The sequence below is a fragment of the Podarcis melisellensis genome (assembly GCF_964234715.1).
Source record: "Podarcis melisellensis genome assembly, chromosome: 5".
Lineage (NCBI taxonomy): Eukaryota > Metazoa > Chordata > Lepidosauria > Squamata > Lacertidae > Podarcis > Podarcis melisellensis.
In genome coordinates, this window is record NC_138537.1 from 79,179,241 (window position 1) to 79,231,815 (window position 52,575).

At 45.4% G+C, this 52,575-nt stretch overlaps 2 protein-coding genes and 3 long non-coding RNA genes across 5 annotated transcripts in view; 4 read left to right on the forward strand and 1 right to left on the reverse strand.

Annotated features, from left to right (window-relative positions):
* LOC309370444 (DPY30 domain-containing protein 1-like) overlaps window positions 1-3,474 on the forward strand; it is a 4,818-nt gene extending 1,344 nt beyond the window's left edge. Inside the window, exons 3-6 of the mRNA XM_081912214.1 lie at window positions 99-221; window positions 1,074-1,169; window positions 1,866-1,982; window positions 3,254-3,474. Coding sequence (XP_081768340.1) covers window positions 99-221; window positions 1,074-1,169; window positions 1,866-1,982; window positions 3,254-3,307 — 390 coding nt within the window. The 3' untranslated portion in view covers window positions 3,308-3,474. The remainder of the gene's footprint in view (window positions 1-98; window positions 222-1,073; window positions 1,170-1,865; window positions 1,983-3,253) is intronic.
* A 4,761-nt stretch (window positions 3,475-8,235) lies between these two features.
* LOC309370186 lies at window positions 8,236-10,476 on the forward strand. Its single transcript, XR_014168470.1, has 2 exons — window positions 8,236-9,051; window positions 10,316-10,476. It is a non-coding gene; the product is annotated as an uncharacterized lncRNA (long non-coding RNA).
* Window positions 10,477-14,307: 3,831 nt separating this feature from the next.
* MAT1A (methionine adenosyltransferase 1A) lies at window positions 14,308-38,721 on the forward strand. The gene is made up of 10 exons (XM_081913760.1): window positions 14,308-14,681; window positions 24,361-24,438; window positions 25,681-25,803; window positions 30,326-30,438; window positions 30,806-30,949; window positions 31,424-31,642; window positions 32,587-32,769; window positions 34,373-34,506; window positions 36,877-37,975; window positions 38,030-38,721. The coding sequence occupies exons 1-9, from the start codon at window positions 14,582-14,584 to the stop codon at window positions 36,977-36,979; spliced, it is 1,197 nt and encodes a 398-aa protein (XP_081769886.1). The 5' UTR covers window positions 14,308-14,581; the 3' UTR covers window positions 36,980-37,975; window positions 38,030-38,721.
* Window positions 32,776-34,366, forward strand: LOC309371228. The gene is made up of 3 exons (XR_014168942.1): window positions 32,776-33,254; window positions 33,501-33,962; window positions 34,013-34,366. It is a non-coding gene; the product is annotated as an uncharacterized lncRNA (long non-coding RNA).
* Window positions 38,722-42,670: 3,949 nt separating the features above from the next.
* LOC309370098 lies at window positions 42,671-52,316 on the reverse strand. Its single transcript, XR_014168423.1, has 2 exons — window positions 52,071-52,316; window positions 42,671-43,347 (listed from the first exon to the last, which is right to left on the reverse strand). It is a non-coding gene; the product is annotated as an uncharacterized lncRNA (long non-coding RNA).
* Between the last annotated feature and the right edge of the window lie 259 nt (window positions 52,317-52,575).

A 52,575-nucleotide genomic window follows, 5' to 3' on the forward strand; every position in this document is an offset into this window, starting at 1 on the left:
CGTCTGAACTTTTTGCTACTCAGAGATGTGAAGCTCCGTATCTCCTTTTCTGTTTTCTCTTATGCTGCCTTTTTTAAAAAAAACCCAATCATTTCCAGAGGAAACTGGAAAGGGAAGATCTGGAGCGAGAGCGTGAGGAGGCCAAAAGAGAACTGGAAATGATCGAAAGAATGAAGGAAGAAGAACTTTTGTTTCAGCAGAAGCTTGAAGAAGAGAGGCAGGTAGGGCAGAGCAACCAAATAGAGAAACAGTCAAAAAGCCCAGGCTGTGTGTGAGTGCTTCCAGAAGGGGGCATTATTATAAAGACCTGATTCCCCCCCCCCCCTTTGTGGCTAGCATTCCTGAGGACCAGGGGGTAACCGGAGCCTTCCATTTTATGAACAGAAGAGCATTGTGCCTGCAACAAGGGATTCTTTTGAATGTTCTGAGGTCATACATTGATAATTTTTGAGAGTTCATATCTCAGAGATGAATTAAAAGACACCGGCAGGGTTTGTAATGTTTGGGCAGAAATGTACTTTTGCGCTAGCTAATGCAATTTCATTTAATACATCTGTACAAGTCTGCTGAGAAGTAAATCTGGCTGAGTTCGGTAGGCTTTACTTTGAGGTACCTGTGTATAGGATTGCAGCCTTTGTGTGCACCACGTGTGGATGGGCGGATATTTTTCCTTCGGCTGATCTCTAATCCGAACCCACAATTCATAAATCAAAGCCAACTGGTCCTTTTTAAATGATATAAACTATTTATTCATACATAGGTTGGGGGGGGACCCTTGATTAAACATGGAATGAAGGCATAAGATTTTAAATTTTCCTGTGACCTTAAAGCAAGGAAGTGCAAAATTATATGATTTCTACTTTTACTGAGCAATCTAAACTGAACACCAGAGAAGTTGGCTCAGTTTGCACACAATGCTAAGTCGGCTGGTGGGTCTCATTTTTTTAAATGCCACCCCCCCTCCCACCTGCCGTGCAAAAACTCCCTGCAAATCAAGAAGAAAGAGAAAGACTAGCACATCAAGGGAGAAATTCCTTTTCACCAACTTGCACTTTTGCATGATATGGCTGCAGGCACAAATGGAACGAGAACGGGAAGAACAAGAGAGATTAGAGAGAGAAAGAGAAGAAGAGCTTCTATTGGAGCAGAAACTACAAGCAGAGTTGGAGGTAGGATAAAATGTCACTGATGATCATTTCTATTTTACATGCCAACACTCATCAAATAGCCATCTCCCAAATTATGTTCCAGCAGCTTTGAATGGCTTGTTTCTCCTGTGATCTGGGTCCCCCCCCCAAAGTGTTCTTGCCTCCTGCATTTGAGGTTTGGTGAGCATCTAGGTTAGGAGAGCCAAGCAAACCATGGTCAAGGATTAGTTTGCACATAAAGCCAAGCCATAGTTGTTTTCCCATCCTTTAAAACAGGACATGTACAATAACAATAAGGGCCAATAACTGCTGGGCAGTGGAGCAGGGGGAAGTTACATATCACCAATTTATTTAAATTATTCCTGAAGAAGACATTTTTATGCTTTCGTTGAAAAACAAGCAACCATTTAATCAGTCAGAATTGGCCTCTGCTGACTATGGTGGCTCATTGTCTTAGTCACATTGCTCAGAGAATAGAGGGAGAAATTCAGTGGGTCTCAAGTGCTGCTGTGTGTCTCAAACAGGTCCCATTTGTTTCAATGGAATTTTTGTGCACAGGAGATGCAGCCCATTCAGCTCAATGGTCTGAGAAAGGAGCTGGGGAATGGCTTGCGCCTTGATTTCCGTGTGCTTACATATTTACAGCTTTGTTCAGCTGAATACGTCGTAAAATCGCTTGGATTCACCATGGTATTGAAAATGGAATTTGCATTGTAGGCAAAGGCAGCTGCTGAGAAAGAGACACCGTCGAAAACCTTAGCTGAGCTGACCGACAAATATGGGGCTCCTCATCTGAGCAGAGTTGACGAGATAGATGAAATTGAACAATCTGACGTAAGTACAACCAGATTCCTCTAAGAAGGCCACTAGCAGGACACGAAGGCAGGAGCCCTTTCCTGTTGCTCCTCTCCAGCGACTGGTTTTCATTGACATTTTGCCTCTGAATGTAGAGATCCCATGGCGTTGTTGGTTTCATATGACCAACAGTCTTATTATCCTCCGTGAATTTTCCTAATCCCCTTTTACAGCTACTTAAGTAGTGACCACCATCTCCATATCCTCTGGAAGTTAGTTCTCATTTCCAGTGCGTGATTCCATTGAGAGCGTGAGCTACTGGTGTGACACTCATGCCAGGGTTTCTGGAATACTAGAGTGTGGGCAGAAAGCAAGGAGAGCGGTGCTGCTCACCTCTGCTCCTCTTCTGGGGCAGTCATTTTCAAGCGTTTTGTCTCCGGAGGACCGATACTTGCACATGGTCTGGGTGAGTGGTGGGAGGAGATAACCTCAGTCCCATCCCTCCTGAAGTGGCAAAATGCAAGGATCCAGTAATGAGAGAATACTCTCTGGTGCCCTGGTTATTATAGGGCCAAACTAGATATGATGGCAGAAAATCTGCCACAAACACAACAAAAAAGCAAGGGGTTTTTTTTGCTAATAAAGGGAGTGGTTGAATAAAATATATAGAGAGATCTCCCCCTATCTGATGCTTACCTACCTGAAATATGCTCAGAGTCCTGCAGTGATTTCATGCTCTTTATCACAGCTTGTAAAACAGTGATTGAATTGCCCCCCAAACCTCAGGCTTTTATATGCATTATTTACGCAATGAGTCCCATCTGATTGGCTGATTCTGCTTCCTTCCTGGAGCCTGATTGGTCTTTTCCTGCAGGCCAATCAGTTGCTGCATTCTCCGATCCTACCAACCTAATAGGCTGATTAACTTCCTCCTAGAGCCTAATTGGTCTTCTCCTGCAAGCCAATCAGTTGTTGCATTCTAGGATCCTACCTGCCTATTGTTCTAGGATCCAAACTTACTACATAACATTCCCTGCAATGATCTCTCTAGGCAAATTTTTCCCACTTGAACTCATTTCTGATATTAAAATAATGGAATTGCAGAATCGTGGAATTGGGAGGGACCCCGGGTGTCATCTGATAAATTCTAAGAAACACCCCCTGAAATGTTTGGGTTGAGTTTTTGTTCACTGAGTAGTCTGACAGCCATTTAAACATTTTTTTTTTTGCTTTTTCACAGATCATCTTAAGAGTTCCAATAAACGATAACTTCCTCTCTTTCTCCTCCTCTCTATTTTCTTGACTTCTAGCATGCACTGACTACAGTAGCTGAGACAGAGGAAGGAGAAGAGTCTCCTGTTTGAGAGATATCTTTCCCACCTGCAGTTGTTTATTCCAGAAACTTCAAGGGCTGCTACAGAGATGTGGATGGTTGGTATCTGTTTTAGGGCTACTGATACAATGAATTAATGCAGCTAAAGAGCAAACTCCCACCACCAAAATATAAAATAAAAGCAAGTTGTATAAGGTAGTTCCTATTTATTTACTGGATGAGGCAGTGCCTTCATGTACAATATAACCCAATCACTAGTTGGGAATAAACAGAACTAAGAGCCCAACAGCAAGACCTGGTTGAAGTTAGGATGGTCCTCTCTGTTGTATTGGCAGTGAGCTTGTGTCCAAGGTTGCCATGTCATAGACTTCAAATCACTGCCTCTCTGGGGAAGACCAGAGAGAGCAGAAGCAGAGCGGATTCTAATGGGTCAGGAGTCATGACTGGCACTGACAGAATCTACATCAGGCATCCCCAAACTCGGCCCTCCAAATGTTTTCGGACTACATTTCCCATCATCCCTGACCACTGGTCCTGTTAGCTAGGGATGATGGGAGTTGTAGTCCCAAAACATCTGGAGGGCCGGGTTTGGGGATGCCTGAATTCCACATGGTCACTCATGGGTGGAACAAGACAGGTTTGTGGGTGGAATCAATAACAACAAACGTTTACTAGAGACACTCTGAAATTCATCTCTTAACACAGGCATCAGCATAAAGCCATGTTTTTATCATATCTTGTGCCATTTGGACCCAAACATTTCAGGTGTGCACCTGGGGAATTTGCATTCCCTAATGGGACTCCTGTTGGCTTCCTTTGCTGTGAAATTCTGAAATAAAACAAGACACATGTACACAGAAGACACCAAAAACAGAAGAGTTGCCCCTTTTATATTAGTAACAAAGTAAGTGGAGTATGGTTTTTATTTTTATTTTAGGATTATATGATTATATTGGGATGAAGTGGTGTTGCTGTTTGAAAAATATGTCCAGATATGTGGCTTTCTCCCTCTCCCTCCCCCTCAAATGGTTCTTGCAGGTTTATTTAGCTAAACCTGAGACCCCTTACGCAGACACTGAAAAGAATGCGTTGATAGTAATACGCTCCCTCACAGCTGTTGCCATCCTACTAGTAAGGATGAAAACAGATATGAGGCCCAAAATAAGGTCAAACTGAATTAAGCAGTGTAACTAGATGGGCTCCTTTCAAAGCTGGAATTCTCTGTGTGTGTATCCACATACTAAATGGAAGTTACACATAAACTTGTTCTTTATTAAGAGCCTGCATTGCAGAAGCTTATAACAACCTTAGCCAACACAGTTGTGACTTTCTTTCCCATGTGTTGAACACTTAGGATTTTATTTGCACCGCAGTTAAATAATAGGCCACTTTTCCTACCTTGGGCAAGTGGCTGCCATCAACGCAGAGTGGGGTAGTGAGGCTAGCCCTGTGCCCAACTCACATCCATATATTGGATACTACATGTAATGCCAGGCATGGGAAATTTACCAGGTTTCATGTTATGGGCAAGTGCATATTGGGCTTTATAAACCTACATTTAAGTTAGACTTTCTGTCCGACCCATGGAGGTGAGGTAAACCTAGGGAGTGAGGGAGGCAGGCATGCCCCAAAGCAAAACAGGCAGACAGGATTCGGCTGCCCCTTAGTGCCACGATTATACCCACTCTGCAGACATTTGCAAAGAGCTACAGTACAGCTGCAATGAAGCAAATGGCCTGAGAATATCCAAATGCAGTTGGCTAACCAAATATTGCATCAACACAGATTATGTTTATTTGTATGTCATATTTCCATTATATTGTGCCCCAAATAGCTCACATATTCATAATCACCATATCAGTAAGTGCAACAAAAATCTATTCATAAAACATTGTGCGGAGCAATACAAGCTAACCTAATTAAAGCTGTAGTTGTAGAACAAGTACTTCCTGGTTTATCTGTGCAAGGAAATGATGAAACAAACACAGTTTTCAGGAACGGTGCCATTTTGAATTAAATTGCCTAGTATGTCAATATAGAGAAATCTGGATAACGTAGACGGAAAAAAGATCTCGTTGCTACATCAACACAATGGCTCCAATTGTGTATCTTTCATAATGTTTGATCAAGAGTCCGGAATTACCAACTTTTGACTTCAAAAAATTTGGGCCTGGGGCAGAACAGGCAAAGCCAGGACAGAACCTGATGGGCCAGAGCCAATGCACGGCTGAGTCTGGCAAGTCGGGGTGGAGGCAGGATGGGTTCTGGTGCATTGTACAATCATAGAATTATAGCGTTGGAAGAGACCACAAGCACCGACTCATCCAACCCCCTACAATGCAGGAATATTGTTACCCAGTGTGGGGATCGAACCCATGACCCTGCAATGAAGAGTCTCATGCTCTACTGACCGAGCGGAACCCAGCATAATTAGGTAAGCCATGGACCAGAGTTAGGCACGCTTGTTGCAGAATCCCAGTTTACTCATTTTCCAGACTTTTCCTGTTCCAGTTAGCTGGCCCAGAACCCATAATGGCTGGCCCAGAAAAGTGTGGGCTTGCTGGCAACCCTACATACACATACCCAGGGACTAATGATTTGCTGAGGCTCCAAGGTTTGTTTCCACCACATCTTTCCCTATGGACCTTGCCTTTTGAAACGCTTCACAGAAGCTGTGGGCAACATCCTGTACAAATGCAGTGACCCGTCGCTTCTTGTAATGCGTGATGCAAATTTCCATGTGAGCAATAGTAGATTACAAGGTGTCACTTAACAACTATTTTGGAGTACTAGTTCAAGGAAGCCTGTTACCTGCTGTCAGAAAAAATGAAGAAATGCACCAGTATTATTGCGCTTCCTGAGATTTGCCCAAGGCCGTATGATGTATCGGTGACGTGAATACGGCAGGGACTTGAATGTGGGTTTCCTGTGCTGGGCAACCAGCACTTGACAACTGGCTCATAATGATCTAAGCGCCATTGTGAGTTCCTCACACAACTTCAGGGAACAGACGGGTTCATACACTGTGTCTGTAGGGTGTCCATGCACCAATGTATAGAAATAACGCTAGAGGCTTGTATGTGCTTGCCCACTGCTGGTATGACTTTTACTGCAAGCCACACTGGTCGTATGATCCATCCACCTTGTTTTGACGATGGACAAATAGCTAGGGTGGATATGTGCATCTCACAGGCATTTAAGCTCATAAACTTCAATTCACATTCAATATTTTGTAGTAGGTACGAATCCCCGCGATGGGGTGAGCTCCCATTGCTTGGTCCCTGCTCCTGCCCACCTAGCAGTTCAAAAGCACATCAAAGTGCAAGTAGATAAATAGGTACCGCTCCAGTGGGAAGGTACACTCTGTTTCCGTGCGCTGCTCTGGTTCGCCAGAAGCAGCTTAGTCATGCTGGCCACATGACCCAGAAGCTCCCTCGGCCAATAAAGCGAGATGAGCGCCGCAACCCCAGAGTTGGCCACGACAACCTAATGGTCAGGGGTCCCTTTACCTTTTAAATTCATTGACTCCCATGCCTCACTAACCATATATAGGTATATATTAGACACTGGATTTGTGCATGACCTGCGAAGCTGTTTGTACACTCCCATGATAATCTTATCCGATTGTGGGAAAAGATTTTGCTTTCTTCTCAGATAAAATGCACTTCTTCAGTCCTTCACTAGGCAATGTGTTTGTGGTTAAATGCAAGAGGCTTGATTGATAATAGGATCTGCAGGGGAAGAAACCGCAGGATGAAAGTGAGAGGAGTCAAGTAGCAAACCCAGACCCAGATCACAGAAATAAATCACATTCTGTGACACCAAACAACTCCAGTTCCCTGCAGCTGTGTCTCAGATGAGTTTCTGGGTGTGTGGCAAGAAACCGGCCAATCGTTCCTTTGTGTTTTCACCCCACCTCCCAAACAGGCTCTTGAACACTGGCTATTGGCTGCATTGCAGCACACCTCTTGGTTCATTATTATCTCAAACAATGTTGTTTTTGCTATTTGTACATGGATCAGAAGGAGAGACAGAGGCAAAAAGGGGGTGGGAAGTGGACGGATTTATTTATTTAGCCGATAACTGTAAACTTGTGAAGAAACCAGCACTGGTGACCGGTTATGAGCATAGCGTGCTTTGCAGAGCGTTCATTTGTAACAGCAAACATGGAAGTTAAATGGAAGGAATTCAATTAAATTTAACAGCACTTGGAAGTGAGTACTGATGCAGTTGGTGAAACTTGCTTTGTTAACTCTCCTTATTTTGGAATATTGGACACCTCCCCTTCCCAGGCCAAATATTTAATAGGGCCCACAACTCATCATGGTGGGAAAGGGATACCCAAGAGAAGGAAGAAGGCTTCTTCTTCCTGCACCCCCATATCTCCCACATTTCTTGCAAAGGGGCAAAGCAATAGGATGTATCCTAACTTTTGCTCTTCCTCCCTCTCCCCTGTCTTTTAAGAGATACAGGTGGTATGGTTTGGGGAAGGAACATCTTCTGCCATCTGTGTAGAAGTAGAGGTTGGCACAGCCGGAGCTTTATTAGATCTCCAGCCCCAACAAAGTCAATCACAGGGGCTTGCATGAGGTTTAGTGGGTGAAAGCCCTGGTAGGATACACTCTTCCCCTGAGCCCAGCTCAGCCACAGCCCCCTATGATCACTTTGGGAATGAGTGTGAGCTGGACCTCCACTTTGCTGACTCCACAGTTTGCGGCTTCACTCATCCACACACAGATGGGTTGCACTGACAGATACAAATACAACATTTGCCCAAATGAGATAGACTTTTAAAAAATAAAGCTCTCCCTGGAGATGCTGATGTCATGGACTGGTTGGACACAGAGGAATTATGGGAGGAACCAGCTGGGGAGCCACCAAGGGAAGAATGCTCAGAGCCTGGGGAGTGCTGGTGGGACGATCAGAGAGAGAAGAGAGAAAAGACTTGGAGCAGGAGGTGTCAGAAGCTGAAGATGTAACAGGGCTTAGTGAGTGGGGAGAGTTGTGACAGAGGAAAGTCCAGAATCAGAGGCAGAAGCTGAAGCAGGTGGGAGAGAGGCCATGAGGCAGAGATGAGTCAGGTTGGTGAAGATCATGGGTGTCTCTTTCTCTTGCTGCGACAAGCTCCAACCCTCCCTGGTCTCCCAGAACCAGAAGAGGCACAAAAACAGTGAAGGAGATATTGACGATGCAGAGATGCAGTCTCTGGTTGCTTGGGGAAAGCCCTGATGAGAAGGGGACTTAGATGCCTGTGAGGGACTATCAGTCTCAGCAACTGATTTTCATGGAGTAAGACCACCGGGAATGAGCTGCTCTGCTCATTAGGCCAGACACTCAGTCAAGTCTGTGGAGATGGTGTTTTTGCTAATAAAGCGTTAACTCCAACTTTGAACAGTATGATTGCTAGCCAGCATGCTCTGTGACAGCGGAGAATTGAACCAAGGACCTTCTGTATTCAAAGCAGAGAACCAGAACCCACCAATGAGCTATGGTGGTTCCCAATACAGCAGGGCAAAGTAATACCATTATGTCACTTCTTCAAAGTCTTCCATTTTACCTCTTTCACTGCTGCTGATCTTCATGCCCTGAACTTTTTCTTTTTAAGTTGCACCATACAAATGGACAAAAGATGCTCATTTTGTTCTCTGTTTACGGTCCCTCACTTTTCAGTATCTGCCCATATCCTCAGCACTTTCACGCAGTTCAGTGAGCAGCAGAACTGGCACACCCATTCCGCCTATGTTGATTTACGTTATGTGTCACCTGGTTTTCAAGGTAACTGAACGAGGATCAAAATAAAAGATACAGTGAGGGAGAGGCACTCAGGATATGGCTTTCCAAAAGGCTTGCATGAAAGCATGTTGTGGGGAAACCAATGCAACCTTATCTATAGAAGAAATACAATAATTCAAATCAGCTTTATAATAAAACATCAGTATCAAAATGTCAGAGCAGTGAATCAACAATCCCATTATCAGCAAGAACAAGGGGAAATACTCTCTGGCCCATGTGCACACTTAAAAGTATTTCAGAGGAAGGCAAGGCTGTTCAGGTGTTAGTAGGAACAGAGTGAAATACCCGGCAGACTGGATGGTAAGCAGCAAATTACCAAATTCCCTCACAGACAACCTGGGGTGGGTGGGTGTGCTGTATATCTGTGGCAGGTGGGACCAGGAGCAAAAGTGAGTGGAGCAACATTACTGAGCACATAGGTTTCCACACACAACCACACCTTGAACACATTTCTGTATCCTCCATCCATCCAGGTAGGCAACAGCCAGGCAAACACACCAGAGGAGAACACAGATCAGGGCTTTTGAGGGTTGTGGCCTGAGGAGAGGGAATGCGGACTGGGACGGGCATACACGACAACGTCTCTTCAGTGAAAACAGGGACCCCCTATTCAATAATAATAATGCCCCACCCATCTGACTGGGTTGCCCCAGCCGCTTCTAACATATATTAAAACATAATTAAACATAAAAAACCTCCCTATACAGGGCTGCCTTCAGATGTCTTCTAAAGGCTTAAGGGTTACATAACTCCATACACTCCAACATTGCTCTGATGAAAATAGGGACATTCTAAGGAAAAGCTGGAAATTCTGGGATCAAGTCAGAAACCAGGATGGCTTCTGTACATCTGGGACTGTCCTTGGAAAATAGGGACACTTGGAGGGTCTGGAAGGTGTGTGTCCTTTGGCTCTGGTTTTGCTTTAATGTTTGCACAGTCACTGTTGAGTTCAATGCCCCTACATTCAATTCCAAGGACTCCCTGTCAGCAAACGACATGGTCAATAATAGAAATATTATCAATATAAAAGCAACAGCAAACATCTGCCAGATGTAGGGTCCTTCCTTGTTTTTACTTCATTTGCACACCAGCCTCTTTAAAGTTCATCTTGTCCAGAACAAGTTGCACAGGTCATTTGAGCAAAGTAAATGTCTAAAGTCCCTCAACTCCCGTAAACTGTTTTGATCTGTTTGACAAACGGCTTTCTCCTTCTTCTAATGTTCTCAATTTCTGGCTTTGTTACCAGTTGGTGGAATTGCTTCAAAATAAAGTTGGAACAAGTTGGCTCCTTTGAAGTAGCTACAAAATAAATCTATTTGGGTGGTGGGCAGAAGGTTGTAGTCATACTCTGTTAGGAAAAATTGCATACAAAGATGTGTACTGTATATCAGGAGAAAGTCACACTAAGATGCTTCTCAGGTGTGTTACTGCAATTCTGCTGCTGTTAATGGCCCATATGGATATGCAGCTCTGTATGATAGCATCATAAGCTGCTCTCTTATACATCCAAAAGAGCATAGTTGGATACATGGTATCTCTGGAGGTCCTTCATGGGCTTGGGGTTCCTCCAGCGCTTAACAAGCATTCATCCTGATTTGCTTGCAAAAAGCTGACACAGGAGGTTAGACTTTGTTATTTTATTGCACATTTGTTCCAATATGTTGATGGGGAGGTTGATTGCAGCGTATTTGCTGCAACAGAGCACTTTAATGCAAATCTAAATTTCGCGTAGGTACCTGAATCCCTCCCGCAGAATTCTGACAATCTGGAGCTGGCCTTAGATAAGTGTCCATAGTCTGAACAGCATCCTCCATGCTATCTTACTTGGTAATGTTTCAATGGAAGTTGCAGGGTCAGCTTTTTGCATGGTCATTCAATGGACACCTGGTGCTTTTGTAATACAGGTCTGTTTACAAGTTGAGCACAGAGGAATAGGCTAGCAACCAGGCACATTGCTAATCATTAAACAGGATGAGCATGCATTAACCAAACCTTCCTGGGGTAGCTGCTTTTTGCCAGCTGTGAAGTCTTCAAGCTCTTTCAGGACAACCAAGCTGCCCTTAACCTAACCAGACCCAAGCAGATGGAATATGTGAAATAAATGGCAGCCACTAGCCATCAATACTCATTAAGCTAAGGTTACCAGACGTCTCTGTTTCCCGGGGACAGTCCCCAGATTTACAAATCAGCCCCTGACAAAATCCATTCATTCCGGCTGAAGTTGAAAAGTGTCCCCAGATTCATTGAAAAAAATCTGGTAACCTTACATTAAGCAAGCATGGTCTAGCCATCTATGTTAATTACCCATCTTCAGAGGGCTCTCATTTGATAGCCACCATTTCCAACAAGCGGCATTTAGAGGGACCCATCCAAGCTACAGGTGGATCAACAGCAAAACAGAGTACCCCGTACACATCTCCACCCAACCAACCAGCATGTGGTCACTGCAGATTCTGGAAAGGTGGAGTGTAGATCCAGAAATGCTGGATTATTCAAACAGGTTTTCAGGGTACAATCAGAATACAAGGCGTTCAAGTATAGATTTATAGATGACAGAATACTGAAAATCTGGATTTTTTTGAATCTATGTAGATGGGCCCTTAGTTAGGCCCACCGATCTTGTTATCCCCCAATGATTCCCTGACAGGTTTGGTCTGACTGCATTCCAGAGCAGTCCAAGGCTTGACCCGCAAAGATTTCTTAGAGTTGGTCTAGGCCCTTGTTAGAAGAATGGTAACATTTCCCAGATACTTATCACACACACACACACAAATTACTAGTGTCAGTTCACATGTACCCACTTTCGGGAGGGGGGGAACACTGCAGAAGGCACAGAAACTGTGAGATCTGCTTTAATGATCAAAGACAGAGGGAAAACCTGGAGAACCTGAAAAAGTAGAATGGCAATTAGGCACACATTTAATTAATTCTGGCTGCATTCATGTGTGTTCCTTTCAGTGCAGGCCTAAGGGCTGAGTCGCATTTACTGGCAGTAGCAGAAGAGCGTTTTTTACTCTGTAGTTTCTCTCAACGCTGCTCCACTCATTCAGATGTGAAGGAAGAACCTGGGGGGGAGAAGGGTAGCAGGTGCTTCCAGACGGTTGCTAATTTTGAGTGGAATTCAATCACAGACTAGCAAATGTACATCACACAATTATAGTTGATCAGGACCTGCGTAACAAACCTGCTTCTGCCAAAGACTAGGCTTTTAGTGATAAGGAAAGTAATGGGAAAATGAACTCAAAAGCTTGCTTTGATGCAGCTTCACCTAACCTCCCCACAGACATGTGAGAAGGAATACTCAATACGCAGGTCGTGTGAAATTGCCCAGGACCATAAGCATTTCAGCCACACAGCTGGTTTATCAACTACACCCTCATCTCAGAAATAGTTTTTGGCCACTTCAGTCACCTCCGGATTAGAGTTCAGAAATATACCCTGTATAGAGCTGGCTTGGGGGAACGTTCAGAAGTTGTATTTGGTGCAGAACAGTGGCCTTCCTAAACTGAAAAACAAAACAAATTTCTTAACTCACATACAGTTGGGGGACATTTTCCTACCCCAGGGCAAATTCCATCATATATCTCCAGGAACTAAAAGGTCGCAAAACATATTCACGTGTGAGATATATGATGAAGGGCACTTAAACCTGTTCTCCTGTAATTTTTTTTTTTAATGTGGCCCATTTTTTACCCCAACATTTTCTCCTAGCTAGGGCTGCAAATTGTGCCACGCCATAACATTTGTTAGCTTTCAAGGTGCTGCAACACTCTTGTTATCCTTGTTGCAACATGGTTACACAACTGAAATTCAGAGAACAAGCATAGCAGATGACTTTTCTATAGTGGAAAGTATTTTCTCTTTAATTCAAAAGCACAAAGCCACCCAATGAATGGCGAAAGGTTCGTGACAGACAAGGAAGTACTTATTCACAAGCGCATAGTTAAACTATGGAATTTGTTGATGGCCACCAATGTGATAAAGGAGGATATTAGACAAATTCATGGAGGATAAAGCTATCAGTGGCAGCTATGTCACATCCACTATCAGAAGCAATATGCTTCTGCATAGCAGCCAACTTCTGGGGACTGAAATTCCTCCCCCCCCCCCGAAATATTTTAGGGGGTTGCCTCTCCCCACCAAGTCGAAGGGTACTGCCATTCAAATGGTGCACGTTTGCCATATCTTGTGATCAATTTTGTGGAGAGGGGCTTACCTGCCCCCCCCAACATTTTATTCAAGTTGGCCTCCTTGTGCCTCTGGATCAGTGGCGTAGCGTGGGTTGTCAGCACCCGGGGCAAGGCAAGTAATTTGTGCCCCTTAACCCGTGGATTTGCGCCCCCTAACCCTAACCCCCAGATGTTGTGCCCGGTGCGGCTGGCCCCCCCCCCTGCATCCCCCACGCTACGCCACTGCTCTGGATACTAGATGCTGGAGAAAATGAGATGACTCAGAAATTGCTGTTTTGCTCATATCCAGCTCCTAAGTTATCTGGCTGAACACAGTGAGAACAGGACCGTCCTTGTGAACCAGCTCCAGAGCAATGTTTCGGTTCTTTTTCATCCACACATATTACAAGACCTGATGCCAGCATTGCAGTCCAATGCCAGCTGCAGCCTGGGTTTGGGGCCTAACACCACACCATAGTGACACTATAGTCCGAAGTTGCCCAAAATTTCAGGGTGTCTTGAAAAAACACACAAAAACCCTCTTTCTCCTCCCTTCCACTGGGGTAAAAATGCCCCCTGAGACGGAAGATTATAGTTTCAGGAGATAGAAGGGGAATCGTCGAAGAGGGAGAAAGGAAAGTTACATAACTGGGCACAACCGCTTCGAATATTGCATCATCTCAGACCAATCCATCTCCCATCGCTTCCTGCAAAGAGCCAAGCCATTTTCCCCGATCGTTGCCATTTCTGTTACGCAACCGCGAAGCGCGCAAACTTCGGGAAACTTTCCTCCGCATTCCTCCCCACGAAAGAAAATTGGGGGGGGGGGAGAGAGAGAGAGAGAGAGAGAGAGAGAGAGAGAGAGAGAAAGAGCAGCCCTTTTAGGAGCTGCTGAGATCCGCAGGGGGGCGCAGACAAAGGCATTCTCCTGATCCGTGCAAGAGATCTTCCCTGCGCGCGCACACTTTTTTTCCTTTTTGGAGCGTGCTTTCCCCCTCTCCCCTGCGAGGAAATGGGCTCTCCCGATCTCCTCACATGATCGCCGAGGCACTTTCGCTTTTCCATATATTGGAGGCGGGCGGAGTGACAGCTTTAGCCAGGGGGAGACCCGCCGTTTCCGTCGCGTGTGCGTCTCCGGCGCGCCCTCGGGGAGCCTGCGCTTTACGCACGGGGAGGTGTAATCCGAAGCCGCCGGTTTAAATAAAGCGCAGCCTTGCTGCCTTTTTCCAAGGGAGAGGTTGCCAACGTCAGATCTCTTGCGCTGCTCTTTTCCGAGGAGATTTCTTCTTCTTCCCTACGCAGAGGAAAGCGTTAACAGGAAGGAGGGAGAAAAGAGAGCAAAAATGATGAATGGGACGCTGGATAGCCTGTGCGACCACACACTGAATGAAGACGAAGGGACGTTCATGTTTACATCGGAATCGGTAGGGGAAGGACACCCAGGTAAGGACTTGGCGCCAGGGATTGCAGCTCGTTTTGAAAGGTTGCCTGTAGTATTTTATTTTTTTTAGCGCGCGGGGGCGGGGAGGCATACCGCGTGCGTGTGTCTATAAAGCACATTTAACGTATCTCTCCCTCACCCCCCAAAATCTGGGAACTGTAGTTCACGCCGAGCTACAGTTCTTAGCACCCGCAACAAACTACTATTCCCAGCGTTCTGTGGGGCGGAGGAAGTGCTTTAAACGTGCTTTAAATTGATGGTATGCACGCAGCCGAAGTTTTGGGCTTCTTTTCACCTGCTGTTGACTCATGTGAGAGGTAAAAGCAGCCTCTCCGGGGATGCCATTGCAGACCCTGATTCATTCCCCAGGGGGCATAGCTTCGAAAACCACTGCTAGCCACTGCAGTTCTTTCTGTATTGCGATTTGACCGCGCACCTTTCAGAACAATCGCATCAGGAATGTCCATGCCACAGCTTTGATAGCGCCAGATCTGGCACTGATGGACACGATCCAGCCAAAGTTGCATGCTTCTAAAGGCTCGCTAGTGTTAATGGCACGCAGTGTATTCTGTGCAGTTTTCTAGGATGCAAATCCTGGCGAGTTCTGCCAAGCCTACTTCCAAGTAAAGGGACATAGGACTGCAGCCAGTTTGAAATAAATGGGATTTAAAATACTGAACGTCTGCGTCTGTTGCAGTGAGATGCCCAGAGAACAAGAGCTGGGTGTGCACACACTTAAAAAAAATTGTTAAGATAGTGTATTTTATTAGGTCTGTTCCTCTTGGTTCGTGTGTACATATTTTGGAGTTATGCAGAAGAGCTCGTAAGCCAAATTATTCACCCTCCCAGTTAAAACTTCTGTGTAACTATTAAAAATAAATAGATCTGTATGTTCCTACACCGACAGAACTTGGTCCCTTTAGCTGGGGGCTGCATTAATCTGATATTTCATTGGACCTTGTGGAATTCTCCCACATGCTTGCTATATCATTAAACTGTAAATCATTCCCCATAGCAGCTGGGCATGATGGTAGGACATATTATCCGGCCTCCTCCTCTCTATACACAAAGCGACCGGTTCCTCACACCTCTTTCTTAATTATTGTAAAAGCAAGGCAAATTGAAACTTTTTTTAAAAGAAAAGGGAATAGACATTATCTATGCCAACATTCCAGCTCAAGTTTGTTTTATTTGGCAAGTCTGAGACTTGCGACGTGCTTGCAGCAAATACAAACAGATAAATGATCTTTTGGACAAGGCCGGTGTATGTGTGTGCATGCATGCGCGCGCATTAGAGCTGTTTGAGGTACTCAGATGTGTATTTGGCACTGTATATCTTTCAGCATGATTCAGGTCTTTCCTTCTGATTATGTAACAGTCAGCGGAATTAAAACAAAACAGAAGAACTCGTTTAGTTATTAGCATCAGTTGGATGGGGGAGAGGTCGCAGCAGAGTTTGCTCCCCCTCTCGATGCATTAATTTGATATCTTGTGCCAACTTCTTATCTGGCACGTAACAACCTCTGGCGACTGCGGGAGAATTCTGCCACTCCACAACACCGAGGAGACATTTTTTGTCCAGTTAATGGGGCTGCCAGCACCTTAGGCTTCCATCAGTTTTTTTCTTAAGTGGCAGTGATGCCAAGACGCTGGCTGATCCTGTTTCTTACATTATATTTATAGACACTAAGAATGACATTTGAACTTTTACGTTAAGGGAGGGGAACCTGTAGCCCTTCAGTTCCCCATCATCCCTAACTGCTGGCCATACTGACTAGAAAACTTGACAAAGGTTTCTGTGGTATCAGTGGTCTCAGATTTGTGAAGGTCCATTCACACATGTAAGTCAATAAGTGATGGCTATGAAATGTATGAACCAACCAACCTTGAGTCTTCTATTTGTAAGGCCAGGTTTTTGTTCCCTTTTGCCAGAGTGCACTGGTCTGTTTTGAGATCCAGTTCCCTCTCTAGAATCCGCAAGCTGTCTTTCTCTGCTTAATGGTACGTCCAACCCTTGAACTCTCAAATTAAAGCATGTTTAGATAGGGAAGTTAAACATATGCCCAGTTCTCTCCCACTGAAATAAACAGGATTATTTAAAGTTTACTGTTTAGGATGAGTTGTTTTTTAAAAAAGAAGAAGCTTTGTCTAGATTCTTGGAGGCTTCCAAGATTGTCGGTGGATCTTCTGATAACTGGAGTTCAATGGGATTATTTGGCCGCCTGGTCACACCCCCCTTTCAGATCCTGAGTGATGTGTGCATGAAAGACTGTAATGCTCTAGGGAGAACATTGATGCTCCAGAAAGCCAAAGAAGGTATAATTTGGCTGCAAGAGTAGGTTTAAGACAGGGTTTCCCAAACCTGGGTCTCCAACTGTTGCTGGACTACAACTCCCATCATCCCTAGCTAGCAGGACCAATGGTTGGGGATGATGGGAATTATAGTCCAACAACAGCTGGGTAACACTGGTTTGGGATATGCAATAGCTACAAGTTTATTTTATATTTGTATGCTGCTTTTCCCAACAACAAAGCTGAGCTCTGTGTGACTCACAACAATAACACATCATAAAAAGAAGCAAACCACAGTTCCATCAATATAATCAAATAAAATAACACGGGATAGTTTGTTATGTGTCTGGTGTCCCCCACATACACAAATTCCCCTGTACAGTCTATGTGTCTGGATAGCCACAGTTTTGCAAGGTCCATGACTACCCTCCTTTAACCTGTCACACATGTCTCCTGTATCTGGGCCAGCTAGTACACCTCAGAGGGCAGGATTTGGCTCTGGGGCCTCCTGTCACTGATCCGTGGTGTGTGTGAGTCAAGTAGAGTTGTGCAAAATCTACAGTGTTTTCCTTAACGAGAAATGAGCAGACAGCAGTCAACAGAAGGAATGTGCAATTGTATACTTTTCCTCTAGTGGTTATCAGCCTTCCTTAAGGGAGGGGAGGGTTGATAGTGAGCGACCAGGTGAATGATGCAAACCAAAGACTTGCATCCCACTGGATAGTCCAGTTTCTCCTGGGTAAGACTGAAAAAATGTCTACCACTTGCTTCTCCCAGATATATGAACTGACCCATTCTGCAAGCAAACCAGATCAAAGTTCCTAGAAGTGAAGACATGCCTTTGTTGGGGGTGGGGAGGAATACATTTAGGTTGTCTGTGCAATTGGGGAACAATATTATATAGTGAAAAAGCGAAACTGGATGAAACAAACTGCAACCCAGCAAAGCGTGAGCCACAATTAAGACTGCAGTTCTTAAATGCATGTCTGGGATTAAGTCCAACTGAACTCAGGGACTTCTGAGAAGACATGCTTAGGAATGTGCTGTTAAATCCTCTTGATTAATTACTTGCTAAATTGTGGCCTAGTCTTTCCATATCACTTTCCTCAGGTAAGTAAGTATGTTTTACCCACACTTGGGACCAGGGTACAGCTTCGTTACGCAAAATTTCACAGCTGTCAGATGAGGTAAATAATCACCCAGGTTTGGGGTTTTAGTTATTGCAACAGATTTCTGAGAAGTGCAGTGTCAGCCTTGGAAGGCCCTTTTGTAGCAGTGTATCGCATGTGTCCCAGTGACGCAACATCAGAGAAAAGCACACAGCAAGTTTGGACAAACATGGCAGCTAGGACAAATGACTAGTCAGTGTCATCTCACTTGGCTCTAACAATATCAGGTTGTCACATAAAAAGAAATTTAAAAAAATCGGGTGCTGTTAATGTTTCAATGTAAACACACCGCCCCTCCTTCCAGAGTTTAACGTCTGTTTGAATTTCATCCAAAATATTCCAAGTTTCCTTTCCTAATCTAGAACAAAAACACGATGCCATGCATTTCAGTCCATTTAACCGAAACTGTAGAATAGTTGCCATGACAAATGTTATGAACTGATCATCGTGAAATACAGTGGCAGAATGAGAAAACGGTTGCCGCAAACACACACTTAGAATAAGAATGGCTTTGCTGACCTCCCCTACGGTAGGAAAGGGAGAGAGATGCCAGGTGGGTTTCTATAGGGATGGACTTCCATTCTCTGGGGCCACCACCGAGAAGGTGGCTTCCCTTGTCCTGAAGGAGTTGAGTAAGGAGAAGAACAAAGAACAAGACCCTTCCTCATGATTTAAGGATGGAACAGTTCAACACAGTGATGTTGTCTACTGTCGGGGATCTCAGAATTGCTTTTAAGGGGGGAGGGTCAAGGGGGTCCAGTATTAAAGATGGATCTTTTGAAAAGGCACAGTTCTTAAGTATTACAAAATAGCAGAGAAACTAAACGTTCTCTCAACCTCAACTCGGTCTCCCCCTCTCCATGCTATTGATCACCGTCTCTCTCCACACCTAAACTCTTTTCCCAAGATACAGCTAGTATGGCACTGCAGGGTCCTGAAATTGCACCCCTCCCTGTCTATTATCAATTAGCCTTGGTGATATCAGCTGGGTTTTTTGTCTTTTGTTTGGTTTCTTTTGGCCATCCCTGGAGATGGGGTGGCTTGCCCTCCCAGCCAATCAGAGGTTGGCCTCTAACCCCTCCTCCTCTTCCCCCACCCCACTTGGCAGCCATTCCAGAATCCCTGCCTACCGTACAAACACTGGTTAATCATTAATCCTGTGAGGAAGTGGTACATGGCTTTGGGAAGTTCATTATCGCCATGGACCCGTTTAGAAGCTGAAAGGCCGAGCATTCATGTCCATCCAAATAAAGCCTGATGCAATCATCACTCAGATCGCTTCTAGATTAAGTGGGCCAATGTGATGGAAGCTCACTTAGACGTAAGGTTGCCAACTGGCCAGGAAGAGCAACTGCAAAACCAGCTTGGTTTGTTCCTGTGCCTTTAGCGGAGCTTAGGCATAACCCACACATGGACTTCTTCATGGCATGGAGCTGAACATGATCACCTCTTTAGCTGATGCAGATCTCATTGCTGTTAAAGGCAAAGTTGACAGGGCCAGTTTGTAAGCTGACTACCCTAGTTGAACTCGGGCTGAGGAAAGCAGAGTTCAGAGCCAAATTGGGCTTTTTAAAATTAACATTAAAAGCAGCTGCTAGCGAATTGAAGGAGGATGTGGATATAGTCTAGCATCTTGTAGGGGGAGTGATTTTTAACCAGGAAAGGAATTTACTCCTCTCCCCATATCCCCTATCCTAGTCAGCCGTCCATTGCTGAATTCAAGAAGTTTTAAAAGGGAAGTAAAAGGGCTGAAGGTCTAATCACAGTTCTCCCGGATCCCAAGTGCTTTGGTCTTTAGCCAAAAGCACACTGGGTGCCCTCTGCTACGTGCGTCACTTTCTCCCTAATCTACTTGTAGGGATTTTAGGTTAAAATAGGGTTGTCCCCCACTATTTGGGGTGAGGACAGTCAGGATACTGGCATGAAAAGGGGGAAGGAGAAGTATTTCAGATTTACCGCTGCGGGAAACATCTAAGGGTTCAAGCTGTAAGCAGCGCTTGCTTTGAACACTTCACATTGATATTACTCTTATTTTTAATTCTTATTAACTGTCCCTCAACAAAAGTTATCAGGGAACGGGACAACTGATAATAAAAACTTCGGCAATAAAACTACAAAATAACCACAATCATAATATGCACGGTGTATAATCCCAAAACAATACACAGTGTTTGTTTACCCTCATGCGCTGAATGGAACGGATGTTTTTTCCATAGGTGATGAAAAATGATGTCAACAAGCATCAATAAGCATATATTCAACAGGAGGGAGCCATGATTGATAAAGCCCCACCTCAAGTCGCCATGGCACATACTTTGGTTAAGGAAATGCACTGCCAGTTGGGCCTTTTCCTTAGATATTGGAGCATGGCCGGCACATACCAGGAGGGGAACTTCACCATGCATACCTGAACAGCAAAAAGTAATAGCTGGACCGGCCAGAAGGCTCACATGCATTACAAAAGCGTTCTTGCCACACTGATGTTAACCAGACATGGGCACAAAATGTCTGAAAGGCTATGTAAAGTGCAGTCCTAAACCACGTCTGCTCAGAAACAACTCCTGTTTAATTCACTGGGGCTTCCTCCCAGATAGGCAGGGTTAAGATCACAGCCTTTGTCTTTCTGTACAGAACTGATCCGAGAAACACACCCAAAGAGTTTTAGCTACACCACCAAGGACTTTGATGCCACTGATGGGGCAGAGACTCCTTGTACCTACCCCTCTGCCAGCTTGCCTGCCAGCCTGCTTCAGGGACGCGGACTTATAAAAAATATTGGGGGGGCCCGGGAAAGCTCATGAATAATAAATAAGCTCATGAATATGCAAATAAAGTGGCGCCGCCTCCTCGTGAGCGAATAGGGGAGAGCGTGCTGCGCCTATTAATCAGCTCCAAAGGAAATTGGGTGGAGCTTTTGCTCGGGAGGGAGGGCAGGAGGCATGCAGCCCGCCCCTCCCTGTGCATTTTGGGCTGGGGGAGGGGCGGCGATGGCGCTCTGCTGGAGGGGCGCCGGAGATTATGGGGGGGGCGGAGCCCCCCCAAACGAATTTTTGAGGGGGCTCGGGCCCCCTCAAGCCCCATGGAGTCGGCGCCTATGGCCTGCTTGCCCACACACTGCTGAGTGTCTCTTTTTCAACATGATCCAATCTGGCTTTTTTCTGATGCACATGGATTTGCTGTTATCAAAATATCAAATTCCGCTTCTGTCCCCCCCCCCCCCCGGCAAGTCTAGAGCTTCTTCTCCAGTGGAAGTTTACACCCTACCTTCTAGCTAGCTTCCTTTCTGGTCCCCTTAGCAGGTCTGTTGATTTTGTAGATCAGGCATGTCCAGCAGGTTGATCGCGACCCACTGGTCGATCGTGGGGTACCTCGGTTTACGAACAGCCCTGTTTACGAACTATTCGGTTTACAAACTCCGCAAAACCGGAAGTACTGTCCAGGTTTGCGAACTTTACCTCAGTCTACAAACAGAAACCAAACAGTGGAAGGGCACTGGCGGCAGGAGGCCTCATTAGGGAAAGTGCGCCTCGGTTTAAGAATGGATTCGGTATAAGAACTGACTTCAGGAACGGATTAAGTTTGTAAACTGAGGTACCACTGTATTCTTGTGTTTTTATATTGTAAACCACTCTGTGATCCTCAGATGAATGACAGTATAGAAATTTAATTAATTAACAATGATAATAAAAATATTAAAGGAGCATTGTGTTAGCCCAGGTTAATTCAGATATTGTCATGTTTAGAATTAATCAGTCCAGTAGCAAGCAGCATGCTCGTACTGTGATCCAAGCTGGGGTATCACGCAGTAAGTGTTCCCTGTTTCCAGCTATGAAGTCAGGATTCTGAGAAGTTGCTAGTCAGTTAATATTGGCCAACCCTCTCATGTAACACCCTCTACAATATGTTGATGAATATCTGGTGTCCCAGGTTGGCGACAGAGCAGAAAGAGGAGGCACTTCTCTCTCTTTTTTTTTATCTATGCTTTTCATATTCATACATTTCACTAATTTTACAATCATTTTTACATTTCAAAGCTTGACTTCCTTTCACCATCTTTCTGCAGTTCCTTAAGTTTATTTTTAATATCTTCTGCATTTCCAGATTAACTTAATTGCTAATTTATTCATCTACTTTAAAGATATAAAACTGCAGGTTATTACAATAATCCTGCCAATGTTCTTACCTGTTTACATTTTTTCTGCAAATATTCCATAAACCATTTCCACTGTTGTTGTATAGTCGTGTCCGAGTCTTCGTGACCCCATGGACCAGAGCACGCCAGGCACTCCTGTCTTCCACTACCTCCCGCAGTTTGGTCAGACTCATGTTTGTAGCTTCAAGAACAGTGTCCAACCATCTTGTCCTCTGTCGTCCCCTTCTCCTTGTGCCCTCAATCTTTCCCAACATCAGGGTCTTTTCCAGGGAGTCTTCTCTTCTCATGAGGTGGCCAGAGTATTGGAGTCTCAGCTTCAGGATCTGTCTTTCCAGTGAGCACTCAGGGCTGATTTCCTTAAGAATGGATAGGTTTGATCTTCTTGCAGTCCGTGGGACTCTCAAGAGTCTCCTCCAGCACCATAATTCAAAAGCATCAATTCTTCGGCGATCAGCCTTCTTTATGGTCCAGCTCTCACTTCCATACATCACTACTGGGAAAACCATGGCTTTTACTATACGGACCTTTGTTGGCAAGGTCAACAACCATTTCCATACTTTTATAAAAAGTTTGTTATCTTGGTTTCTTATTCTTCCGGTAACTTTCACCATTTCTGCATATTCCATAAGCTTTTGTATCCATTCTTCCTTTGCTTGGACTTCTGCTTCTTTCCACTTTGGGGCAAGTAACATTCTTGCTGCTGTAGCATACATGAATAAGTTTCTATACAGTTTACATAGTTCTATCCCTATAATTCCCCCCCCCCCCCGAAAAAGGCTTCTGGTTTTTTTGTGTTTTTGTTTGCGTGTTTTTAATTACAAATGTTAGTTTAAACATCCTTTTCAATTCATTATATAACATTACTGGGAAAGATGGGGCACTTCTTGAGCCTTTGTGACTAGCAGTTGTTTTAAAAAACTTTAAAATCTTATATGTGTGAAGGTCTTGCTTTATACCAAGCCAGACCACTGGCAGAGGCTCTCCAGAGAACCAGGCAGAGGTCCTTCCTAGGCCTCCCTGGAGATTGAGCATGGGACCGTTCGTATGCGCTCCACCGCTAATCTATGGGCCCTTCCCAGAGTCGAAAGACTGACGTTGTTTAAGCCTTAAAAGCTGCACGTAGCCCAGCTGCAAGACAAATGCTCCACTCACCAAGCTTGGCTGCCCACCAACACAGTGGATGTCTTCCCGTTTAGGGTCCAGGGAAATGGAGCAGAAGACCTGTTGGCCTCTTTTTCTGAGAGGCAAGGGGCCGGCTTTCTCGAGCCACATTTCCTTCTGCTTTGCTGGGCTGAGGTTCCTGAGACTTCTTGGTGCAACCTCAGAAACAGGTCCTTTAGGGTAAGTGAGCTCTGCGCCAAGAATGGGGAATCTGGCCCTCTAGATGTTCTTGGACTCCAACTGCCACCAGCCCCAGGCAACATGACCCAACGGTCAGGGAGTTCGAGTCCAGCAACACCTGGAAGACCAGAGGTTTCCCATCCCTGCTCACTTTACTCTTCCCCTGCAAACTTCAGATGACTTCCCACTGTGAATTGGGAGGACTAGAGGATCTCAGTCTGGGATGGTGGTGGCGGAATTCATTTGAGACTTGCTCTGCCGGCAGCTGTGGGCTTAGCAGTATCTGATCTTCGCAGGCATATTCCCTCTGTATCTTGTTTCATTTTTGTCTCGGCCGCACTGGTCTGGTCACCGGTGGAACTGAATTCTACTCCAATCTGTCTTTGTTCCTTCAAAGCCTAAGAGCTGGGACAATCTCATGGGCAGGGTAGCTCGTCTCAATATTATGAAAAGATGCAAAATGAGAATTGGGTTGTTCACCATCTCTGTATGCTCTATAACAGGCCTATGATTAGTAGCTTTTGGGGGGCAAATTGTAGCACACAGCGTGGCTTTTTAATGGATTCAATTTGTTGAATTTTTCTTAGTTGGGGCAGGCAACATGCATATGATAGAGCCATAAAATGCAGAGTATCTAAACAAAACTTTCCGCTTGTCAATCCCATGTGTCGAAAGTAGCACATGTTTCTGGTTTCTTCTCTCAATTGCCCAACTGATCTCTTTCAGATAAGATATGTGATCAGATCAGCGATGCCGTGCTCGATGCCCACCTGAGGCAAGATCCGAACGCCAAGGTTGCTTGTGGTAAGAGACCGTGTCTGAAATGATGGCTGCTCTGCACTTACCAGCCTAACATAATTGTGATAGGTGGCGTGGAGAACCCATATATTGCAAGGACCACTAGCAGAAGTGTCAAAAGCAGGGGGGAGGTTTTGTGTTGCCCCTCCAAACTGTTTCCCAGATTGTATCTGGCTTGCTGTTCTCACAACAGAACTCAAGGGATGCCTGCAAAATCCACACCCTGCAGTGTGACAAAGATGGAACCCAGGAACTGGCAACCATGCATATAAAAATTGATCTCTACAAAGAAATCATTTTGGGGTGGGGCCAGAAAATGAGGTTCCTCACACCCAATTTTGCTTTCATTTCTACCCCTATGACTTTTAAGTTCTCACTTTGGTTTTTGTTGTTTAAATTATGCCAATAAAGGCTGAATGATGAACAATGAGGTTCTCACTTGAGAGGCTTTGTCTACCCCCTTGGGTAAATAGAAAGTTTGGGGAGCGTATCTGTTGCTTTGTTTTTTGCTGGGTGATACTGGTCTAATTACTATTGAATGAGTTGTACAGTGGTACCTTGGTTGTTGAACGCAATCCATTCCGGAAGACCGTTTGACTTCCAAAATGTTTGACAACCGAGGCACAAAGGGCAGTTAGCTAAGTCAGTGGGGAAAATTGAAAAACACACAGCGGAAGCTGTTCGACTTCTGAGGCGCGTTTGAAAACGGAAGCACTTACTTCCAGGTTTTCGGCGTCCAAAAACCAAAATGTTTGGCTTCTGAGATGCTCGAAAACCGAGGTACCACTGTATCCCTATCTGCCTTCGGTCCCTGGAACAATCTCATGAGAGGGGCAAGTCACTGCAGTATGATGAGCAGGTGCAAAATGGGAAGCAAGTTATTCTCAGTGTGTATACAGTTGTACCTTGGTTCTCGAACGGAATCTGTTCTGGAAGTCCGTTCGACTTCTGAAAACGTTCAAAAACCAAGGTGCAGCTTCTAATTGGCTGCAGGAGCTTACTGCACTCAATCAGAAGCCACATTGGACGTTCATCTTCCCAAAAATGTCCACAAACCGGAACACTCACTTCTGGGTTTGCGGCGTTTGGGAGCCAAAATTTTCGAGTTGCAAGGTGTTTGAGAACCAAGGTAAGACTGTATACACACTAGATAGTGATAGGTACCCAAGAGTACATAACATGCTTACTGTAAATGAATATTCGAGCCAACCTAACAGAGTTTCCCACTTGTTTTTCCTTCCCCCGTAGAGAGTGTGTGCAAAACAGGGATGGTGCTGCTCTGCGGGGAGATCACATCCAGAGCGGTGGTGGATTACCAGCAGATTGTCCGAGACACAATTATGAACATAGGCTATGATGATTCAGCTAAAGGTTGGTGATAAAACAATGGAATGATGCTGGGTCACTGCTCAGCCAAAAGGCTGTAGAACTAGTCCCTCTCTGCTTGCCTGCTTAGCCAGGACAAGGAAGAGACTGATGCAATTGGTGCTGTGGATTGCTTAGCTGCCACCAGGAGACAAGTTCCCAGCTCCTTTAATAAGGAACAGGAAAAACTATTTACTGGGAGGTTAAAGGTTATCTCAGGGTTGAAGTCGTGGGTGTCCTTTGCACTGGGCCACTTTGTAGCATTCCTGCTATTCATGGCATACTTGACTTCCTGAGCCCACAAAGCTATCAGGCCTTAAACAGGCTTTAAGACTTTTTACTGAGGCCAAGATTATATTTTTACATCAACTCATGTGGTGCAATTCATCAGGAGGTGTGCAGCTGGCAATGTTATTCTCAGTTTTTACCTGTTGCCTAAATATAGCTGATGTGGAGGATTGCCATAGTTTACTTGGAAGTGAGTTCCATGTGCGAAGTGTGAACACTTAAAGGTTATTATGCAGGGGAGGGGGAGAAATAAACGCACAGTTGGCATTTTGGGTGCCAACCACACATTTAACATTGTATGTCATTTTGCCCATGGCTTGTTCCCAGTGCATCAGAATGCATGCATGGAAACAAAGCAAAGATGAAACAATGTACAGTTGTACCTTGGGTTACATACACTTCAGGTTACAGATTCCGCTAACCCAGAAATATTACCTCAGGTTAAGAACTTTGCTTCAGGATGAGAACAGAAATCGTGCAGCGGCGGCGCAGCGGCAGCAGGAAGCCGCATTAGCTAAAGTGGTGCTTCAGGTTAAGAACAGTTTCAGGTTAAGAACAGACCTCCAGAAAGAGTTAAGTTCTTAACCTGGGGTACCACTGTAAATCTGAAATGAACAGGGCACCAATAGAGCAGCAAAGCCCAGAATACACAGGCACCTACAGGAAAGTGCCTTAAGCCCCAAATGTGGACCTCTGTGTTTGTTTGTTTTGAGCATGGGGGTATGTTTGAACTAGTCATTACCCTGGATTGAGCTGGCAGGGTTCACACCCAGAAATTATTTATTATAGTAATTCATTTAAACCACTAGCATCTCTGTTTTATATGGTCAGTTTGGTGCTTTGGTCACATGCAAGAGAGTAGCTTCTTAAGGAAACAAATGAGACTCCCACTGAAATTGAAGTGGGAAGGATGAAATACTGCATGAGTAAGGCATTAATTTATTTATTCCAGTTATTTCCCACCCTTTTCTTGCAGGAGCTCAGGGTGGCATACAAGGTTCTCCCTCTCCTCCTTTAATCCCCATAGCAACTTTGTGGAGTAGATTAGGCCGAGAGGCAGCGACTGGCCCAAGGTCACCCAGCAAGATTTGGAGTCGTGGGAATTTAAACTGTGGTCTCCCAGATATCAGTCCAACACTCTAACCACTAAACCCCACTGGCTGGGATAGCTCAGTTAGTAGAGGATGAGACTCTTAATTTCAGGGTCGTGGGTTTGAATCCCACATTGGACAAAAGATTCCCTGCATTGCAGGGGGTTGGACTAAATGACTCTTGGTGCTGGAGGAGACTCTTGAGAGTCCGATGGACTGCAAGAAGATCAAACCTCTCCATTCTTAAGGAAATCAGCCCTGAGTGCTCACTGGAAGGACAGTTCGTGAAGCTGAGGCTCCAATACTTTGGCCACCTCATGAGGAAAAGACCCTGATGCTGGGAAAGATGGAGGACACAAGGAGAAGGGGACAACAGAGGACCAGATGGTTGGACAGTGTTCTCGAAGCTACCAGCATGAGTTTGACCAAACTGCGGGAGGCAGTGGAAGACAGGAGTGCATGGGGTCACAAAGAGTCGGACACGACTAAATGACTAAACAACAACTCTTCAATTCTGTGATTTAGGAAGAGCTTGCTTCCCTGGGATGTTGGCTGCAATGTACAAATCGGCAGCAGTATCCCTTACAGGGTGTGCGCGGAATGATGGGCCTCCCAGGCAGAAGATCTGCTTGTGAGCATTCCCCACAGATGCTGCCAATCAGCTGCCTTGGAAAGGCTTCATTCCCCAAGCAGCTGGCCGGGGCATCTCTCTGCCTCATGAAGGGGTGCAGTAGTGTGGCTGGGGACATGGCTGAGTTTCAAGTGTCCAAAGGGGACGTGTTGTAGCCAGATCTTCTCTTGACTGAAGAACCCAGGCCTGTCAGCTCATCTGGCACGCTGGGTTGCTTACTCATGGACAGCTCTGCTGCCATTCTGCATGCCAGGAACGCAGACGCTCAGTTTCTCATTCCTGGAAAAGAATGCATGGGCACACATTAAACCTTAGTAGCCCTGCGCTTAGTAAAAGAACATTTATCTTAAGAGGAAAAACTATACCTTGTAGGGGGACAGTTGATGAGAAAGCAGCTAAGAAAAAGGGAAACTTGACCGTTTGTTCCCCGGCTGGAGTTTCAGAACAAATTGGGGAGGGGGCTGCCCTTTTGTACAGTGGTACCTCGGGTTAAGTACTTAATTCGTTCCGGAGGTCCGTACTTAACCTGAAACTGTTCTTAACCTGAAGCACCACTTTAGCTAATGGGGCCTCCTGCTGCCGCCGCGCTACTGGAGCCCGATTTCTGTTCTTATCCTGAAGCAAAGTTTTTAACCTGAAGCACTATTTCTGGGTTAGCAGAGTCTGTAACCTGAAGCGTATGTAACCTGAAGCATATGTAACCCGAGGTACCACTGTACTTCGTAAAATATCCTTGCCGCACCCGTTGGTATCATTTTTGAAACGCTGCTCTCTTTGGTCCCACTAATGAAGGGAAAGCAAGCTTCAGAGTTTTTAACAGCACTGCAGGTCGCTCTAATGATAAAAACATCCAACATTTTAATATATGAAGAGGGTTTCTGCAATCTGCATGGCTGCTCTCATGTAGCAGAACTTGCTCCTTAAGGATCAAATTATCTCTTATCCAGGGGATTTGTGATTGATTCCCCATGTTGTTGTTTTTTAAAAAAGCTGATACCCAAAGAAGGCTGCTGTTTAGTTTTGAGCTGATGAGATGGGGAGAAGAAGCCGCCCAGGACCAACGATGTGACAGTATAAGACAGCATCCTACATTGGTCGGTGTTAAGCGCCACCCCCACAACTTCTACTGCTCTTAATGAGTTGGCAGTTCCCCAAGGCTGAATTTTGGGGTGTGGTTCTTTTGCTTTTTGTTTAAAGCCAGGAGAGCAATTGTGAAGGTCCCATGAAATTTGTAGCAGAGATTTGGCCTCATTGTACTCTGCAAGAGCGAAATGAGATGTGATGGGGGCATCATATTTCTGCCGCACCCACAAGTGGACCTTAGGGGCCTAAATCTTTTACAGCCAATTGGCTGTGCCGGTGAGAGGACCAGAACTCTCTCTGCTGTCTTCCCTCACCTCTCTCCTCAGACCCTAGTCTCCAGTATATGCTGTCTGCAGTACTACATAAAATGACTCTGATGTTTTTGATCCAGCTCAGTCTTAGAGATCTCAAGGCATGGAACTTTGATGATTCTCCTTGGCTGGGTAATCCCCCAATTAGCGAACCTATTAAACAACCTCTCTGCGTTTGGCAAACCTAGCGGATGGACTATGCCGAGATGGCAAAACTGACTGGAAAACTCAGAAACCAAGAGGATAAAAACTTTATAAAAGAATGAGGGAAATGTATAAGTTACTTAAAGGTAAAGGACCCCTGACCATTAGGTCCAGTCGTGAATGACTCTGGGGTTGTGGCGCTCATCTCGCTTTACTGGCTGAGGAAGCCGGTGTTTGTCCGCAGACAGCTTCTGGGTCATGTGGCCAGAATGACTAAGCCACTTCTGGCAAACCAGAGCAGTGCACGGAAATACCATTTACCTTCCCACCAGAGCAGTACCTATTTATCTACTTGCACTTTGATGTGCTTTTGAACTGCTAGGTTGGCAGGAGCAGGGACCGAGCAACGGGAGCTCACCCCGTCGTGGGGATTTGAACTGTCGACCTTCCGACCAGCAAGCCCTAGGCTCTGTGGTTTAAACCACAGCGCCACTCGCGTCCCTTATAAGTTATTTAGGAGACCACTGTAAGCAGATGGAAACAAAAGCAGGGTTTTGATTTCACTTGTAGTGTAAAAATTAACATGGATAATATGGTTTGATATAAAAATTGGATTAGGGATGAATATGCAGTAGTATAGATATTTAAAACAAGACCCCATGAAGGGGATGGGGGAAGTCCTGAGATTTGGAGATATTTTCCTTATTCTTTGTTTATTTGTACTTTGTATTTGTAAAACCAATAAAAACTTTTTTTTAAAAAAATGGAATGAAATACCACCATTTTTAACACTGCTCCTTCTGAACATTCTTTAGTCTTCCCTTCCTGGAAGGCCACACCCTCCGTAGAACTAGAACCTGTCAGCCCTGCTGGGGAAGGATGTTTGCAACCTAGTAAAAACATTTCCAGCGGTCCTGTGGGACATGACTTTGAAGGATGGAAAAGAAAGGCAATTCACGTCTTCCATTTCTCTTCCGCAGGCTTTGACTACAAGACTTGTAACGTTCTTGTTGCATTGGAGCAACAGTCGCCCGATATTGCCCAGGGCGTGCATCTGCACAGGTCGGAAGAAGAGGTTGGCGCTGGGGACCAGGTAATCATTGCGAGAACATAAAAAAATAATAATCCATCTTTATATCCGCCAGAAGTATTAATCTTGGTGAAAAGAGCCAGTAAGCAGCTGGGGGTTGATTTGCACCTTGCACCAGGATTATGAAAGAGAACATGTAAAATGCTTCCTCAGGACTCCCTACCACTTGAGGGAATACAAAATAGCATTTATAAAAATGAAACACTAAAGGGAGGAGCTGTATCAAGGAGGAAAGAGGAAGCTGATTCTAGAATGAAAAGGGAGAAAGAATCTTGTGAAGTGAATTCTAAAGATGTTAATACATGAAAAGTAGTCCTTGTTGTTGTCTTCTTTTTGCTGATGGAAAATAATGGCTCCTTTCCCACTGCAGGGCCTGATGTTTGGCTATGCCACCGACGAAACGGAAGAATGTATGCCCCTGACCATCATGCTTGCTCACAAACTGAATGCCAAAATGGCCGAGCTGAGGCGCAACGGGGTCCTCCCTTGGCTTAGGCCGGACTCCAAAACCCAGGTACTTTCATAGGTTTAGGCCAGATTATTTCTCTTCTGCTCATAACTAGGGCCTATCCATTTGACCATTCTTTGGCATCGGGAGGCCTGTGCATGTTATGCTTTTGGAAGTGATTCTTGCTCTTCTGTGAGAACCATGGGTTGGAGGAACGCGAGATCTGTAAATGGAATGAAGTTCCCTCCTTTACCCAGCAGACTTCTCTAAAAGCCTCTCTGGCGGACTTGGGGACCCTCTTGAATGGTATGGGCTGGGCTATGGGGGTGCTGCTGTGGGAAGAGGATGTTGTCCCCCAATGGGCAGAGACCCCTTGGTGCAAGCAGAGTTGTCCATTTTTTTTGTAGGGAAGCCATTCAGAGTTGGGCCAAGCCCCAAATGGGGGCACAGTTGTTGTTTTGGGGTTGGTTTGCCAGTTTTGGGGTGTGCTTTTTCTCTCGCCACCACCCTACAGTTGACAATTGCTTCCTTTGCTCCCAGATCACAGTTCAGTACGTCCAGAAAGATGGCGTCGTCATCCCAGTGCGTGTCCATACTATTGTCATCTCAGTGCAGCACGACGAGAGCATCTCTCTGGATGCCATGCGCAAGGCCCTCCAGGAACATGTCATCAAGACTGTGGTTCCACCCAGATATTTAGATGACAATACAGTCTACCATCTTCAGCCCAGTGGCCGGTTTGTTATTGGAGGACCGCAGGTAAGTAGGTGTTCACTAATATGTGGGTAGATATGAGGAAATCTATTATTGCTCCTCTTAGGTTCTTCTGAAATGCATGTTTATGTTATGACTGGTACTTTCCCCCCCCAAATCAAATCGGGAGGCATACCCTCAAAAGGTACATGCCCAAAAGAAAACAAATATAATTTTCCCTCCATCACAGTGGTTTTCAAGCTTTCTAATCTCAGAGTACCGTTTCGCATTGTCTTAGCCATTGAGAAAAACTTGCATGTCTGCCATGGGACCCTTGTGTGTTGCGGAGAATTCTGAGGGTGCTTTTAAGGATAAATATACAGCGTAAACCTGCAATTATTTTATATCATTTATTTTCACATATATTTACTTAGGGCTACACATAGTTCCTCCTGCCAACCTAGCAGTTCGAAAGCACGTCAAAGTGCAAGTAGATAAATAGGTACCGCGGGAAGGTAAAGGGCGTTTCCGTGTGCTGCTCTGGTTCGCCAGAATCGGCTTAGTCATGCTGGCCACATGACCCAGAAGCTGTATGCCGGTTCCCTCGGCCAGTAAAGTGAGATGAGCGCCGCAACCTCAGAGTCGGCCACAACTGGACCTAATGGTCAGGGGTTCCTTTGCCTAGTTCACCGTAGTAGGCAGGAGCTTAAGTCCTAAGATGAAGTGTTTCTCAAACTTGGGTTCCCCTGCTGTTGTTGAACTATAACTCCCATCATCCCTAGCTAGCAGGACCAGTGGTCAAGGATGATGGGAATTGTTGTCCAACAACAGCTGGGGACCCGAGTTTGAGAAACACAGGGCTAAAGAGAGGAAATATGTGGCAGTTTTCTGGGACATCTTCTTCCGAGGCTTCTTGATAGGTTGTTGTTGTTGTTTTCCATTTTGTAGCATTTGCCGCTTTTCCATCTCATTAAGATTTAGAAGTGACGCTTGCCATTGCAATATTGCAGGGGGACGCTGGAGTTACTGGACGGAAGATCATTGTGGATACTTATGGCGGATGGGGAGCCCATGGGGGTGGGGCTTTTTCGGGCAAAGACTACACAAAGGTGGATCGGTCAGCAGCATACGCAGCCCGGTGGGTTGCCAAATCCTTGGTGAAAGCTGGGCTTTGCCGCCGTGTCTTGGTCCAGGTAAGTTCTGGTTTTGTCCTCTTCCGCCCTTTTCTCACCTAGCAGCCGTCAGTGGAAATGAAGTGTTGTGGCAGATTCGTGGCTGCCTGCTGCTGAAGCCATCAGCATTTCCTCCTCCTCCTCCTCCTCCTCCATTCCTCCTGCTGCAGGGTCTGAAGTACAATCTGCACTGTATCACGGTGAAACGTTATCAGGCAGAGGGCGGAAGCAAAGTGTGTGGCTGCTGTTTCTGGGGGTAGTTGTAGCCCTGCAACAGCTACTTCCTGCTTGAGAGACGTGGCTTCCTGTGGGGAACTGCTATATTAAGGATATCAGTGAGGCAGTTGTTTCTGATAGGTTCAGTATATAAGAATTGGCTGTATGCAGAGGCAGGTTGGTAGCCCCTCTAGCCCTCTACTTACCTGAATTCCTTTTCTTACCTGAATTCTTTTAAGCACAGAGAATGTAACAGTTATCTTAGCAGTCTTTGAAACAATTCTACAGTGGTACCTTGGGATGCGAACGGGATCCATTCCGGAGCCCTGTTCGCATCCCGAAGCGAACGTAACCCGTGTCTGCGGGTCACGTTTTGGCACTTCTGCGCATGTGTGTGATGTCTTTTTGACGGTCTGTGCATGCGCACACAGCGAAACCCGGAAGTAACATGCTCTTTTACTTTCGGGTCGCGGCTGAGCACAACCCAAATTTGCCTAACCCGAAGCGTATTCATCCCGAGAAATGACTGTATAGAGAAGTTCAGCACTGCATTCTTGAGGTTCAGCTCCCCTCCAATTTGAGTCTCCAGCTCTTGCTGGACTACAACTCCCATCTTCCCTAGTTAGGAGAACTAGTGCTCAGGGATGATGGGAGTTGTAGTCCAACAATAGCCGGGGACCCAGGTTGGAGAAACGCCGTTTAGAGTCTGGACTTAATGGAACGTAGGAAGTTGCCTTACACCAAGTCAAGCAATTAGTCCGTCTAGCTTAGTAGCACCTACACTGATTGGCAGTGACTCTCGGGGAATTTCAGGTAGGAATCTTTCCCAGCCCTACCAAGAGATGCTGGTGATTGAACCCAGGAGCCTCTGCCTGTTTAGCAGAGGCTCTGCTGTTGACTTGTAGCCTTTCTTCCAGTGCCCTTAGGGTGGGCTTGCTCTGGGCTTAATGCTCTCACAGGCAATCCACTCATCAGATGGTTCACTGCTCTACAGTGTGGTCCTGCTGCATTTCTCCACCAAAGCCCTTCTGTCACAGCACCACTGGAGGCCCTGCTTTGCTTCAGCTTTTAAAACCAGACGCAAGCGCCCTGCACACCAGTGTTTCTCAAACATGGCTCCTCGGCTGTTGTTGTTTTACTACGGCAGCTCCCATTATCCTTAGCTAGCAGGACCAGGGGTCTGGGATGATGGGGGTTGTAGTCCACCAACAGCTGGGGTCCAACAGCCGGGAAACACTGCTCTACACAACTGATGCAGTTTTATGTTTTATATGCGTAAGTCTGTCACCACCAAATGTTGTGCCTTCGCAGGAATGGATTTCTCCAAACAAGTCTTCGCCCATTTCTTCAGCCCACAATTGCCACATACACATAAAGAGGTCTAATTGTTGTTTCTATTCATCCATAGGTTGCCTATGCCATTGGTGTGGCTGAGCCACTCTCCATCTCACTGTTCACGTATGGTACCTCCACAAAGCCCGAACAAGAGCTGCTAAACATTGTACACCAGAATTTCGACCTCCGGCCAGGCGCTATCGTGAAGTAAGCACTTTTACGAGGGGCTTTCCCTGTCGAAGGAACAAATTTACTGCAGCCCCCCGCCACACTGAAGATATAAAGCAACCAGAAGTATTGAATATTGAATTTCAAACGCTGAGAAAGCAAAATACAGTGGTGCCCCGCAAGACGAATGCCTCGCAAGACGGAAAACCCGCTAGACGAAAGGGTTTTCCGTTTTGGAGGTGCTTCGCAAAACGAATTTCCTATGGGCTTGCTTCGCAAGACGAAAATGTCTTGCGAGTTCCTGCGGGTTTTTTTCCTCCCTCCCCTTTTTCCCAAGCCGCTAAGCCGCTTAACAGCTGATCCGCTAAGCCGCTTAACAGCTGATCCGCTAAGCCGCTTAACAGCTGATCCGCTAAGCCGCTTAACAGCTGATCCGCTAAGCCGCTTATCAGCTGATCCGCTAAGCCGCTTATCAGCTGATCTGCTAAGCCCGCTAAGCCGCTAATAGCACTAATCCGCTAAGCCGCTAATGGGCTTGCTTCGCAAGACGAAAAAACCGCAAGACGAAGAGACTCGCGGAACGGATTCTTTTCGTCTTGCGAGGCACCACTGTAGCAAATGCAGTTTCTCAGGTGTATCAGCTTTCTTCACTCTGGTGCTTCCAACTAAATCCTGTTCCAGGATAGTGCAACATTCCAGTGGAGATCTCGTTCTCCTTATTTATGAGGGTTCCGCTGCTGCTCTTAATGGGCTCAGAGTTGCACACCCAAAGAACAGCAGCAAGACAACAAATGAGTTATGCAGTCCAAGGCAGTATCATAACATTTTAAGCAGTCATGGCTTCTCCAAAGCACCTTGGTAGCTGTAGTTCGCTAAGGATGCTGGGAGTTGTTACTTGCAGCGCTACAATTCCCGGAGTTCCCTGGGAGCAGGGCTTGACTGAGAATTTTTTATTTTATTTATATATGGCCATCATCACAAGATCTCCGGGCGGTTCATGGGATGAACTGTAGTTCTGGGAGGAGAACAGGGGTCTCCTTGCAACTCAGAGCACCCTTAACAAACTACAGTTCCCAAGATTCCTTGGGGGAAGCCGTGGCTGTTTAAAGTGGTATGATACCTGCTTTAAATGTATGATGCAAATGGGACCTTAGATTTGCTGCCTGGGAAGGCTCTAGGTCCATGTTTCCCAAGCTTGGGTCTCCAGCTGCTCTTGCACTACAATTCCCATCATCCCCTGACCACTGGTCCTGCTGGCTAGGGATGATGGGAGTTGTAGTCCAAAAACAGCTGGAGACCCAAGTTTGGGAAGCACTGTTCTAGGCTCTTTCTTCTTTGAAAGGTCTGCTGCAGGTTGTACAGTTCTTCCAGCCAGGAAAGGGAGACCTGGCTTCAGATGTTAGAGAATCCCAGTATTGCCATTGCTGACTGGCAGGGCTTTCAGGTGCTTCAGGCAGGAGTCCTTCTCATCCCTAGCTGGAGATGCAGGGAATTGAACATAAGGCATGTTGTCTACCACTCGGCTACTGTCATAGACTGGCTGGATGTAGAGGAGTGAAAGTAGGCACCATCTGCGGAGCCCTCAAGGGAAGAAGGCTCAGAGTCCAGGGATTGGTGATGGGTAGTCAGAGGGGAGAGACTGGGAGGAGGTGTCAGAAGCTGAAGAGGTAACAGGGCTTAGTGCGCTGAGTCTGCCTGGCGAAGAGGCATGGATGTCTCCTCCTCCTGCTGTGACAAGCTCCCCTCCCTGCTGGTCTCCCAGGACCAGGAGGGGTGTGAAGTGGGAGGAGCAAAGGCAGGCATGCCAGCACAGTCTCAGATTGCTTGGGAAAGAACTTAAGATAGGCGTGGGAAGGCAGGGACCTTCAGTCTCAGCAGCTGTTTCACAGGGGCAAGACTTACTAGAGATGAGTTGCTGTGCTTATTAGGCCTGGACACTCCTGTGCGGATCCTGGTTTTTCTAGACTTTACTCCACTTACTTTGTGTGATTTGCTGCTGGCCCGCTCCTGTCAGCCACGGCCCCTCTTTACAGAGGCCCAGTTCCTTCAACAAAGCCAGAATGGGCCATGAAGTGAATGACACTAGGTGTATCTAGGATACATAACAGAAAATAAACAGATGCTAATGTAACCAGAGAGAAAGGGGGGAACTCTCTCTGTGTGTGTGTGTGAACAGGCACACACACATTTACGCCATATCCATGGCAGCTGCTCTGCCCAACACATATGTGGCCAGTAGCTCACTAAATAGGCATCCTAGGCTTTTAAAACAGCTGTTATTTGCAGCTGCTATTACCTATTACGCGTCTCTGGTATTTTGGGCAGCCTCTGTTCCATGCGGGGAAAATTAGCGCGCCCATTACCCAGCTGTACTTAATGACTTCTTCTTTCTCTCTTTGAATAAACCAGGGATCTGGATTTGAAGAAGCCCATCTATCAGAGGACCGCCTGTTACGGCCACTTTGGGAGAAGCGAATTCTCTTGGGAAGTACCTAAGAAACTGGCCTTTTAACGAGCTTAAGGGGAGAGGACTCTATTATGAAAGGTGCTTCCACTGACCATCCTCGAAAATGGGAAAAAGTTGTTTTCATGGAAATCGACGCTGTTTGTACTCTCGACATCTCACCACACGCACATACAAAAGATGTTTCCTATTGCTGCTATTTTTGTTTCGTTCCGCTTAGAAAAGGCGCAACATAGGACTTCGACCCACAATCAAAATGATGGAATACCAGCCTTCAGCCCAACCTCTCTGTTCTTCTGTTCAAATGGGAAGAAAAGATTCCCTCAGGTTCCATAAGCTTCCTTACTACAACTGGACAATTAGAAATTATGGGGTCTAATTTCCTTTCTGCAAATATTTGGTACTGCAAATATTCCCTGGACTCTTGGTGTGGAAGAGGATTTTGGGGCCTATATTCGACACATATTACCCAAAAGGTTTCTGTCAGCTTTTCTTTCACCTTTCTGCTATTCTCTTTCTTCTTCTTCTTCGTTTTTAAAAAAGGAAACTCTTTTCTCTTTTATAACAGTCTTGTGACAAAACATTTTAGATGGGTACATGGCCAATGCTGTTTATCTATGAGCTTACATATTGGTAAAGTTGCCTCAGCCCATTCTAGGCAGGGCTGTTTTATATACAAAATGTTAGACTATTGCTTACAAGCCACACCCCTCACCCCATTGGCTGAGCTGCTGTGATTTCAGGGAATGCTTTAGCAGGTCAGGGGAGGAACATTCGGCTAAGATGGGATGCAAAAGCCAAGCGGGAAGGAGTTCCAGATGGGAGATGGCTGACCAAAATAAGGAATACTAGGTCAGCAAGCCTTTTTCAAAAACCCTCCAACTGCTAGAAGGATGTTATGAGGATTAAAGCAAGCCTTTAGCAGCAAGAGAGTACCCTAGACCAAAAAGGAAGAGGAACAGGGCCTGCTCCGTGTTGCGACGGGGAAGTGTCATCCTTCACTGTGGAGAGGTGTAAATGAAGACAAGAGTCATTGGCCAGGCAGTATGGCCAATAGGGGAATAGATTTGGGATCCTCTTCAGGCAGGAAATGCCTAGCGCTGAATGGAAGATCCTCTTCAGGCAGGAAATGTCTAGCGCTGAATGGAAGATGGGGTGGGACCTCAGTTGAGGAAGTGCAACAGATAAGCAAGAATGCTTTGGGTTTTAGAAAGCTACGTATTGAGTGAGGTGGGTGGGCAAGTGGTGGGGCTGAATTTAGCATTGATAAGAGCCAATCATCCAGGCTGGATGCCCATAGTTTTGCCTTTCATGGTGCCATTGAAATAAGGGGGTTCAGAAAGTGCAGTTCCCCCTGCATCTCAGCATTACCCAATTGTACCAGAATAGCCTTCTGGCCGGATTCTTGACAGAACAGCAGCCCTCTCTGGAATGGGATCTGGCACTTCTCATGCATCAGCAGTTCAGGATCTTAATCTCAGTATTTCACTGTGTAATGCATCATGTACACTGATGGTGCTATATAAAATTAATTATAACTGTAATTTAATAATAATTAATGGCTGGCACTTAACCCGATCTCAGCATCCTCATGTGCACGGTTTTCTAGAAATGCTGTTTTTTCAACATTGGAAAAAACTTGATATCCTATCTGTGCCTTTGTACAGGCCTCTCTTTACATCCAATTTGAGTTGTTCTCCCCCCCCCAATATATACACTTTCCCTCTCCCAAGCGATAGCCGCAACAATTTGTATGTCAAAATGAAATGCATTAAAGCGTTCTGCCCCTTGCCACTGTAGGCTTGAAGAACATTTGAGTGCAATAGCAGGCACTGGGTCATCATAGTTTGGATACGAAACAGGCAGACGGACTTAATCCTAATTTTTTCAAAGTGTTTTGAGAAGTTCTGAGGAGAAACTGCAACCCCAGTGGGGAGGCAATGGTTGAGACACCCACTAGATGGCATTGTAACCCATATTGGATGCATCACATTCTGCAGGACAACCCAGTTCAATGGTGGATTTTTTCCTCTTCATTATTGGCAATGTTAAGAAACACCAGCAGCTTAAAATGACAAGGCAGCAGGTTTTGCAAAAGGTGGATTCTTTAGTCTGTCAGCAATAGCAGAAGAATGAGCCTTAAGTAGAACGTTGCTTTTAAAGAAAAGAGAGAGGTTTTCCGCTGAGGTAAATTTATCACCATGCATCTCACTATTTTCCACACACCTCAACTGGCAGAAATCACTATTCTTTCCTAAAAGAAGGAAAAGCTTTAGTTTTCAGATCTGGCAACAAGATTTTGGAAAGCTTATTATTCGGGCCCCACAGGGCAACCCTCTTGTCAACAGAGTAAAAGGAAAGCACACCTTCAGGCTGCAGCTTGAAATTGGTTTCATTGTGATCTCTTCTCCTGGGGGAAATGTACGTTAGACCACAAAGGAGCAAGCAATCTCTTAAGCAAAATTGTTGGCACCCTCAGCAAGGCTTCGTTGAGGTGGGAGTTGAGGAAGCAGCCATGGCAATTATACAAACAAAAGCAGTTTTGTACTGGCAGGGTCCAGCCGACTCTCCACACCTTGGTTCTGTGCCCCTTTAGCCATCATTGCATGTCTCCACAAAGAATTGTAGTCAGGTGTTTGGTTCACTTAGCTCAGTACTGGGAATACTCCATTGCAAATCCCTAGTCCCTTCTTCCCATCCACAAGCCAATTTCCCGGTTCCCTAGAAGACAGTCTTAAGACTGCTATCCTCAGCCCACATACCTGGGAGCAACCTCCCCAAACACAGTGGGACTTTCTAGTAAACATTCATGGGACTACAACCCTGCTCACAGTATACTCCATTGTTTTCAGTAGGGTTTGCTTCTGAGTAGATAGGCCTTGTATTGCATTGCAGACCTCAAGATTCATTCTAGGAGGCTAGTGCTTGCATACATGCCAACGCATTCAAGAAGAGTTTGGATTTGATATCCCGCTTTATCACTACCCAAAGGAGTCTCAAAGCAGCTAACAATCTCCCTTCCTCCCCCACAACAAACACTCTGCGAGGTGAGTGGGGCTGAGAGACTTCAGAGATGTGTGACTGGCCCAAGGTCACCCAGCAGCTGCATGTGGAGGAGCCGAGACGCGAACCCGGTTCCCCAGATTACGAGTCCATCGCTCTTAACCACTACACCACACTGGCTCTCTATTTAAGACACATTTTTCTTTCATTTCTGCATATTTCCTTTCCAGCCACTTGTTGATCCAAATATAATCTTCCCTATACCCACGAGGATCGTCCTTCAGGAGAAAGCAAAACAAATGTTGAATTTGCAGAAGTGTTTCTACTTAATGCCTCTTCCGTGTTTTATGCAATGTGCTGAATGCAAGGGGATCAAGGGCTGGGGTGGTAAGAGAAAGAACTCGGGAGGAAATATCAAATAGCCGCTTTCCAGAACTGTGAAGTATCTTGATTCTGCCAAAGCTCAGCAACTCAAAAAAAAAAAAAAGATAAACACTGCAAACGTTTAGGCAGAATCTTGCTAGCATCACTGCTTGGTTTAAGAAATTATCACCTTGTTCTAAGAAAGTATATTCACTTCCCTTTGCAAACTGCAGAGGGAGCTTGTGCCTTTCAAAAAGGGAGAGAAAACTAAAAGTCCTCTTAATTCCTCTCCATATATTCTTTTGGTTCCCCCCACCCAAAGCTTCTACCCGCTCTGCTCATACTCCATTCATAGAAGTCCCTGCTACCAGCCATGAGAGCTAAATAGAACACCTATGGTCAAAGGCAGTATATCTTTGAATGCTGGTTGATGGGGACAAACAAGGAATCTGTTAATCTCATGCCCTACTTTTAAACTTTGCAGAGGCACTTGGTTGAGCACAATTGGAAACCAAATGCTCTGATAGACAAGTGACTTGCCCAAAGATAAATACAAAGGATGGGTGGTGCCTGCGCCCCAAACTCAGGCCACCCCTTTCCCCCAGTATTTGTTACTGCACTGTAACAGCCGTTTTGCAAATGACAAATTAGCAGCTTACCAGAGACCACAAACTGGATCAAAAAAACAGGTGTGATGTTAGGTCCCTCCATAATTCCTCTTTCAGTTAATTTCCGCCCAAAGCATCCAAATCCCATTCAGTCCTACAACATTAAGTTTCAAACCAGACCCCAGAAATCTCTATTTTCAACCCTCATTTTCTATCTGCACCCTTCCAAAGGATTTCTCTTTCCAAAAATTCATCCTTAATTGCCCCCTGTTTTCCCTTCTCCAAATACAAAAGTTATCCACTAGCCCTGTTTCTGTTCACTAATCATCTTTAAATTCACGCAGTCTGCTTCATTTTTCCTTCAATTTTCTTCAGGAGGACCTCTCCCTTTCCCACCAGTCCCCCCATGCCATTGCGGCACCTGTGACATGCTCAACAAACAGGAACTCATGCTATGACAAAATGAACATAAGGAGAGACCTGCTGGATCAAACCAGTGGCCATCCAGTCCAGCATCAGATTCTCATGGGGGTTGACCAGATCCCCATGTGAAACATGTAAGCTTGGGAACACAAACTTCCCGCCTCCTGAACCGAATAAGGCAGGATACAAGCACTGGATAAGGAGTTGCAACTGTCAATCAAGTTTTGCAGCTCAGATCTGGCTAAGGCTTGAGAAACTTCCCAGCCTTGCAGCTCCCAGAGTAAATAAAGGCATTTTGGGCGGGATGTTCGACTGTCAGACTGACACATTGCGCCAGCAGCAATGTGGCCAAACCTTTCTTTAAAAAACAAATTCTATACCCTATTTGTTTGCATCACCAGTCTTTCCTTTCTGAAGCCTTTCTGGAGCGTATCCCTCGTTAAATACACTGTTTGCCAGACCGCACGTCAGGTAGAAGGCTGATTGTGTGCTTTACGCTTCTGTTGGCTTACATCAAGCAGATGCTGATAAAATCAATTATGCCACTATATTTCTTTCACAGCATTGAAATGGTGGAGGCTGAGCAAATACAGCCACAAACCTGCCACTCAGTTATTTGGTGCTCTGTCAGTTTTGGTTTCTCAGTTTACCTGTTTAAGTTCCGTTCACAATCACTCATCAGTTTGCATTTTTAAAAAAAGTCCTCACAAAAATTTGTCAGCGTTTCAGCATGCATTTTCCCCAGACACATTTTTGTATGCAGTTTTTCTCTCTCCATTTTTATATGTAATTTCCTGTCAAATGTGAGCTAATATGAACACGTACACATTGCAGTAGCAAGAGGTGACAGGCAGCTGACTAGAGCCATCTTGTGAAAGCGACCCCTGCAAAATCAACATTAATGTCCATTCTCAGATATGACTAAAGCCACTAACCCAATCTGCAAACCAGGTACTTTCCATTCACCTGCTTTCCAAATTGAAGTTAACAGCGTGATGTTAGCTGCATAAACACAAGGACCAGTAGGTGGGGGTGTGAAAGAGGGTTAGATGTCGCAAGTAGGGAAATGAAGTTTTGCCTCTCCCAACACGATGTCCCATGTCTCTCTTTGAATCCTATGTGGTGTCAGAATGGATACGAGAGAGAGACATTGCACATACCTTTGTAAATCAAGAAAATCTTTAATAAAAATACATTCAAAAAAGAGAATGAAGATTAACTGCAGGAGAACACCTGGTTTCATTTTCCAGGAAGTGAAAATCTATGCCACATTTTGTAAAGGTGTCACAGAAGACTAACATTCAAAGTTAGAAAATGTAACAAAACTAGAAACTGGCAAATATTGAATAAATAATTAAGAAAATAAGATTGGCCATTGTCTTCATTGAACTGTCAAACATTGACTCATATTCCAAATGCACATTTGTACGACATGAATGCAAGAACTATGAATATCTGATTTCAGTATAGTGCCTCACCACCATTAATAAGTTAAATGTAACAATTCTCTTTATCAATACTGTTTGCAAGCAAAGTACCATGAGCAATAAAGGCATTATATGTGCAGAGTTAACAGGGACCATATGCCTTTTCTTTCCCTCTGTATCTTTTCATCCACTGATATTCTCAAAGAGAAAATGGAACAAAGCAGAGAGGATAGTTAATTGGGCATCAAAAGTCTCAGATGTTGTTTTATATCCAGGATCCTGAATATCAGCATCCGTTGTTTGGCATATATCAGAGGAGGCAAAGCTTGCTCCACATTTATGATGGAGCTTCTCAAGCATCATCAAGTCCCCATGCTCACGCAGTCATCTTCAACGAGGCTGGCTATACGGCTCCCTCCAAAGAGATCTGTGACAAGGTCTTCCTCCTGCAGATCAAGACGACAGCCGGAGGGAGGAACATCAGAAAGCTCATCACGAACACTGTGGCAAAGATGACCAAGACAATTGTCCACGGTGCCAAGATGGTTTCCACCATGGCTTTCTACTCAGCCGTCTTGGCTCAAACACGTACCTAAGGGAGAGGGGGGAAAACAAAACAACCACAAACCTCACATGAGTTTTCAAGACAGCTCCAGCAGCAATACCGGCTAACAGCTCCAAAAATGACGTGAAAAAGGAATAAGTCTGAATTGAGCGTTTTCAAAAGGTTGCCTGTTGAGCTGTCAATTCGCCTATGGCGTGATCTATAAAGGAAGCCCTTCCTAGCCAGCCCACAACAGGAGGAATTTGCAGATCTGGGGAGCAGAGGAAGGAGTAGATCACTATCCATGCACCAGCCTCACGTTGTGAATAGTAGTTTCTGTGACCTGTGCTTGCCTGAGGACAGGGATGAGGAGCCTTGTGCAACCCGAGGGCCGCAACCAAATGTGGGTGGAGCAGAGACAATGTACATTTTGCCTTTCTGCTCACACTCACACACCCTCCTCTTCTCCTCCGTCCAGTCGAGCAAGAGGCATGATCAGAATCCAAGGGCAACATTCCAGCCAGGCAAAATTATTCAAGGAGGTTGTTGTTTAGGCAAGGCCAGTGAGGGCTGTCACCTGGGGAGGTGTGTGGCTAGGGAAGCAGTCTAGCTTGGGGAGAGTCCCATGGGTCAGACTAGGACCAGACCACGCATGAGGCAGAGTGAAGCAGCCAAGTCGGCACCCTTGTGGGCTCCCTGCCCACCCCGCTGCCGATTTCTGGAAAGATCTCACCAGAAATGGGCTCTGGTGCCTGAGCCGCTTCTCCATGGGTGCCGTGGAGGTGGGGGCGGCACTTTGTGTTTCACTTCAAGCAACAAAATGTGACAGGCTGGCCCTGGATCAGACTGAGAGGCCTTTGGTGTCTGCATGTGAGGCTTCTCACTCCTGCCTAATGGTCTGCTGGCCAGGAGAAAGGACGAAAGAAGAGGACTCTGTTGAAGGCTGTATCCCTCCCATGTTTTTTTGTGGACTGCAAGAAGATCAAACCTATTCATTCTTAAGGAAATCAGCCCTGTGTGCTCACTGGAAGGACAGATCCTGAGGCTGAGACTCCAATGCTTTGGCCACCTCATGAGAAGACAAGACTCCCTGGAAAAGACCCTGATGTTGGGAGGGCACAAGGAGAAGGGGACGACAGAGGACGAGATGGTTGGACAGTGTTCTCGAAGCTACCAGCATGAATTTGACCAATATGTGGGAGGCAGTGGAAGACAGGAGTGCCTGGCGTGCTCTGGTCCATGGAGTCACGAAGAGTCGGAAATGACTAAACAACTAAACAACAACAACCCTGGAATAAGCATGAGGAAGTGTCCTTGGATGATTTTTAAAACAATGAGGCATGACAACCAAAGCCAAAGAGAACTATATAGCGGAAGAAAACAAATTCATTCTTCTGTCAACTAAGATGGTGGCTCAACACAAAAAGTTGTGGCGATATGTGAAGGAAAGAGAACACCAGAACATTAAGAAAACAATCTCTTGGCTTTTTATTTATTTGTTTTTTTAAAAAGCAACTTTCTTGGTTACCTAAGAAACATTGACAGGATTTGGGGAGCAGGGCAACTTAGATGCACTCTCAGAGCTTTCAGCCAGAAAACAAGAAGCAAAATAATTGTTTTCAAAATGGACAAACTATGAATCTTGCTCAATGTGTAAATACTTAGAATGATTCATTCCTTCTCATTAATGACTTTTGTGCAGAGAATTCTGATACCACCATGTTTCTGTGCTCCATAAAAACAGATCCTGTTTGCTTTCCACTTGAAGATCTGTTTCTTTGTGCACATTGCCCTCGGAAACCTCTTCTTCCTTATTGTTGTACCTGCTGAGTGTCCCCACTGGCAAATTGTGCAAGATTATGCTTGAGAAGGGAAAAAGTCCTTCCTCTCCTTCCTGGAGATCAATTTGCACTTGGAACATACATGCAAATGATACGTTGCTAAGTATGCAGGCATAATTAATTCTATGGCTTTGGAATGTTGCTAGTCATTGTGGGTTTTCTTTTTCTGCACCACACCATCATTATATAACTTTTAAATCACATGAAATCTTTTAATTGTGTAGCTCAGTGGTTGAGACTGCTGGCCTAATTTGTACGACCTGCTACGATGGTGGCACCATTTTTCTTCCCAATGCCTTAATCTTTCAGAGTGTAGTCACATGAATGATGCCAGTCAATTGGTGAGCGTGTCATGATTGAGATGATGTCACAACAGTACACAGCCAATTAGAACTGGTTATGTGCTGATGTAACTGTGTACAAGGAAATGTCAGGTTCTGCACTTAGATAGGAAGAAGCAGCTGTACAAATATAAGACAGGGGACACCTGCCTTGTCAGTAGTACACGTAAAAAGATCTAGGGGTCTTAGTGGACCACAAACTCAACAGTGTGATGCAGTAGCAAAAAACGGTAATGCTATTCTAGGCTGCCTCAAAGAAGTATCATGTTCTGATCAAGAGAAGTCATAGTATCACTCTATTGTGCCTTGGTCAGACCACACCTGGAGTACTGTGTCCAGGTCTGGGCACCAAAATTTAAGAAGGATATTGACAAGCTGGAATGTGTGCAGAGGAGGGCAACCAAGATGATCAAGGGTCTGCAACCCAGGCCCTATGAGGAACTGTTGAGGGAGTTGGGTATGTTTATCCTGGAAAGAGGAGACTGAGAGGAGAAATGCTAGCAATCTTCAAATATCTGAAGAGCTGTCACATGGAAGGTGAAGCAAGCTCGTTTCTCGTGCTCTGGAGGCTAGAACTCAAGCCAATGGATCCAAGTTACAAGAAAGGAGATTCTGACTAAACATCAGGAAGAACTTTCTGACAGAGCTGTTTGACAGTGGAGCAAACTCCTTCAAAAGGTGGTGGACTTTCCTTCCTGGGAGGTTTGTAAGCAGAGCTTGGATGGCCATCTGTCTTGAATACTTTAGTTGAGATTCCTGCACTGCAAGGGGCTGGGCTAGATGACTCTTGGGATCCCTTCCAGATCTGCAATGATATATTCCATTCTATTTCATTCTCCCACCCCCTAACAATCTCATCCCACTGATAGTGCTTAGTTCTCACTGAGCTGTTTTGGGTTTCCTCCCCTTTGGGGATACAGATATAGATATAGATAAGATACATATATATCTAAAACCTCCTCCTGGTGCTTGGAAGTACCATTCAGAGAATCAGATTGCTGTAGAAGTGTTGGGCGCAGATGAAATTTGGTTGCCCCCATTGTGCAAAGGGAGCAGACACCATGCAACATCTTGTGGACTCTGAGAAAATTGAGGCTTTTGCCCTTCAATCTCCGGCAATAAAAAATATATATCCCTAAATTAGTTTTCTAAAAGAGGCTGTAATATTCTATAAATGTATGCTTTTGCCCAATCACTCCATATTTATGCAACTTGTTTCATAATCCATTGTTAAACTTCAAAGGACTATTTTTGGAGTCGTCTAAAGGTCACTTGGTTCACTTTGCTATTGACTATGATAGCCTTGAGCTGGGCACAAGGCAGAAGGCTCTCATGGATCCTCTTGTAAAATATGTTTGATGAACTGATGATTTTCATGATCATATTATATTATAATCATAAATATGTGTGACTTACAGAATCTGTTTTAGGAAAAAAAGACCTTTGTAGGATGACTCTCTTGGACATCCTTATTAGCAAACTAAATATGTAGTGTTTAACGATAGATGAAAAGCTGAGGTTAAGAGTCAACCGTCTGTAAAACACAACACAGTTCTTTCTTACTTTCAGGGCAAACAAAGAGTTTCAGTTCCTTGTTTAAGTTTTCTCTGGTTATTGGTTTTTTGTGGAGGGGGTTATTGCTGGAGCACAATTGCTTTATCTTTGAAGGATTCCAGACTCCAATGGAAATAATTTTCAGGTAACAGCTGATGGGGGGGGGGGGAGAGAAAGAGCTAAGCATCTCCCTTCTGCCTGCTACTTCTCTGCTGAGAATTCCCCCGATTTCCGAAGTGGCTTGTCAGCTAAGGGCCAAAGACTATGACAGTGAGAGCCCTGAAAGGATCTCCCGCTATCTTTCTATTTCACTAAAAACAGCTCTTGGGGTAGTGGGCTGATTTGGTTCATGGCTACTGCATAATCTTCAACTGCCCTGAAAATGCCAGGACCGTCACAAAAACCATTAAGCCATCATGGCTTCTCCCTATGTCATGCAGAGTCCCAAATTCCCATCATTGTTGAGGTATGCTAACCAGAAATGGCTTCACGCTGGGGGAAGCAGTAGGAAGAGAGGATTGCGAACTGAGGCCTCCCCCTCCACCACTATCACCTCCTTTGCCACCGCTCCTGGGAGTCAGAGAAGGTGAGGTGGGGGGAGACTTTTGCTGGATCCAAGAGAGGGACCAGGCTGGCCTGAGGAATAGCCGCAGTAGCGGGAAGGGGAGCAGGAAGGAAGCGTGAGGCAATGGGGATTCCGCCACCTTCCCCACTGTGGGAGGCTACAACTCTCCAGCCTGGCAGGCCCCATAACCACCCATAAAGGTAAAGGGACCCCTGACCATTATGTCCAGTCGTGACCGACTCTGGGGTTGCGGCGCTCATCTTGCTTTATTGACCGAGGGAGCCGGCGTTTGTCCGCAGACAGCTTCCGGGTCATGTGGCCAGCATGACTAAGCTGCTTCTGGTGAACCAGAGCAGCACACGGAAATGCCGTTTACCTTCCCGCCGGAGCGGTACCTATTTATCTACTTGCACTTTGACGTGCTTTCGAGCTGCTAGGTTGGCAGGAGCGGGGACCCAGTGACGGAAACTCACCCCGTCATGGGGATTTGAGCTGCCAACCTTCTGATCGGCAAGTCCTAGGCTCTGTGGTTTAAGCTACAGCACCACCCGCGTCCCGTAACCACCCATACAGCTGGCCAAATAAAAAGGAGAAAGAGAGCCAGGTCAGGCCTGAAAAGAAGGTGGTGACTGGAGGAGACCCTGGGCAGCAGCAGGTCCTGGGGGTCGTGGGGTGATGGGGAAGGTTCTGGTGGGTGGGGTGCAGGCAAGTCTGTGGGGGGCTGGAGTTTGAGGGGTGTGGGGAGACAATTGGGTTATAAGGGCCAGGAGTGGGGGCAGGAGCTAGCTGGGCTTCAGGTGGTGGTGGTTTGTATCATGGAAAACTTTAATAAAGATATTAACATGCAAAAAAAAAATGAATAAATCAGAAAATTAAAATTAAAAGCTTCCCTCAGCAGTGATACTGATGTAGAATAGAATGTACCAACTTTCATATGAGGAATGTTGGAGGGTATGCCATTGTACGTGGGGTGGGGGTGGGGTTAAGTCAGTTGTTTTGCTGATTTAACTAGCTCCTTCTGTTAATTTTGCGGCAATGGGGAAGGGTACATTCCAGACAGATTGCACAAACCATGTCAAGCTTGGCCCCACACATTTCTGTTAAATAAATCCCTGCAGCACGTAAGTTAGACCAGATGTAGCTAAGATGGTGCCCTCCAGTCAGAAGCTGTTGGACTACAACTCCTATCATTCCCCCAGTCATTGAACATTCTGACTGGGGATGATGGGAGCTGGCGTCCAACTACACCGAGAAAGCACACCATTTGCTTTCCCTGAGCTAGACCCTTCCTTGGGAGTAATCCCCACTGAAATGAGAGCAACTTCCACCTAGGCAGGTAGGACTGAAGAGCAGAAGCACTGACTTCTGCCCAGAATAATTGTGCCCATTGTCAAGATGGCAGGCTGGTTTCCAGAATGCATTCGTTCATTGCTCTTTTGAGGGGGCCTTGCAGAACACTGTTATGTATTTCAATCAGAAACCATTTTGTGTGCTACGTTTTCTTTTCCTCTTTTCGTTTGAATAGCTATTCATCTCAGCAAGGAGAAACAATGCCTCGTCTATATTTCCTTTGTGAATGTGATAAGATAAAAATGGTACAAAGAAGCAGAAAACCCCCTCTGTATTTCCATGGTTAATGTGCTAAGATAAAAATAGTACAAAGAGGCAGAAATACAGATCGAGTACCCAAGAATACTCATGCGTTTAACATATTCATTAACAATTATTATAGCTGTGCACAGAAAAATATTAGCCTGAGAATCCACCTCGTTTTCTCAAATAGGACATTGCCTCAGCTTAGCTGCTCAGATCCACCTCACATTTCACCTCATATCCATGGCATAAGATTCATTGCCTTGCTTTCCACAGTCTGAAATTGACTACAATGGAACTATATATAGATGCCTATAACCAATGCCATTTTTCTAGAAAAAGAGGTGCTGGAACTCACCATGAACACCTCCCTTGCTCTCTTGAGAGCCAGTGTGGTGTAGTGGTTAAGAGCGGCAGTCACATAATCTGGGGAACCGGGTTCGTGTCTCCGCTCCTCCACATGCAGCTGCTGGGTGACCTTGGGCCAGTCACGCTTCTGTGAAGTCTCTCAGCCCCACTCACCTCACAGAGTGTTTGGTGTGGGGGAGGAAGGGAAAGGAGGTTGTTAGCCGCTTTGAGACTCCTGAAGGGGAGTGAAAGGCGGGATATCAAATCCAAACTCTTCTTCTTCTTCTAACGATAGCAATGCAGCATTTCAGTGCAAATAGGCTCAGGGGTCCTTGGCAACACACAGTTAAAAGCCCCCCCTTTTTTAAATAAAAAGGCTTAAGGACTTTCCCTGTGGTTTATGATTTCAGTAAGGAGGGTAGGTGCAAGGGTTAAGAAGCCATAGACAAAATATATAGAACAGGATTCAGTAACAAAACAAAACAAAACAAAACAAAACAAAACAAAACAAAACAAAACACACCACTCATTTTGTTCCAAAGTCACAGTCTTTCTGCATCCCTCCCCAAACCACTGTGACAGGAAGTAAAAAGGTAAAGGAATTCACAGATTGAAATATAGTGTTGTCAGTCAAATACCTACATCAATGCAGATGCCTGATAAGCATCTCAGAGGAGGGCATTCTGGTGGGGAAAGGCCAATGCAGAAAAGTTCTCTCATTGGCTGAGACCTTCCAAATTTCAGGAAGCAGGTGTTGGACAATTATTTCAGTGAAGGGTGGGGCAGAGGCAGATTTAGGGCAGTGTGTGGAGCGTAGGGGTGCTACAGGGTATTTTAAGCAATGGCGAATTTCAAGTACAGTGGTACCTTGGTTTGCAAACGTTTTGGATTACAACCGTTTTGGATTACAAACATGTCAAACCCTGAAGTGTGTGTCCCCTTTTTGGATTACAACCCATTTTTATTTTAATTAAAACCATTTTTTTTTGGAGGCCCTATTGGCGAAAGCATGACTTGGGTTACAACCTGTTTTGGTTTACAACCGGACCTCCGGAACGGATTATGGTTGTAAACCAAGGTATCACTGTATTCAAAACCACTTCACACTTACCATTCCACTGCAACAAAGCACTTTGCCCTATCCTTAGAACAGCCCTGGGAGGTAGGTACACACATTTATCCAAATGTTGCAGACAAAGGCTGAGAAAACTCTAGGTCTCATGAGGAAATTCTGTTGCGTGGATGGGAAAGCAAAATGCATACCAGAGATGATAATCTTCCTGGCTCATTTCTCACTCAGTTAGCCACTCCATTGCGCTAAATTAATCGTTTTATGATGCTGCATTAGGAAATGCACTGGGTTTGTTTTTATGTGTGTGTGTGTTTTGCTTCATAGACATAATCAATACCATAACCATCCTGCAAGAATGACAGATGGGAGGATAATATTGGCAGGTTGACTATTAATAATACTATTTAAACCCGTGAATTGTTCATGTGCCATTAGGATGACCAGATTCAAAGGAGAAGACAGATCCAGTTCTTTTAACAGCCGTGCAGACAGAACAATGCTGGTCAGCTTTGCATGCAAAGTTGAACTTACCCAAACTGCATCTTCTGCACCACTGCTAAAACCGTTGGAATCCTACCTCGAGCTGTGCTGATCATTTTTCTTTGGGGCCATTTGTTGTGTAGAATTAAAACCAAGCTCTCCTGAAGAGTGGGAGTGGGTTAAACCACAGAGCCTAGCGCTTGCTGATCAGAAGGTCGCGGTTCGAATCCCCGCAATGGGGTGAGCTCCTGTTGCTTGGTCCCTGCTCCTGCCAACCTAGCAGTTTGAAGGCACGCCAAAGTGCAAGTAGATAGTAGGTACCACTCCGGTAGGAAGGTAAATGACATTTCCGTGCACTGCTCTGGTTCACCAGAAGCGGCTTAGTCATGCTAGCCACATGACCCAGAAGCTGTATGCAGACTCCCTCAGCCAGTAAAGCGAGGTGAGCACCACAACCCCAGAGTCGTCTGCGACTGGACCTAATGGTCAGGGGTCTCTTTACCTTTACCTCCTGAAGAGTATTTTTTGTGGGTAGAAGTTTCTCTGAAATTGCTTTGAGAGCAACACTGCATCATGTCGCATCCCTCCCAAGGCATTCTGGGAAGTGTGGCCAAAAGAAGCAGGGTCTTTTCACAAGGGTCTTTCCACAGCTTCCCATTAGGCATATTTTGGTCAGAAGCCCACTCTGGTTAGGCAACAATTCCCTCCTCAAAATTTCAGATGATTCTCTTCTTCAAGAAAAAACACCAGAAATATCAGCCCCTGTTTTCTCAGGATAATAATATTTTCAGGCAGACGTGAGGAGGAGTCTATCAGAATAGGTCACCAAACATTTATTTTAAACCTAACCTTTTAGGAAAAGCAAGGCTTCCATCACAGTACCACACTAGGCTGCATTTATTCTAGTCGACAGAGACAGTTTACCACACACAACACACACACAGTATAATTTAGAGGTCTGGTCTTTCCAGTCTTACCTGCTTTTATAAAATATTTTTGCCTCCACGTGCCTTTGATCTCGACTCAAGTTGCTCTTTGTTGTAGGTTTTTATTCAGGGTTGCCAAACTGAAGTAAAGCACATTTTCTTCCCGCAAAAGCTTCCAGCTGTTTAATGAAGCTGTCAAAAAAGCAAGGGAGACTAGCAATCTCTAGGACACCAGGGATCAGGCAATAGCTGGTATTACAGTAGAAATAGACAACTATTTGGAGTAGGGTTCCTGTATCACCTCCCACCTGCTTGCTCTTAAAGCAACACCGTCCATTTAGGGAAATTTCCATGCAGCTTTCCATCTGCTCCTGCTCTGTTTGCTTCCCACAGTTTGGGCCAAATACAAACTGGACAAGGTGGCTTTGCACCTCTCAGAGGTTTTATGAGAAGGACAAATGAGTCATTGGTACATTCTCGTTAAAGCCATTTACATTGGAGGTGGCGGGGATGCTGCTATAATTGATGTCGTGCTGTGTACGCCGAGCCAATTATT

Excerpts from the sequence above, each read along its gene's own strand:
- MAT1A (XM_081913760.1), top strand. The coding sequence starts at position 14,582 with ATGATGAATGGGACGCTGGATAGCCTGTGCGACCACACACTGAATGAA. Across the intron at positions 30,439-30,805 it reads AGGTTGGCGCTGGGGACCAG|GGCCTGATGTTTGGCTATGC; the intron begins GTAATCATTGCG and ends TTCCCACTGCAG. Across the intron at positions 30,950-31,423 it reads GGCCGGACTCCAAAACCCAG|ATCACAGTTCAGTACGTCCA; the intron begins GTACTTTCATAG and ends CTTTGCTCCCAG.